General features: G+C 33.5%; 1 protein-coding gene across 2 annotated transcripts; it reads left to right on the plus strand.

Moving 5' to 3' along the window:
• Window positions 1–24,334: 24,334 nt before the first annotated feature.
• On the plus strand, window positions 24,335–48,289 carry fj (four-jointed box kinase). 2 transcript variants are annotated; one of them, XM_088236454.1, is made up of 2 exons: window positions 24,335–25,615; window positions 44,701–48,289. In XM_088236454.1, exon 2 carries the CDS (start codon window positions 44,776–44,778, stop codon window positions 46,894–46,896), a length of 2,121 nt encoding a protein of 706 aa, XP_088092580.1. In that variant the 5' UTR covers window positions 24,335–25,615; window positions 44,701–44,775; the 3' UTR covers window positions 46,897–48,289. The 2 variants fall into 2 exon arrangements, with proteins under 2 accessions (XP_088092580.1, XP_088092581.1); XM_088236455.1 differs by lacking the exon at window positions 24,335–25,615 and adding an exon at window positions 26,209–26,227.
• The last annotated feature ends 23,800 nt before the right edge of the window (window positions 48,290–72,089 follow it).

Raw genomic sequence — 72,089 nt, forward strand, 5'->3', positions numbered from 1 at the left:
CACACTCGCTCCAAATACTCCGGTGGTCAGGGGCGCCCTCTATAATGTTTCCCCTCAGCCACTCCCTCTATGATGTCGTGCTGGAGACCCTCATGGCGCATAATGTGGTCGATCCATCGGGCTCGCCTCTCTGAGACGGTTTTGATTAGGTGCCTACCTTCTTCGATTCTGTTGAGAACCTCGTCATAAGTGATGTGGTCTCTCCAGCAAATTCCTAATATTTTTCTGTAGCACCACATCTCGAAGGCTTCCAGTCTTATTTTATCTCGTTCGGTAAGGCACCATGTCTCACAACCGTGCATCAATATGCTTCATACATATGTCTTAGCAAGTTGGTGTTATATATATAATTTTAATTATAATAATAAAAATACGTAAACAGTTTTATTCCACTTTTATTTATAATTTTTACCAGTGACCGAGTTTCGTCGTGACTGACGTCGCGTCGTCAGACTGGTGGGAGACTAAACAAATTTCTTTGTTTTATACAAGTGTAAGCAGGGGTAGTGAATAATGATTTTATATAATTATGGAAATAAATGAGTTTAAATTAATTGTATAAATAAAAGACGAGTGATACTTTAATCCACAAATTTGGAATATCCAGTGACCGGTTTCATCGCTTTCGCGACATCTTCGAGACTGGTATCTTTATTAAGGAGTTCAATGTATTTATACAAAACAGGGGTAAGGATAGATAATTCAAAATTATATGAAAGTAAATTGAATAAAGTTATTTTTTTCTTAAGGATCATTAAGGAGTTTAATAGTCTTCCAACAAATTAGAAAATACAACTGAACTTCCTCATTGTTATTACCTTGTACTAAAATTATTTTAATTTAATCTCATTTATTTCTATTATTATATAAAATCATGATTTACAACCCCTGATTGCACTTGTATACAACAAAGAAATTTGTTTAGCCTCCCACCAGTCTGACGATGTCAGTTACGACGAAACCCGGTCACTGGTAAAAATTTATGAATAAAATTGGAATAAAACTATATAGTATTTTTATTAATATAATTAAAAGATGAAACATTTACTAGATGTGTAAAAGTAGACATATTTAGAATTTTACAAAAACATGTACTTTTTATGAAATTTATTAATAAAAAAAATTTAAATAAAAAAAAAATAAATAAAAAAAATAAAAAATGCAGTTCCACCAAAAAATGTCAGTAGAAAAACTCAATATATAATTTTGTTAAAGTTAAAGCGTAAGACTGATCGTTTTGCGTTCATGCAACAGATGATCGAAATACAATGCATTTGGTTTACCGATGCAGTGCCCTATGCATCACTGGGTGCGGAAAGCCGAATGATTATGATAAATCATCATTAGGCTTTCCGCACGTAAATGCCTGTAAATGCCTAGACTCCCATATTTCCTTATCAATAATGTTTTCCCTCTCTGTTGCAATAAATTTAGATTTGAATTACTCCCTAGGGAGGAAATCCAGCCAGTCTGCAAGTCTTTGGACATATTCAAACATTGTTGGATTTTAACAAATTGCAATCCTCAAATCTTGAAATTTTTATTTTGGATACTCGGAATTTTGACATACACCCAACAATTCGTATTAAATTTTATTATTTTACGAGGTAAAAAAAGGAGCATGATTCTAGAAATAAATAATCGTGTATGGTGCGGAAAAGGTAACGGTGATGATGATAATTTTGTAACTTAATATTTTTTCAAGATAACTAAAAAAATATTTCCTTAATTCACGTCAGTATAGGTTTTTCAAAAAATATCCGTTAAAAAACTGGAAAGGCTTGAGATTGGAAGCAAAAGTGAGTCTTTTAACTGTCAATTGTCTTTCGTATGCTGATGATGCCGTGCTTTTTGCTAACAACAAAGAGGAACTGCAATAATTCTTGGTAACAAAAGTCTACGATGTATGCGAGGGAAGGGATTTGCTGATGAATGTCGATAAATCGAATGTAAAGGTTTTTGAAAGAAATGAAAGTTAGATTCAATGTGAAATCACTGTGAAAGAGGTTATACTAAAACAAGGAGAGGAATTTGTGTATCTGGGAAGTATTTTACAAGGGATGGAATGACGGAGAAAGATATTGATAGGAGGGAGAGTGCCGGGAACAGAGTAAACGGTGCACTTAAATCAATCTTGGCAAATAAATGTTGGTCGCAAGACGCAAAATTAGCAGTTCACAGAGGAGTTCTGGTGCATGGGAGCGCCTACAGACTTGGATAAACAGGGATGAATGTAGGCTGAATGCTGCCGAAATGCGATCTCCCAGGCGAATGCATGGTAAAACAATGTACGATAGATGCAAAAATGTCGAGATCCGTACATTTGTACGGCTGAGATAGGCACTATCGACAAAATCAAGAAAGGAGCTCTGCGCTGGTTTGGACATGAAGAGCGAATGGACAGCGAAAGAACGGCTAAAAATATTTACAATGTGAATTTTGATGGATGCAGAAATAGAGGAAGACCGGTAAAGACATGGCATGACCAAATCTAACAAATACTTGAAGATGGACATGTCAAAAGTCGGAATAATCGGCGCGCGTGCACGGAAGATGTATGAATGTAGAGGAAGCGAGATCAGTATGCAAATATAGAGTGATGTGGCGTTCTATCCTCTCTGCCTACCCTAACGGGGAAACGGCGTGAAGGTTTATTGTTATTGTTGTTATTAATTTTTCATACGATTTTTATTTCTCGTACTAATTTCTTATCTGTATACTAGCGCCATCTGTCAGCAAAATTATAAGGATAAACGAGTCAAAATATTAATGTAGTAATTGTTAAATACAGCAAATATGATTTTCGAAACGTACGACAGATGTCGTTAATTGTAACAATAAATTATTAAATAAAAACGCGGTCTGTCTTTTATTTATACAAACACATTCCGTATTTTTTCCCTGAATCATTTATTAATTTATCAAATACATTTAAGTCGTACACTTTGTCAATTACAACAGTTTTATGTAGAACCATATGTACAAGAAACTGAACTAAAAGAACATAAAACTGTGTAGCAAAGACAAAGACACAATAGCAGTAATTTTTTCACTGCTTTTAAAACTGTTAAACAGTCTCTACTAAATAGTTTCGCATACCACAAACAGTTCAAAACCAATTGTGACCAGTGAAGTGAGGGGAGGGTGGTGAGGTGGCTGCTGTTCCGTCATAAAAATTACCGATTCTCCAAGAAGTTTAAAAATCGGTAAATCTGTAGTTTGTTCCCAAAATCGGAGAAAGGCAATTGACGCTGCGTACGGTATACAAATATGATAAATATGACTAAATTGTCTTAATTATTTGTATTTTACCATTTACCACTTTTGTCTACCGGTTTCGAGACGTACCCGTCTCTTCGTTAGGACACCAACTAAACTAACATGCTAATCCCATTGATCGCGCCACTTGCCCGTTGGCAGATGAACGCTCGTAATTGTGTGGTTCGCGGAATGTGTTATCTTTATGCTTTGCTAATAAACCTATTTAATGAATACAATTATTCCAATTCGTACTATAGTATATTCGAAAATCTTAATGTAAAATCTATAAAACAACTTTATGTAAAAGCTCTGTAACTATACGCACACAAACATTATTCTCTACCTTTCATAACTTCTTTCACAAATACAAGAGTTGTTAGATACTCCACCCTGATTCTGCAAAAAAATAAAAAAATAAATACAACCTTCGGTCAAAGAGGATTGACCTACTACTCGGTTTAAGTGTACAATCTACTTCCATTATCCATAAGGACAATTAGTAAGTTCTCACAATATAAAATCGCTATTAAGAAATGGATAATGAAGGTGCGTTGCGCACGGATCGATGAGTGGATCAAGCCAAATGGGTAAAATTTGTGTACTGTTTATGAAATTTGGTCTATTGGTACATATAAATTGGTTATGTTTTTAATGATTATTTTAATTTTTTATTGTTTATTATGTTTATGATAATTAGGTGAATTAGATTAATTACGTTTTTTTTATTATTATTGTGTTAACTTTGTTAAATAACTAATTTAAGGCATGGTTTACTTTTTGTAAAATGTTTCCCTCGGCACGGGACACCCCACCCCAGTGAGGGAACATTATTAACAAATAATGTAAAAGTATAAATAAATTAATTCCTACCTTGCATTGGGGTTCTGGTACCTTATTGTTTGTAACTTGTCTCGCGGCAGTCAGGATCAGATCAGATCCTGTGGTCATGAAGAAGGGGCACTTGACGTGGTGTCTTGATTATTCTTTTTACACTGCACAGTGGATTACATTAATTATTAATCGCAAAAGTCACTGGTTCGCAATCGCGGTGAGAAGTGAGAATTATCTAAGCACATGAACACTGACAGTTCGGTTATCAACAATAGGTATATGCATTTGAATAATTTTGAGAGTTGAACATGTTGGGCCGGAGACAAAATGTGGTACCTACCCACAGAAGGAAACGCAACATCTTAACCAGGGCCCAGTATGCAGCAAATAAATCCAACAAATTAAATGTGGCGTAACCACCCATTATACTCCTTCACCATAGTTACACAAAAATATAAACCAACAACTTAAAAAACTATCGTCTTCTTCTTTTCCACATCCGCTCCTAAGTGGAGCATGTGGACATCACCATTTGCCTGCAGGATGCTATCAAAATGGTTAAAATTTCTTATTAAAAGGTAAATGCTATTTGTGACCAAAATAACTTTCAAAAATTAATTATTTACTGCCTTGGAATGGGGAAACTATCCCTGGTAGTTCAGGTGAATCACCAGCAAAAACAAAAAATATGTATGTATCTCAGAGTAATAATGCGTAACCTAGAGAGGAGCCCAAACGTAGGAAAACCATTATACGACTATTGGGTATTAAGTTAGCTACAGTTCGCAGCAAAACAATAGGCCGTACTCGGGTCGAGAATTGACTAATTAATGTTAATTTACTTTTAAATATGTAACTGTGTATTTATCATTGCAGGGTTATTCCAATCTATTTTTCTATAATTCGCCTATATTTATTTTATAAAACTGAAAATATATGTTTGTGTTTATTTTTGTATTCATTTTATTCACAATATATTTATGTTATATTTATTGGGACATAAATCCCAAATCCATTTTGTTTGTTTGTTTGTCCGTCACATCTCCGAATGGCGAGTCGTAGCGGCCTGAAATTCGGACACGTCATTTTAGATGCGATCTCAAGGTTAATGTTGCTATTTTCAAGTAAAATTTTAATCGATAAACTCGATAAAAACTCAAACTTTATATGGATGCATAGTGCGGCCCTGACATATTGCCCATAATCAATTGTCATTATCAACAGTAAACATACTTTATTTCACAAATTTATCCCCTAAATTGAGAAAAAATAGTATCTGAAGTAAATATGTTGATATAAGGAAAGTTTTTAAGCAACATAATACACGTGTCGGAACAATAAATTCCAAAAATCAATGTAAATCATGGGAAAATATTCGGAATCAATCACCTGTGAAAACTGCCTCCTTTAACAGCTTTGACGCTCCTACTGCTGCACCCAAACATACTGCAATTAACCATAGTGGATAGTTATTTATTATAACGTAAATATCCAAGTTATTTACAAACAAAGCCAAGCACAGCTACAAAAGCATCCGATCGAACCGTTATGTTTATGTTGTCAAATAAAACAAAATGGCCACCAATTGGTTGCTAGCCAACAAACCAACATTGCTTGGGCTCTATGAAACATAGTGTTAGGGCTTCTCTCTAGGTTACGCATTATTACTCTGAGGTATATATACTTTTACTACTGAATTAACTTATATAAAAAAATTCCAATTTCTGTTCTAAATATGTAACAAACAAAAAAAATATAATTTAAAAAAACTCGACACGCATATTTAATAAGTTACCCTTACATGCACTTATTATGAAAATATTTTATGTTGTGGGAGAAATAGTTGAGAAAAGAGGGTGGATATGAAGAAAGGGGCGAGAGAATTATAGGTATAGGGTGACCATTACAAAAGATCATCGTAAAACGGGCTATATTGAAAAGTTGTTTGATTATTGATCAAAGGAACATTATTTTTTAAAGCTTTCCTAATGCAAAATATTTCCATATTACTTACTTCTAATCCTTTATTTTGTGCATGTAAGATTTTAACTCCGGTATATTCATTAAAGTTATGATTAAAATTTATTAGGTGATTTGCGAATTCGGAGACATTGTTATTGTGATGACACCTTATATGTTCTTTAACACGAATATTGCAACAACTATTGTGAAGGTTTATAGTAGGTTTTGCATGTCAGCTTTATTAGTGTCCTGACGAAGAAATGGGTACGTGTTGAAATTAATAGATATAAAAACGTCAATAGGTGGTTATAAATAAATATTTAATAACATTTAGTAGAGTGTTTGACCACAAGGTTAATTAGTGCTTTAAAAAAGTTATTTTCATTATATATATAACTCTTCTGTACGTGAGATGTCACTGAACTTTTCCTAAACGGCTTAACCGATTTACGTGCGGTTTTCAGCGAAATGTAGATCTTTGCACTGCGCGTGTTCGTAGATATTAAAATTTCCAATCGAATCTCTAAAAAAGGAAACCATAAAAAGTTAATGTTGTTTGTAAACATTTAAACAAACTTTTTTTAACACAAAAAAACAACATCCTTAAATTTTTTTTGTACATGCATTCTTGTCGAGTGTATCCCTGGTAGGTCGATGAAAAACAGATTTATGCTTCTAAGTTTTTTTTTTACAAATTCGATTGAAAATTTTAATATCTACAAACACGCGCAGCGGAAAGATCTACATTTCGCTTAAAACCGCACGTAAATCAGTTAAGCCGTTTTGGAGGAGTTCAGTGACATCCCACGTACAGAGAAATTATATGTATAAAGATTTAAATAATTGTATTTGTGTGTAAACTTATCTTAAATAAACCCCATGACTCAATGGGAAAAGGGAAAAAAGAGGAAATGCAAAAGGAGGAGAGATTAAGGAAGAGAAAGGAGATTTTTCTGCAGACGTGATTTAAACAGAGATAATGTAGTAACATCTTTGATGGTGGATGGGAGATGATTCCACAGTGGAGCCGCATGGACACTATATAAGTTAGAGAAAAAAGAGAAATTGTGGATGGGTGTTAAGAGAGTGCTTGAGAATTAGAACGAAGAGGTAAACTATGAACTGTTAAGCGTTGATATTTTTTAGAACAGAAGTAAGAGGGATATGATATGTATTTGATATTATGATTTAATTATTCAATTCAATTCATTTATTTTAAATATATTCATTCATTTATTTTAAATATAACATATACATTTCAAACATATATTCAATACGTATATATTATAAAAAAGAAAAAAAAATACACGAAAGAGACTCATGTCAAAGTAGTAGGAGAATCCTGCTCCGGAAAACCCCTTCGGATACATGGAACAGATCAATATCCAGAGCGATGGTGTTCAGCATAACGGTAGCCCTTCCAACAGGCATAACCATAGGCAGGTTGGTCCTGAATATCGGAATATGAAACAATCTATGCTAACGCTGTCTTAGGTAATTATCAGGAAAATACAAACCAATGCTCATTATAATCTCAGAATTATCGATCATACCGCGCAACAATCGATAAAAATATGTAGTCCAATACACATTCCTTCTAGTCTCTAAACTGTTGTAGCCAAGCATACCCTGGAGAAACTCGGTCGGGTAGAGCCGAGGATAATACCCTCACTCTCTCATGTAGAGATATCTCAGAAACTTCTTTTTGAGTTTCTCTATCATAAGAGAGTACTTCAGTTCATGTAGCCCCCAAATCATCGAGCCACTCTCGAGTCTACTTCGCACCAAGGAGTTGTAAAGAGTTCTCAGTACGCGGGTATTTTCGAAAACCCTGGCAGTACGCAGAACAAATCCTAACATCTTTAATGCATTACCACTGATTGTCTCTATGTGTTCATGATATGACAGGGTGCTTACAAATCTATCGCTCTGATCTTTAACATTCGATGTTCGTATCACATTCTGGTCTGTTTAATAAGGCATGTTTTAACAATATATAAAATGTCTCTCTAGACACGAGACACCCCCAGCGATGGAACATTATACAAACAAACAAACAAAGCATCACGCCGTTTCCCCGTAGGAGTAGGCAGAGAGTAAAGAACGCCATATTACTATCTTTGCATACAGACCTCGCTTCCTCTACATTCATACATCTTCTCATGCACGCACACTGATTATTCCTACTTTTGACATGTCCATCTTCAAGTATTTAAAGGACTCGATCGTGCCATGTCTTTCTCGGCCTTCCTCGTTTTCTGCGTCCATCAACATTCTCACCGTAGATCCTTTTAGTCGTTCTTTCGTTGTCCATTCGCTCTACACGTCCAAACTAACGCAGCACCCCTTTCTTGATTCTGTCGATAATGCATATCTCAGCCTTACACAGTTCACGGATCTCGATATTTGTGCACCTATCAAACATCGTTCTGCCAAACATTCACCTGAGGGATCGCATTTCGACAACCTACTTTCATCATCATTTCTCCTATTCCATACTTCGCTCCCATACATTAGAGTTGGCAGTAGAACTCCGCTGTGAACTGCTAGTTTAGCCTCCTGCGATAAACATTTATTTGCCAAAGAAGATTTCAGTGCACCGTTCACCCTGTTCCCGGCACTCACCCTCCTTTCAATATCTTTCTCAGTCTTGCCACCCCTAGTAAACATACTTCCCAGATACGCAAATTCTTCTACCTGATTCAGAATATCTCCATGGTACATTATTATTTATGTAAAAAAAAATACGTAAATTGTCAAAAACCAATGAATAAAAAAATAAATCTTGGGAGTGTAAACCAGTCTGTGTCTAAAGAAATTGGACAAAATCAAAATATTAGTAATCAAATATTCTTTACTAGAAATTAATTCATAGAAGTCTGCCTTCAAGTCATAAGCCATTTAAAAAATGTTTTTGATTTATATAATTTTTTTAAATGTAAGAATGAGATGACACAATATGATAACGTACCTCTGTCACATTTAAAACATATTGTGACAATCGCTTTATCTCTCTCGCACTTGTGTGCAGGATGCAAACCGTTCTTCGCTAAGGAATTTCATAGGAATGCAAGAACAATCCTGTTTCGGCTTAACACTAATACAAACGTATTGGAATTTTTTCACCCCAGTGAACTGAAGATAGTCTTAAAAAACTTTTTTCAAATCAGCTTTTATTTTTTATGTTATATGAATGTTAAATAATCATGATATCGTAATAACAATAAAAAAGTTGAATTCGTCATGTAGTGGTCAAGGCTTTTGCCTAATATAATAAAACAGGGATAAAAATATGCTGAATGCTGTCGAAATGCGATCTCTCAGGCGAATGTGTGGTAAAACTATGTACGATAGATGCACAAATGTTGAGATCTGTACATTATGTGAGGCTGAGACAAGCATTATCGACAAAATCAAGAAAGGAGCTCTGCGCTGGTTTTGACATGTAGAACGAATGGACAGCGAAAGAACGGCTAAGAATATTTACAAGGCGAATGTTGATGAATGCAGAAATAGAGGTAGACCGAAAAAGACATGGCATGACCAAATCCAACTAATACTTGAAGATGGACAGGTCAAAAGTCGGAATAATCGGCGCGCGTGCATGAGAAGATGTATGAATGTACAGGAAAGGAGATCGGTATTAAAGATAGAGTGTTGTGGCGTTCTATCCTCTCTGCCTACCCTTACGGAGAAACGGCGAGAGGGTTTGTTGTTGTTGTTTATTATTATTATTGTTGGAATATTTTTTTATAGCCCTATTTGTGTGGAAATCACCTCAAGGGCGCTGTACAATAAATAAATATCCCGGCATGTCTTGCAGCTACAGAGCGCATAGACTATTGAGATTATATTTCCTCCTTTCTAATTAAGATATATTTCAATCAAAACAGAAAGGAGCTAGATTACAGCGCGTCTTGCAGCCACAGAGTGCATGAACGTTAAGTAATCTAGCCCCCATTTACATTATATTTTAATTTGACCGTGAAGTTTAATATTTGAATAAAATAAAAATAAATATTTCTAAAAATAGCAGTTAGATTATAACAAGTCTTGCAGTTACTGAGCGCATGGACTGTTGAAATTCTAGACCCCATTTACGAAGTATTTTATGGTTGATAAAATTGAAATATTGAAGCAACATTATCAACTATCTTGCAGCTACAAAGCGCACGGACGAATGTAGTTCTAGCAACTTAAAATTTAACCAATAAATTTACAAAAAATAAATATTGAGCAGAGTAGATAATTTGTCAAGCGTTCATGGTAAAAAGAAAACGAAAAAAATAATTAATAAAGCACTGTTTTAACATTATAGTTAACGAAATAAATAAAGGTATCCGAAGGGTATCTTTTGTAAATTGTAGGTAACATGTGGCTAATAATCTGCTTGCTGAAACCTGGAAGTACCGATACAGAGGGGTGGTGCGTATTGTTCCAATGACTTGGTGTCCGTTTTGGTCTAAATTGTATCGGTTTACGATAGGTACGCAACATTCCAGCTCAATTTATTTCATTTCCTTCACATTAAACTAATGCGTGTACGAGAGTGGTGCCTACCGCGCAAGAGATCTCGGATTCGATTCTCTGAAAAACTCAATAAAAACTTATCATATTATCCTCATGTAACAAAAAACATTAAAATACGCAGCTATTAATGTACCAATGCAGTGCCCTATGCACCATAAGGTGCAGAAAGGATTGTTGATAATGATGAGAATAATCTTAAAAATCAATATTTCACGTCTACTCTGCCAGGAATCGAATCCAAATACTACACAAGGAAGTGCTATTATCTCCACTCGATATCCTCTTTCAAGATTTTTACTTGAGAGCAGCCATCTAGTCGAAAACACCCGTCTAGGATCCTGGTTTTATTTCACTTTTAAAACTGTATTCTTCATCCGCCTGGACACAAAAAGTTAAATAAATACTAAAAAAAATTTTTTTTTCAACAGAGGAAAAAAAAGTTTGAGAAGGGAATATGGAAGTCTACGCATTTACAGGGCTTATGATCTGTCATTGGCTGGTTTAAGTAGCCGGTTTAAGTTTGTCAATCTTAATGACTCCCGAGGGGGTGAAATCTAGTCTTTTGTCTACAAACATTTGGACAAACTCAAATATTGTAATGAAACCAACTGGTCCAAGAAGTTTAAAAATTGGAAAATTGTTTTCAGGCGTTGCCTAGTATGTGAAATAATTCAGTCAGATGAATCTCTTCACAACAATAAAGGTTTCAGCTCTATACCTTTTATAAAATCAACAAATGGAAGAATTTAAGAAATATGTATGTTCAAGCATAGGCAAAATGGTGAATGTTACACAGTGTGTAAAGTGGCCCCTTAAACCAGCCAATGACAGGTCATAAGCCCTGTAAATGCCTAGACTTCCATATTCCCTTCTCAAAAATGTTTTCCCTTTCTGTTGAAATAAATTTAAAAATGAACGACTCCCTAAGGAGAAAATCCAGAGAGTCTGCAAGCATTTGGACATATTTAAACATTGTTGAATAAAAATATAAAATTAATAGGGTATTTTCACAACGTAGGGAAAACGTTAAATCTATTTTATACAATTAGAGCGGATTTTAACGATTCTAATGATCTAACTATCACGAGTTTTCATGAATAATTTCGGGGTTAAAAATGATTACATAATAAATGGCTCTCAGTTGGCGTCACGTCATTATGACGTAACGCGTAACGACCGCCGACTCAGCTTCTAATAAACATTGCGTATAAGTTTGGCGTTAAAACGTCATGCGTGCCGTTTGTCCCGCAAGACGCAGAAAGTTTCGTTTTCGAATAATTAAAAATATGCATATTTTAAACCTTTCTAGAAAATTTATACGTCGTCACATGAAAAAAATATTAGTACCATTATCATCGTTATTAAAAAAAATGTGGTAAAAGAAGAAAAAAGTGTGGTAAAAACAACTTATTTTATTTTTGGATTCCTTGGAAAAGCCAGGTCATTTTAGTGTTAACCGCATCGTAAGAATGCACCCTCTTCTGTCCTTTTTTGATACTTTACAAGAACCGATGTTAGAGAGAGAAGAGCCACATAAAGGTGGACATTTTTGGCAAACAGAGCGGTACATATTTTTTGTATCTACGTAATATGGGGCCCGTTTTTTAAATGTTGCTTACAAAATACCAAGGAGTTACCACGCTAATTTGTATTTTATTCTCTTTAGCGCCGTTTTTTTTTCCATTCCGTGCTCATATTTTTATATTCTAACGTCAAATTTTCTTACATTATGCATGGCTGAGATAAGCATTATTGACAAAATCATGAAATGTGTTCTGTGTTGGTTCGGACATGTGTCAGAAAACAATTTTAAATTTGGCAACCTCTCTATTCTACCCATTATAACAAAATTAAATAAACCACCGTAAATTTCCCCGGTTCCAAAATTTTAAAATAAAAAACTTTGTAATTTTTTATTACATACGAATTTGATATAATAACACTACTAGATTTGGGTATTCTAAATATTTTTCCACAAAGTAAATGCTGAAACCATAGAATTAATAATAGTCCAGAAACCGCATACGCGCATCAAACAGAAGGCGACTAAACTACTCCTTAAAGAGTAGTTTTACGTTTTGACCCATTAGTTTCATTGTAGACGTCGCTCAGTACGCAACTCCCGAATCGAATTCAACTATGCCGCGTTATGTCGTTTTAAAGTGTAGAAATTCTGCTGGGATCTTAAAGAAACAGGATGGGATCACAATTCATGGGTAAGTAGCAAATGCATGTGTAAGTAGCAAATCATTATCATCATTCCCTTTTCGCACCTAATTGTGCATAGGGCACTACATTGGTATACCAATCGCCGCGTATCTCGCTCAATTTGTTACATGAAGGTCAGATGATCAGTCTTACGCTTCAGGTACCAATCCAGGGACTATTAAATATTTAAGTGTAAAAACACCCTTTTAAATAAATATTGCATATGAACCATGTAGTGCTGAACTTATGTATGGAAGTGAAACATGGAACTGGCAGGGGAAGGATGAAAGCCGAGTGAACGCGGTTAAAATGCGATCTCTTAGACGAATGTGTGGGATATCAATGTACGACAGGGTTACGAATGATGAAATCAGGTGAGAGTGAAAATCTGAGTCAAGTATAATTGATAAGATTAAGAAAGGGTCTCTGAGATGGTTTGGTTACGAAGAACGAATGGACGACGAAAGAATGGTAGTACAAGTATACATGGCGAAAATGAACGGTAACTGAGACGAGGACGACCAAAGAAGACGTGGCATGATCAGATCAACCAAAATTTTAAGTCTGGTCATGTCAAAAGCAGACAGAACCTAAGGGCATCTATGACAAGATGTATGAATGTGGAAGAAGCTATGAATATATGCCAGGATAGACGTGTGTGGCGGTCCATTCTCTCTGCCTACCTCTACGGGGAAATGGCGTGATGGTAGTAGTAGTAGTAGTAGTAGGAGTTTAAATGATCCTTCTCCATGCATTCGATTACAGTATTTGCAATATCCTCAAAAATTCAAAAGGCAATAGTCCCAGAAGTTTTTCTATGGAACCTGTAGATTAAATAAATTGAAAAAAAAGCATAACTTGCGCTGAGCCGCACTCGAAGAGCTGAAGAGCCGCATGTGGCTGGCGAGCCGCTGTTTGCCGACCACTGTTTTAGCGTATAATTGCTTTGGTGTCATCAAGTTATGATTTGTGGAATATTTCTTTAGTAGATGTCCGTATCTGGACTTGAAGTATTATTTTGATTTTGGAATTTTGTGGAACTAATGCATTATTTAAAACTGTGTCACTCGCACCACCCCATCCGATTACACCATACTCCAAAATTGATTGGCAAAATGCAAATAATTCCTTAAGAGTTCTTTTGCATTCATTTTATTACGAATTGTTTTGACGTTGGTATTTTACTGTGGAAGAAGTACTTTCACTGTTGATTTTTTAAGTCGAAGAGCTGAAACCTTTACTGATGCGTGTGAGATTCATATTGCCGAATCAATTCATCTACACACTAAACGCCTGAAAATAATTATTTTAAATCGTTGATTTTGCTCAAACATTATTTTCATTTCAATTCATTTAGAGATGTCTCTTTGAGCAAAAAGTTTTTGCCCGTGTTCACTTCGACAATGTGACAAAATACATCAATCAGGATCGCCAATCTGACTTTTATGTCAGTCGACAATAAGGAACAATTTCGACAGCGGCTGAATATTAATTTGACGACTTTTCGCTCATAAAAATAACTCGCGTTCATTGGCGTGCCTAATTGATTACATTAATCAATAAAATTAGTTAAAACATGAATTTAAATATTAATATTGAAAAATTAATATTGTCAACTCATTATCATCATTATTTTTCTGCGCCCAATGGAGCATAGGACACAACATTAGTACACCACACCAACAAAGGGCCCAGGACTGACACCTGAAGCGTTAAACTGATCATCTTGCCTTCATGTAACAAAAACGATCAGGATACGCTCCGTGTTATTTTTTTATTTTTTTTTGTTTATTTTTCCATATTGTTACATATTATGCATGTATTAAATTACATATTTTATACATTATATTTATTAAACATTAGAAGAGAAAAAGAGAAAAAATACATATTCTAAAAATAAACATAGCCTTAAATTTGGAAAAAATGCTCACAAAGACTTAAACTTCTGAGCGTGGGCCATTCCTTTTTTATTGTTTTTGGTGAATTTTTTGGTATACAAACACAAATCTGACAATGCCATTAAAAATCATACAGAAATAACAAGAAAATGACATAAACAATGTAATTAAGACATCAAAGTTTAGAATATGCTGTTGTACGACTCTTTCACAATAGGTGTATATCTGTATTTTCCATGCTGATCCAAGTCCTCAAAGCCGCTTTAAACTTTGGAAGGGATTCTATATTTTGTATTTTCTTGGGTAGGAGATTAAAAGATCTTGGACCAACATGGAAAGAGTGTCTCTGTGCGAACTTAGTTCTGCATCCTGGAACCGACAGTACACTTTCTGATCTGCTACTATTAAGTCTAATGAAGAACTGATTTTAGTTTTCTTGTATTGCTGACATGCGTAATAATTAAACCAGGTTTTGTGTATTGGTAGCTGTGATGTCTACATTCTAACACTGCGATTGATGTACCAATTGAGTGTCCTATGCACCATTTTGTGGGGAAAGGGAATGATGATGATAAAAAAAACTTCATTCTTGATTTCCCAACTAACTTGAATAGGGAAATATCACGTAGTACGAGTACCGATAAAATATATGTAATGGATTGAGAAAATTAATGAATGACTTCAGCCCAACGGAAAATTGGATACAAAAATGTTTTTATGCGCGCGGTAAGCATTTTTTATTTTTTGTTCTAAATTTATTTATAAACCCTTACGGATTATCACATTAACTTTACAAAAATAATATATAATTTTTTTTATTTATACTCTGTTGATAATTATATTTTTATGCCTTTTTAAAAGTTTGTCTGGGTCTTTTTTTTAGTCTTACCTGGTCGTTTATTTGGTTTATTCGGTTTGCTTACCGTAAACAAACCAATCGGGAGAACTGATAGAGAAGAGCTTCTGACGTCACACGCGGAGTTATTTCAGCTATACAAAATTTTTAAAAAGCATAGCGCTGATAATACGATATACGTTAAGACCAAATATCTTAACTACGTTAAGACCAAATATCATCGGACTCTTTGTGCAAAATGTAAAATTTTAGTATTGCAATATGGACCGTGTTTTAAAATTGAATTACTACGTAAACGAATTACTACGACAGGCGCCGTGGCGCAGTTGGTTAGACGGCTATCTGTGAAAATGGCGTCGCGTTTTCGATTCCCGCCAGTTGCAAGAAAAAAATTCAAGAAAGATTTTTTTCTCAATTGGTCTGGGTATTGTGGTGTATTTTTCATTACCTCCTTTCATATCCCCCCTATCCCACCTGCTGACAAGCCTCAAAATTGAGGCTTAACGAGTTATTCCTTTAAAAAAAAAAGTGTATGTCTAACCGGATGGATCTTTTTTGTTTAAATATAATGCAGTCATCAATAGACTTCACTCTCTAGGCAATGAGTACCAGGACGTTGGTGACTCATTTCACATGAAATTGAGTACATATAGAACGGCTCTTTTTCTTTATTTCATTGGTAATATTTCTAGGTAACTATTTGTTACTATTGTTAAAAATTTGTTTTAAACTTCTTTATTAGTGTTTTTTTTTTCTTTTTTCGTTTCTTTTCTTGAATATATTTATAAGTAAAAAACATTTTTATTCATCATTTTTTTTACATCATTATATATTTTTATACATAAACATATACTATTTACCTAAGTATTAGTTTTAAAAAATAAAACATATATTATTATATATATATATTTTTAATGTTATTCAAAATTGTTTTCATAGTTTTTTTTATTTTTTAACTGGTTCAAAGTTCTAATACCAAATTATTATTTTTTTATCGATACTTCTATAACTGGTAATATTTTATTATTGTATATAGTTTATATTAGACTTTCTTAATTTGTTAATTAATAATATTGTTTTAAATGCTCTGTATTACTTATACTTACATGTATGTATATTTAATTGTATTTGTAACTAATATGTAAAAGGCACTAAGTGCCGTTTATTTCAATAAAATAAAAAATAAAAAAATAATTAAGATATTCTCTATCGGTTTTTATAATAAATTCAAAAAAGATCCAAAGTGAGATGGATCTTTTTTGCATATATACGTCCAATTTTTTTAGTTCTTTCATCCTTAGTATATTTCTTAAAGGAATAAAAAAATGAATCAAACGTTTTATTTAATTGTAAATGTCTTCTTTTTGATGGCGAAGTTTGGACGCGCCGCCTTTGGCTTCCCGAACAGCGCTGGTCGTGTCAAAAAACAGACGCTCGTCCAGTTTTTCGTCCGATTTGCACTTTATCGGGTGTCTGTTCGGAAGGATGGCGATATAAGACGAAGCGATACTCCGGTGACATGAAGGGAACATACGCTCGGAACAAATTGACATCATTTTCAAATCGATTGACGATTGACTCCATAAACTTGGAAAGCGGATAACATTGACAACTTGACATTGGTACAAATAGGGGAATCATTAAAATATGTCTGTTGATATAGGGTCAAAGCACCAACGGGTGACCGTTTGAGGTTCAGTTTGTAGTGAAATTCACATTAAGGTATTAATTTTATTATTTAAGCGTACACAATAAAATAAAACAATAAAAAACACGTTAATTTTTTAGTAATTTTACTTTTTTATTGAAATACGCGTAATAATTATAATTAATATTACTAACTAACTAACTAACCATCACGCCATTTCCCCAGAGGGGTAGGCAGAGAGGATAGAACGCCACACCACTCTGTCCTGGCACACTTCCTTTGCTTCCTTCACATTCATACATCTTCTCATGCACGCACGTCGATTATTCCGACTTTTCACATGACCACTTTCAAGAATTTGTTGTACTTGATCATGCCATGTCTTTCTCGGCCTTCCTCGACTTCTACAACCAGACACATTCGCATCATAAATCTTTTTAGCCGTTCTTTCATCATTCATTCGCTCCACATGACCGAACCATCGCAAAAGACCTTTCTTAATTTTGTCGATAATGCTTAACTCAGCCTTGCATTCTGCTCTAATTTCGACATTAGGGCACCTATCAAACATTGTTTTTCCGCACATTCGCCTGAGGGATCGCATTTCAACAGCATTCAGTCTACTTTCGTCTCTTTTTTTCCAACTCCATGCTTCGCTTCCATACATTAGGGTTGGTACCAGAACTCCATTATGAACTGCTAATTTAGCCTCTTGCGATAGACACTTATTTGCTACGACAGACTTTAAGGCACCATTAACTCTGTTACCGGCACTAACCCTCCTTTCAATATCCTTGTCCATATTTCCATCTCTAGTAAACATACTACCCAGATATACAAAATCTTCGACCTGTTTCAAACTATCTCCATTTACTACAATCTTACATTCAGTCATAGTTACATTTCTTTCAAAGACCATGACGTTCGACTTAATTAATATTACTCTAAAAAAATAGCAGAATCACCAGTTAATGACCACTACTACCCTAGTAAAAAAAAATACTCAGATTTAGTTACATCAAAACCAAAATCTTTTCTGTGCATTTGTCGATTTGCAAAAAGCGTTTGATAGAATTGACAGAGAAAAATTATGGAAGGTGTTATCGGAGTATGGAGTGAGCGGAAATATGACACGAGCTATTGCTTCTCTGTATAAAGACAGCACAGCATGTGTTAGGGTAAACGGATCATACACATCGTGGTTTGACATTCATAAAGGAGTGAAACAGGGATGTGTGATGTCACCATGGCTGTTCAACGTGTATATCGATAACTGCATGAAATAACTGAAAGGCTTAAGAATGGGAGCAAAAATGGGTGATTTTAATGTCAATGGCCTTTTGTATGCTGACGATGCCGTGCTTCTTGCTAACAACAAAGAGGAACTACAATTTTCGGTAATAAGGTCTACGATGTATGTAAGGGAAGCGATTTGCTGATGAATGACGATAAATCGAATGTGATGGTTTTTGAAATAAATGAAATTATGACTAAATGTGAAATCACTGTGAATGGAGTTATACTAAAACAAGTAGAGGAATTTGTGTATCTGGGAAGTATGTTTACTAGGGATGGAATGACTGTGAAAACGTGACAAACGCCACATTCAAAAGTATGAAGGCGGTGGAGAGATCTGATATTTACTGAGTGAAAACCAAATGCTGCCTATATAATGGCTATTTTTCTCTACGGATGCAAATCGTGGCACCTCACTGAGGTCCAAAACATCAATATTCTAAGTTTTGAGAAGACATGTCTTTGTAAGGAATGAAGTAATAAGAGAACGGACGAAGCAAACTCCGTTGACAACTGTCATCAAGCGGAGGCGATACGGTTCGCTACTTTACTAGGCATCGGGTTTTCGGCGTCCGGGACGTCCCCTGCTGACAGTTCGTGTCAGAAATACGGGACGTGAACCTGACTTGGGAGGAGGCACAGGAGCTGGCAGCTGACAGAGATACTTGGAGAATCTTCGTCGTCACCATATGGTCCAACTAGGAAGCGGACGTGGAATGATGATGATGTATTGCTAGTCGAAATGCGAATGTGTATTTGACTACACATTTTTATCGATTTTTGCGCGGTATGATCGATAATTCCGAGATTATGATGGACATTGGTTTGTATGTTTCATAGTCCCTGGCCTGGCACCTGAAGCGAAAGACTTATCATCTAACCTTCATGTAACAAAAATGATCAAGACACGCTGCCATTTTTATATATATTTTTTTCAATTGTAAACAAAGATGAACAATAAAATAATGTGATCTCACTGGGGTTATTCGTGCCGAGTAGACTTAACAATATACTGTTTTATATATTTTTTCATGTGAGAATATACAAGAGACTTAACTATTACAGCCCGCTGGGTTGGAAAAATACGTGCGTGGCGATGGTAGGTCAAATTATACCTACTTTTTAAAAGTCGCCTTTTAGGATTTTTTTATGTTTTTTTAAAAATATTATTTAATCATCAAAACGCTCTTCGCTTTAAAAAGAAGACGTGTGGTAGAATTGTTTTCTAATGTTCGTGGTTTTGTTTAATTATATTCCAAAATATCCGATCGCACTGAAATTACTTTCTTTTTTTTAACTTCCAGAAGACCCAGATCTAACCCGACCCACCTCCGGAAGGTACAAATTAATATACAGAGAAAAATAACAAAAACGTCACACTTTTTTAAACACTACGTTTTTGTGTTTATATTTTATTTATGTGCACCTATACTTGTTATATTATAAAACGTACAATAAAATAACAAAAACATACCATAAACTACACGTTTGTGGAGTATTTTATTTACTTCTACCTATTTTACTTCTACCCAGCTCCACTATCCATTTTTTTATAGCCTTTTTGAACGTTTTCTCATTTCTAATTGTTTTAATAGACAGTGGTAGTAGGAATTAGATTTTAATAGCATAACACTCAAAATCCCTTTGTCATTGGTTTACCAATGCAGTGCCTAATGCACCATTAGGTGTAGAAAGAGAATAATCACGATGAAAAAATGACAACAAACCCATTTATTTATTTTTTATATAAACGGCACAAATTGCCTTTAACATATATTGAACATAAATATTTAAAAAAATACATATTTAAATACAAAACAAAAAATTAAAAAATTGCATAACTACAACAATAGTAGCAAGTAGGTAAATACACATAAGCTACCAAAAATATTAACGAAATAAATACGTAAATATGAAAAAACAAAAAAAGGAAAAACATTTTTTTTTTAGTAAAAATAAAAATTTGCGTGCTTATGATTTACCCAAATATTTAATTTTGAGGGCCATTTTCAACGAGTTGTAAATAACTCACTATTAGAAAATGAAATCGAGTTGGGGTAGAATGGGATTCGAACCACGGACCTTCGGTCCGTGAGTCCGAGACACTAGCCACAGGACCACAACCCGATTTTAAATATAAAGAAAGGTTTGAGAATAATATTGCGAGAGAAAAAAATAAATCAGGCTCGTTTTATAACTATCAAGTCCAGAACGAAATATATCAGCCTTGTCCTCATACTGATAGCCATATCTGTGGAGCCTAGGGACAGGCGAGTGCATGTGATAGTTGGTCCTAGAACTTGCAGAACAAAAAGGAGATCTGAATTAATTATTGACTTAGAAGTTTGCAACGCCGATGTACGTAGTATGATCTGTGATTAGAGCCAAATCCTGCAGGATATTGCTCCAAGCGTGATCAGAAAATCATGGTAGATCCCGGTACGACAAGATCTCGGTATACCGGATTGGAAGCCTTAGTCATATGAACGTGGAATAGAGATATTTTTAACAAAATAAATAAATGCATAAAATATCTGAAAATTAAAGTTCTAAAAATAATGAATATCCTTGAATATATTATTTATCGTGCAATAGTTGTTATAGATTTTTTATTTTATTTATTAATAACAAATTAAAATACAATATTACAACTAAATATTTTTTTTACATAAATCAAATACATATATTTACATTGACGTTTCCCATTATGTAAAAGAAATAAACAATTCTTGTGTACATAATGGGGAGTGACGGCTTACAATAGATTATTTTATTTTAATCAATAATATTTTTAGAATAACATAAATAAATGACAAAAAAGATATAAACGATGTTTTCAATCAGTGTTACATAAAGAAGAATTATATATGTAATTTTTTTAGTTCTTTCTTAAATGTATTGTATTCCTGACTGTACTTTTATTATCTTTGTTCATTTCATTAAAAAAAATATTCCTCTGTAAGTATAATGATGTTGTGCAGTAGTTGTTTTTAATTTAGGAATTAAAATATTATTACATGTTCTAGGTCGCATATGTATGGCTGCGAGACATGGTGCCTATCCGAAAGAGATAAACGGAGACTAGAGGCTTTTGAGATGTGGTCCTATAGAAGACTACTAGGAATTTCCTGGAGAGACCACATTACAAATGAGGAGGTTCTCAAAAGAATCGAAGGTGGAAGGCGCCTGCTCAGGACCTTGTCCGAAAGGCGAGCGAGATGGATCGGCCATGTAATACGTCAAGAAGGCCTCCTGCATGTCATATTAGAGGGGATGACCGAGGGGACAAATTCTAGGGGACGCCCACGCCGAGAGTACCTGGAGGACCTATTAGAGGACGTGCGCTGCTCATCATGTGCTGACTTTAAAAGAGCCGCACAAGACAGGGAGGAATGGAGGAGAAGAATGAAAGGAATTGCTGCCAGCCAATCCCAGGATTGAGACCAGAGAAGAAGAAGGTCGCGTACTTACGTTTTGAGACCTAGAAATACTACTATTTATTTTATCTTTATGTATTTGAAGCAAACAATTATTTTTATGTAGCAATTTTATATCTAAAACCTTAAATTTTTAAATAATTGAACAGTGGGAAAAGTAGACCGTTTTTTCAAAATAACTTTAATAACTAATTTTTGTATTTTTTCAACTGGTAAAATATTTGTTTTAAAAGCACCACCCCATACAATTATTCCGTGCTGTAATATGGATTGAGTGAATGCAAGGTAAATGGATTTTTTCGATGATTGGTTAGATAGGTTGTTATTTTATCTAGTTTTCCTGGCGATACCCAGGCAAGGGTTTTCTAATACCCATAACTTCGTTTAGTGTATTTTGTCATTGGTTATAATATGTGAGGTAGATTACTAAGTGGTCTAGTGATTAAAACATAATTAAAACTAAAATAAAAACATTATTTCCTCTATCGTTGTTGTTCAAATTTTAATATTGAAATATCACGTATTAATTTTTTACATTTCCCTGATGTATGGAAGCGAAGTGTGTTCTTGGAAAAACAGGGATGAAAGTAGCCTGAATGCTGTCGAAATGCGATTTCTCAGGCGAACGTGTGGTAAAACTATGTACAATAGATGCACGAATGTAGAGATCCGTACATTACGTAAGGCTGAGACGAGCATTATCGACAACATCAAGAAAGCAGCTCTGCGCTGGTTTGGACATGTAGAGCGAATGGACGGCGAAAGAACGGCCAAGAATATTTACAATGCGAATTTTGATGGATGCAGAAATAGAGGAAGACCGAGAAAGACACGGCGTGACCAAATCCAACAAACACTTAAAGATGGACATGTCAAAGGTCGGAATAATTGGCAATTTAATGTTGAGGAAGTGAGATCTGTAGGCAAAGATAGAGTATTGTGGCGTTCTATCCTCTCTGCCTACCCTTACGGGGAAACGGCGTGATGGTTTGTTGTTAAAGGTCTATGAAATACTGTCCAGTGAAAAAAATTTTTTTTGCTTACTATTAGTAGCATAAAAAATACTTTTCAATTTGTAATTTTGAATTCCCGCAAAAACTGTGATTCCATTGGCCACGCCCCTAATACGTCTCGATTCATGTTTATTTGTTAATGGCCATAGAAATTATTGCAGAACAATATCACAAATCCTGACGTCACAACAACCAAGGCCAAACGCGTCACGTTTTTCTACGAACGTATTTTTATTGAATTTATTTTCACATTTATTTATGAAAATATTTTTCCACAATATCCTATTGATTTTGAAAATACAATTAAATATTCTTCGGGGTCGAGCCATCTTCGGGGTAAACTGTGTGTTTTGTAGAAAAACTTTATTTAGTTATTTTGTGTAAGGATCGGTGGGATGTTTCGACCTGTTTCAGAAGCTTCTCCGCATTTGCTCCAGTGACGAGGAAACCACAGAAAACTCGTCAGAAGAAGGCGGACCGTTGTAATTAATTCGTCAATAGATTTTCCGATCTACTTGAAGAGTGTTCGGCATTTGGTGTCCTGCTATCATTGATACCTTTTATTGCCTTCACTATATCTGTCATGTATAACGTTACCTCTCTTGACAAGACCTTATTACTAATTACTCCATAACCATCTTGTAAATCCTATACTTAGACTTCTGCATCGCGCCTCCAGTTGCATTCTCTGCAGACTAAAAAGGGGGCAATGCATCAATAGATGGGAGACATCTTGGAGAGTAACATCATCGCATGGGCAAGTGTTGATCTCAGATATTTTTAATCTGTGTAAATAGCTCATAAATGTCCCCATGTCCTGTCAGGATTTGTGTGAGTTCGTATCCTGCACGCTGCAGTTTCCTGAATTCAAAAGCATGGTAAATAGATGGAAAAAACATTTTTGTTGCCTTTTCTGTAGGTTCTGCTAAATAGCAATCATTCCAGAGCTGTAAAGTTCAGCTTCTTTTTTTCTCTTAGCAAAACTTATTAGAAAGTGTAAAAATGACAGTAGCTATCGAGTCCTGGTTCTATTTCAACACTGTCTTCTCTATCCGCCTGGACACAGAAAAAGAAGATTAAAGTTAGATTGTTAGTTGTTTTATTTTATTATTTTAAATCTTGAAAAATGGAGTAGTGATGTGATCCGAAACACCATGTCATACATCGGTCCTTTAGTATGATGTGATCCCCATATAGTCTACCTCTCCACATTCCTAAGGAGCTCCTTATGTTTGACACACAAAAAGGACGCATCATTTCAAGTCTGTTTAATGTTTCTGTTCGGATTTCGGAGGCTTTTTGTCTCGGGGGAAGGCGCTATCTTGAGCGTTTTCGTTTTCAGGTCTCATCCAGTCAATATTGGCCATTGTGTATTGTCATTCAAACTGAAATTTCATTCCGAGGCGGATGGTCGAAGAGAGCGGATGTGTGACGCTTGGAGTAACTAACCAGTTTTGTTTTTTCGACTTCGATATCTTAACGACACTTCTAAAATATCGCGTCGCGTGTTCGCATTCGCATATACATTCGTAATCCGAAAATAGTGATAAAAATAGTGTTATTTAAACAATGTCAATAAAATACACTATTAACAATTAATTAAAAGGTGTTTCGCAAAATCCAGTGACTGAATTTTTAAAATATGTGATTCGGCGTTTATATATAAATTAGTCGTTGTTGTATTAACGGTGAACATTTGATATTAACTTTAAAATTAGAGTACGCAAAATTTTTAAGTATTTGCTAAAACATTAATTTAATCTAAAAAAACATTTTTTTTAAAAAGGTGCTTCGCTAATCTAAGTGCATTTAAAAATTGACTGTAATGTAAAGCCGTTTTTTTTTTTAAGTACCGCATTTCTTTGTCGATTTTCAAAGTGCGATTTTGATATTTGAGGCGATTTGAGGCCGGGTATGCAAAAGTTAAAATAAACTAAAAGAATTTGGTGAAATTACGGGATATGGGATATACCGGTTGGCTGGTCAGCCCTGCCCCTGGGGGGATGAATGTACAGGCATAAAACTCGATGAACGAAGGAAACATCATAGATTACATCGCTTATGGGGTGTAATGCCTGCTGAATACAGACTCCTCGACGATAAAAAGCAAAAAATACAAACTCTGATCGCCGATATCAAAAAACTCCAAAAAGCGGACTTAAAACGCGAACTAAAGGGGTATAAACTTCGCTAAAAAGAGGACATGTAAACCACACCGCAGTAATCATATATGTTAAAAAATGCAGACGATAATTTATGGGAATTTAACCGATTGATCAATCTTTTTGACTGCACATATAACGTCTGAAACTGCATGAACCGATTGACATTTTTACGCAGTTTTTTTACATTATCAAATTTACACACTCGTGAAATACATTTGTCTGAACAATTTTGAAGTGATTTAATTAATCAATGATGACGTGTAATACACAGCTAAACTAAAATATTATTTGGCTTATCTAGTCTCCCTAATTCATCATCGTATTTCTGTGAATGACAGCTGTGTTGTCAAATCACTGAGTGGTTCATTTATGACTATTTCCAGCGCTATCTATCGTTGAGACACTAAATTTTTCAAAGGTTGTAAACCCTGTTAATCATAGTTTGTGAGTGACTCCTGTGTTCCTAATGTTGGATTTATCTACCGCATGCTTCGTGCTACTCACTTAAAGGTTTGTTGACATTCATTTTTCTATTACTCATGATTTTAGGGGTCCTACGATAGTGAATAGAAAAATACCGGCTGTTTATTCTCCATTGGAAAGATTATCACTAAAAAACCAAAAATGTGAAAATCATTTTTTTTTTAAATGGGAATTTCATTATTTTTTATCTTGCTTTTAACATACACGGTTTAAATTTATTTTAAAGGGATAGTTATTTATTTATTTACTTCAAAAAACTATGTTCTATTAACCAATTACAACAGGGATGGAGAATACCTTAAAAAGGTAATATGGAAGTCTAGCCCTTTACGGAGCCTATTTATTTATTTATTTATTATATATACGGCCTAAGCCAATTACAACAGTTACATGAAGAAACATAAATGCAAGAAACTGAACAAAAATAATACAAAACTATTTAGCAAAGACAAACAAGGGCGAAACAATAATTGTAATATACTTATGACCTGTCATTGGCTGGTTTAAGTGGCCACTTTACACACTGTGTAACATTCACCATTTCGCCTATGATTGAACATCCATATTTCTTCAACTCTTCCATTTGTTGATTTAAGTGAATTTTTAAGAATTTAGCTGCTTCGTGCTACTCACTTAAAGGTTTGTTGATATTCATATTTCTATTACTCATGATTTAGGGGTTCTACGATAGTGAATAGAAAAATACCAGCTGATTATTCTTCATTGGTAAAATTATCACTAAAAAACCAAAAATGTAACAATCATATTTATTTTTTAATATGGTAGTTTCATTATTTTTTACCTTGCTAATAACGTAAAAGGTTTATATTTACTTCGAAAGGATATTTATTTAACAATATTTTGAGTTTGTCCAAATTATTACAAAAAAAATTGTCACTAGAAAATCGCGTCATGTTTGGCATTGATAGTTGTGACGTCAAGATTCGTGACGATGTTCTAAAAAAATATGAACGGTCAGAAACAATGTTCAAAATAAACATGAATCGTGACGTATAAGGGGCGTTACCAATGCAATGCCGTTTTTCCGTGAATTCGAAATTACAAATTTTAAATATCTTTTATGATCCTAATAAGTAGAAAAAAATATATATTTCCGTATTATATGATGAGATTTCTGAAAGTATGAAGAATGAAAGAAAACTTATTGATTTAAAAAAAATGTTATGATTATTGTAGTAATGCAGATTTAAAAATGAGTCGATATAAAAATTGAGCATAACTAACTAAAGAATATAATAATAAATAATAAAAAAACAGAATAAAAAAGTACAGTATAAGTTTCTGAAGAGGAAAAAATCCATATTTTACAAGATTTTCCTTTGATTTAGGCGTACCATTTTAGTAACATTTTTGTGCAGCGTATAATCATTATTCCTTCTCGGGAAAAAAGCAGTTTAATAAATTACTTTCCGAAATAAAAAGTATTGAGAATATGTAAGTATTAAAATCTAAACTAAAGAATCATGTCAAATCCACTCCATCCAAACCTGACTCAAGGACTATGAAAAACCGTGAAAATTACTTTTAAAAAAAATATTTTGTATCAACCATGTTGGATATCAAACCCATGACCTCTCGCAGTGGCGGCAAATGCGCTAATCACTATGTCACGAGTTAAACTTGGTAAAATACAACAATACTTACGGCTTGATTCAAATTTCAGGGAAGTTAGGGTTTCGTGCTTGTACTACCGTCGATGTCATTATAGAGATAAAATAATTGTAATTTTTTTCATATTTTTTATTTGAAAATTTATTTATAACCCTTACGGATTATCCCATTCAGTTTACAAAAATAATATATGTATATTTTATTCGTACTCTGTTGTTGATAATAATATTTTTAACGTCTTTTTAAAGGTTGTCTGAGTCTTTTGTTTAGTTTTGTGTGTAGCTAAATCACAAATATCTATCAACGTGCTAATTAGCGACGTGATAACAATATCTCACAGTGGTTGTTTATCGTATGCGCAATCACAATGCAACATCCATGAAGACCTAATATTAAATGTCAAAACATTTACGTTTCACGAAGTATAATCCTGCTGCGCAATCACATATTTGAATTCCAACCGTGTAAATATGTAAAATATTCCAAAACTGCTAATCTTATTTATTTATTTATTATTTATCACGCTATTTATTTCATTTAGCCGGCGGTTGGCAAGCCAAATGTCAAGAAAAGCAGTCGCCATAGTAATTGTTTTTTTGTTTTTTTTGTATTGGATACTTCTTATTATTTTACAAATGCAATAGATTGTATTATTTTTTATAGTAAACACCGATTTTTCGCCAGTGAACTGTATTTATTTACGAGGAAAACAAAAAACAAACCGATACGAGCGTTGACTTAGAGATTACACACGCGTTGACTTATGACTGCGATAACTTAAGCATGTTCGTTATTGTTCATTGTGATCGCTCAAATGCTTAGCATGTTTTAAAGCACGTTGCTAGTTATTTGTGATTGAGCTACTTGTAGTTTATTGTATAATTTCAGTACCTGATTTATTTGTCTTAAGTGTCCGTGTCTTGTTAAATATGTTTTATTTATGTACGCTACACCTTAACTGTTACGAGTTCACTTTATTTTCGGATTCGTCTCAGTTCATTGAAATTAATCTAAAAAAATAATTTTGAGTCGAAATTAACCGAAAAATAAATTGAATTGATTAATTTGGATTTTTTTTATTGGTCTATATAAATTGGTTATGTTTTTTAAATAAAATTTGTAGATTTTTATTGTTAATTATGTTAATGATAATTAGGTTAATTTTATTTATTTATTCAATTTTTTTGCTAACAAACTATAATTAATAATAAAAGTAATGTGACCTCACTGGGGTTTCCCGTGCCGAGGACACTTAACAATATACTTTTTAAATATACATTTGAGAATAAACAAAGAAGACTAACTTTAAAAAACGAAGATAATTAACAAATATTCAGACAGTTTTTAAAACAAGGTATTTATGTACATCTAGATTATTTATATTACAAAACACACAATGAAAATAACAAAAACCTAACATAAGCTTTACACTTGTGGAGCAGTTGATTCAATATTGGTATGGGCGAATGAGACAATCGATTTTACTTCTACCTAGCTCCACTATCCATTTTTAAAGCCTTTTTAAACATTTTCTCGTTTCTAATTGTTTTAATAGATAGTGGAAGTAGGTTATAGATTTTAATTAAATAATACTCAAAATCCCTTAGTCCGAAAGTGGTTTTAGTTTGTATTTGTTTAAGTTGTCTATGTGTTGAGGATCTAGTGATTATATTATTTGTTTGTGATGTATTGTGGGGGTAATGTCTTTCATTTGAGTAAGAGTAGTTTTTGAATCTATAAGTGAGTATCGTTTTAGCGTATAATTGTTTTGGTGTCATAAGTTGTGATTTATGGAATATTCCTTCAGTAGTTGTCTGTATCGGGACTCTGAGTATTATTTTTATTGATTACGTTTATTTTATTGTTATAATTATGTTAACTTTATTAAATAGCTAATCTAAGGCATATTTCACATTTTGTAAAATGTTTCCCTCGGCACGAGACACCCCAGTGAGGGAACATTATTCTGTATAAAAAAAAGAATACAAACAATGTAAAAGTATAAATAAATAAAATAAATGTCTTGTTGCCGTTTCATGCAATAGCCTCATTCTTTAAACACTATCCAATTTAAATTTAAATGCTGTGGATAAGCAGTTGGATGAATCGGTATTTCAGCATAGTTTTATTGTCACTCTCGCTGTTATGTTCTAGGTACCTAAGTCTTTACGAACAGTTTCGAGAAAGGGGTGGGTACGTTCACTGTACCTGCACGTTGGACTGATTATGCCTTACTAAAATTGACGTCTTGTATTCCCGTCTTCCGCACCCCAAAACTGAACCGATCTTCTTTAAGAATTAGTATTAGATTGAAATTTTCCGTGTCGGTATTTTTGCGTTTTTGAAAAATATTTTCGATTTGATGTTTGTTATTTTTTCTTCCATACGTGCGAAGACGGCATATAAAACTGGTCACTTTTAAAGGTTTTTGGATGGATCTAGTTTCCATAGAAATTAAAAATAAAAAAACCAAACGATAAGTATACGTCAATGGTAAATATCTAAGTATAGTGTGTAAAAAAATCACTGTTTTCGTGCCATAATCTGGAGAGAAAATACTGGAATACATTTGAATGAAGAAAAGTGAGATCGCGTTTTTTCTCAATATAATAAAAACTTTAATAATAAATCTTTGTTAATCATGATAGTCGCCCTCATGGTGTTAATGGTCAGAGCGTTTGTCTACCATGCAAAAGGTCTCGGGTTCGATTCCCGACATGGTTAGTATGAAATATTTATTTAAAAAGTGTTTTACACTCAAATATTTCACAGTCCCTGGACTGGTACCTGAAGCGTTAGACTGATCATCTTACCTTCATGTAACAAAAAAAAGATCAAGATACGCTGCGATTGCTGTACCAATACAGTTCCCTTTGCACCATTAGGTACAGAAAGGGTGTGATGATGATAAACCATAATATACAATGTAATAAATACAAAAATAAAACAATGGAATACATGGTTAAATGGATGATAAAATCGTCCGCTAGAGTCGATTTCGCTAGATCTTTTGGCGCTAGTATTGAATATTATGATGTTTGCGAGTATAATATTGCAACGAATCGCTGTTTCTTTCTACCTACGTATAACATAATTTTACAATCAATAAAATTACTAATTTATTTACACAAAATTTTACGTGGCAGTGCACTGCACTTATGCACATACTAAGGTACCGCCTCTGGTAGCGTTCTATTCTCTCTGCCTACCCTTACGTACGGGGAAACGGCGTGATATTTTGTTGTTGTTTCTTAAGTTTATCATATTATAATATAATATTAGATTCATCCATATGACGTTATTTAAATTCTTTAATAACTTTTGTTCGATAAATTCCTTGGGTATTATATCAGAACTTGTTTTGCATATTATAACAATAAGATAAGTTGTATAAATAAGCGGAAACAAAACACGGCATAAAAAGCAACAAAAAATACCAGTGAACTAACAAATTCTTCTCATAATATATGTTTGTCGCCCTTGACTAATGTCTTCCGCTAAAGTTTAATGTTTACGTATAACTTTAAATGCAAGGTGCCGTGGCGCAGTGGGTTAGATGGCCGGGTTAGTTGCAAGAAAAAAATTCAAGAAAGTATTCACTCCACGAGAAAGTTCATTGGTTTTATTGTATTTTGTAATAGACTCTTTAACTAAGACAATTTTTTAAAATATATACTTGTTTAACCATTATTTTTCCGTCTATTTGTTCTACATAACCAAACCATCTCAGAGACCATATGAATAATTGATCGCATAAATAACTAATTCGTAATCGCGGTGAGAATATCAAAAGCACATGCACACACGATGACAGCTCAGCTGTTATTCTTGGGCCGAAGACAACATTGGTCCCTGCGGTAGGAATTGCAATATCTTAACCAGGGTCCAGTAGGTAGCAAATAAATTTGAACGCTTCAACCTAGTAAATGTGCTGTACACTATACACAAATAGTAAATGTGGCGTAACCACTTACACTGTCCGGCTTTAGCCTGAGGAATGGCAACGCTTATTGTGCATATAAATATTAAATAACCATGGTAATATTAAATATCCCCGTTTCACGTCAAAAGTCTAAAATCATTACGAATGATGCCGTTTCAATTTATTTATTTATTTAGTATTTCACAGTTTTAAAATGTACAGAGTTTATTTGTTTCAGGTCCCGACTAGCTAGGAAATTCCTGTGTTTAGGAAGGACCTTATTTTATTCATGTGTTTTTTTTATTTTTAATTTCATTAAATAATGCTTAATAAATTCAAAGAATAATAATAACATTATAAAAAATCAATATAAATTTAAATTAGAAAACATGCAAGTAATAATAATAAAAATTGAATCATAAAAATAGATTAGAAAATATGCCATTAATAGTAAATAAATGAGACACAATTATTATAAATTATAAAACATACCGATAATAATAAAAATTGAACCACAAATACACATTACAATATATAAAATGAGTAATTAAGAAATTAAACAAAAATATAAATTGGAAAACATACCGATAATAATAAAAATTGAAGAACAAAAATAAATTACAGAATATACCATTTATATATTTTTTTTAAAAATAAGATACGGTTAAAATACTAGTTTTAAAAAGAAAAAAAAAATTGAAACCGAGAGATAAAATAAGACGCTGTCGAACAAAAACATCGGAACTTATTAAAGTCCACAATAAATAAATTGTTAGATCTACAGAAAAACTTTATCTAGAAGTAAGATTGTTATAGTCCTTAAAATATAGCTTGATTAGAATGACAGTTGTCAGAAAAAGTGACGACATAACTTTGTAGTAACGTCTAAGGAGTTATTTTTATTGACACAGGAAAAATTATTCGTATCTGGCCTGTTAATTTATTTTTTCATACAATGCTTGACACATAAATCAACATAAATATACAAAATCAGCTTTGAAACTTAAAAAAAACTCAAACAAACCTAATTATTAATGACGTTCTTACAAGGTTACATCATTTTGCGAAAACGATCGAGATGGGACAAATTGATCGAATAAAAAAATATCTCATTTGATGTCGTGAATGAAAAAAATATAAATGTCTTAGTTTTTGGTGTATAATTGTGTTAAACACACAATAATAGGCTTGTTTTTGCGTTGACATATCAATTTTAGGAATTAGAGTTTCAGGATTGCCTGAAAAAACTGATAAAATCGATTTGATCAGTGATCAGTAATTTCCCATCACTAATGATATTAGTTTGACAGCTGTAATTCTAATCAAGCTTTATTTTTAGAACTATAGTTGTTGTTCTATTATGATTTTTATTCCAAGTTCGATGTTTACACCAAATATCCGAGAGGTTCACACATTTTAAAATTGATAAAACACCGAATTAAATTAAGTTTTAGAAATATTTTCATTTCATTTTTCATTTCATTTTTCATTTCATTTCCTTTTTTTTTTTTGCACCACAACAGGCCAGGAGGCCCAATTACAGTGGTGAATTACATTACAGAACAACCAGGCCTGAGAAAAATCACATTTTTAAATTTTTGTGTTCTCACCGGGAATCGAACCCGGAACCTTCCGTGCGTGAGTCAAGCGTCTTGACCACTACACCACGGAGGCCGCCGAAAACATATTGATCTGAATAAGAATGAATTGTGGTTGACCATTGTCGGACTTACGGCGTAATGTTCAGCGCGTTTGCCTACCATGCGAGAGGTCTCGGGAGAGATTTTTTATTTTTATTTAAGTTTTTTGTTTTTTTTACAATAAACACAAATAATAAAACAGAGTATTAAAAAAATAAAGCATAATTACATAACAATGAACTGTTAAGTTTTTACTTTTTAACACGAACACTTTACTATTATGCTCAATGTTTGTTTTTGTAAATTTATTGATAATTTTAAGTGGCCAGAATTTCACTCGTCCATGTACTTTGTAGCTGCAAGACGATTAGTAATCTAGCTTCAATAGGTAAATGTTATCAACTATCAAATATCCAAATTTAGTAAACGAGGTCTAGAATTCCAACCGTTCATGCGCTCAATAGCTGCAAGACTTGTTGTTATCTAACTTCTATTTTTATAAATTGTTTTTTTTTTTTTTTTAAACTTTTTTAATAAAAAATGTAAATAGGGGCTAGATTTCTTACTGTCTATGCGCTCTGTAGCTGCAAGTCGTGCTGTAATCTAGCTCCTGTATATCATAATTGGAGACGAGGAACAAGAATCCCAACCATCCATGCGCTCTGTAGCTGCAAGACGTGGTGGGATATTTATTTATTGTACAGCGCCCTCGAGGTGATTTTCACAAAAACGGCGCTGTATAAACTATTCAAATATAAATAAATATAAATAAAATACATATTAATAGTAAAAATAGTAAACAAAAAAATCCCACAAAGGCATGGCCTGTTCGTGGGTATACAAGAAAATATTAATGAATTTTTGCTCCTATAATAAATAATGGACAGTTATAATATTTTTGTGTAGCATAAGAAAGAAAAAATAAGATATTCTGTAAAAGATAATATTGTATTTTTTTTATAGTAATTAAAGAAGGTAATAAAAAATATTTTAAAAAACACAAAAATATTCCTTATTACAAATAAATCATAGAAAAAAAGAGTTCGTATCTTTAGTTTGAATCCAGGATAATGCATGTTTTTTAAAACGAATTTGAAAGTTTGTAATCAATGAAATATTATCAGTAAAAAAAGAATTAAAAATTTTTGGGCCTATAAAATATGCATGTCTCTGTGCGAGCCTCGTTTTACAATGTGGTATTTCTAACACACGATTCCTTCTTTGACTTGATCTATTTGAATTACTTTTAAATAAATTGTGGTTCTTAAATATATATGTAAAACATTGAAAACAATATATTTGTCTTGTCTTATCACTGATGACATTAGTTTGACAGCTGTCATTCTAATCGAGCTATATTTTACGGACTGTAGTTATTTAAAATTTATCAGTACTTTTTGTGTATTCACTGTCGGATATGCATCAAATAAAATAAGCAATGTTTTGTCGCGCTAACAGCTATGTCGCACGCGTCCGCACCGGTCGGGACCAAAAGTCGTGACCGCCATCCGACGGCGTCCGTCCGAGGCGTCGGACGCGAACCGCGGGCCGTTTATCGCGCTAAATCGATTATCGTCTGTTATGACATTCGACCAGAACCGCGGCTTGAGCACAAGGAACCGCGCTCACGATCAGAACAGCTCAGCTCAATACAGCAGGGGCGAATCGTGCATGGAAGCGATTATGCGCAGCTTACCATTATATTTGACCATCCATAATAATGTTTTCTTCTTCTCTGGTCTCAATCCTGGGATTGGCTGGCAGCAATTACTTTCATTCTTCTCGTCCATTCCTACCTGTCTTGCGCGGCTCTTTTAAAGTCAACATATGATGAGCAGCGCACGTCCTCTAATAGGTCCTCCAGTCTTTGTCCCCTCGATCATCCCCTCCATTATGACACGCAGGAGACCTTCTTGACGTTTTACATGGCCGACCCATCTCGCTCGCCTTGCGGACAAGGTCCTGAGCAGGTGCCTAATGCATAATGTTTTACGGTGATTTTATTTACAGAAAAACAAGCAAATAATTACCGACTCTTATCAATCATTGCCACCATTTGTATGTTTCTCCAAATATAAATAAAAATATTAATAAAACGCGCCCAGCGCCAGCAATGAGCCAAAGAAACTATCCGATTACTTCAACTTATTTCTTTACAGAAATAAATTGAACCCAGTGGTGGGATTTTCCTCCTAGAGTTGACTTGCAGATTACACAAATTCTTTGAGGATTCTCGATTTGGAAAACAGTATTTCAAACATTATTCCTTAATGACTATATTTCTTTGACAAATGACTCGCAACACACGTGGCGCTCGACGCTGCCGTTTTTGGCATTATTCATTTCTAGAACAAATCAGCCAGTTGACATTTCAATCGTTATGAGAATACCTAATACTGACTGAATGATAAACTTTTATGTGAGTTATGTATTAAATTAATGGATAATATTGCTACACAATATAATATATATCACGAAGTTACGTCGCTTGAGTTGATTTCATAAATGAGAGTTGTTGTATCACACAGAACCACAGAAAAAATAGCAATTTATAGTATATATCATTTACATTATATTCTGTACCTACTATGCACTGGCTCAGTATCAGGCATAGAAGAAACCAAAGGTGGTTCCTTGGTATGTGCATAAGTGCAGTGCACTGCCAAGTAAAAATATGTGGAAATAAATTAGTAAGTTTATTGATAGTAAAACTATATTATTAGTAGGTAGAAAGAAACAGGGATTCGGTGCAATATTATACACGTAAACATCGTAATATTCAATACTAGCGCCAAAAGATCTAGCGAAATCGACTCTAGCGGACGATTTTCTCATCTTGTCTACGCATGCGCAATCGTCCCTGTGCATGTTCTGTTTTGCACAATTCTTTACCCTGAATTTGTATGAAATATCTCATTTCTCCTTAGATCGTCGTTTGAGCGAGATAGACAATGCTTTATACCGGTGAATCGTGCATTAGAGGGAGAAGGTCATATACATACTCCGGGCAATGCCAACGCATGCGCAGATTTGAAGTTTGAAGTTCGTTTGCAATGTCACTTTGAACATGCGTAATGACATGATATTATTAAGAATTTAGTTGATTTAGTATCCTACAACGTGCGTATAATGTTAGGCGAATTTAGCGTTCCTTGTTCCGATGCGCGGGTTGTCATCTGACATACTATTGCCCGTTTATCACGTCAGACCTGTCATATTGTTATAATATTATTGAATTTAATATATAAGTTTACAAAATGTAAAGAAATGCACTGCCCATATTTTCGGTCAGGAGCCGCCAGTGGAAGAAACATTCACATTCTATCACTTCTTCGCAATATTTTAAATAATCCCACTTCGCCTGTTTATCTGAGAGAGCTCATCCAACCCCTTTCACAACACGGACTATCTCTTCGTTCTAGTAACGAGAGACCCCTTTTAATACTCTGTCATAGCTCTGATTTTCTCGCCTTCTCTTTTACTGTAGTAGCTGCTCGACTGTGGAATAATCTACCCACTAATGTTAGAGACGCCCCTTCTTTATTTACATTTAAGTCAAGATTGAAATGTCACTATCTAAATATTTAAATTGTTCCTTTATCCTTCTTCTTTCCTTCCCATCCCCTCTCCTCTCTTCATAGTGTTAATTTTTTTGTATATTTCTATTTTTTTAATCATTGTTTTCAATTTTTGTATAAAATTATAAGATTCAATATGTCTATCTATGTAATTATAATTTTCTCAAACTGAACGGTTTGGGTAGGTAGGAAGAAATTGTCTTAAGGCAATATGCCCGCCTTTATACGTATATATATTGTATATGTATATAAAATGTCAAATAAATAAATATGGAGGTACAAATAAATTATATTTTTTTATAGCTTACCTGTAAATAAAATCACCGTTCGCCACTGCAATGCAGTTCACATAAAAAATCAGATAAACACGCATGAATACAGGTCAAGTACGTAATTAATTTTTAACATTATTATTATTTATTTATTTTAATAATAACATTTCTTGCATTCTTATGATTTACCCAAATGTTTCATTTTGAGAGCTAAATGTCTGCACCATGCGAATAAACTGATGAAAGGGTACTCGCAAAATTTTGCTTTTGACCTGATAAAGCTCAGCCTAATCAAGTGCGGGTTTTCACTAGAGCCCGCCCAGGGCACCGCAAATTAAACAAACACCGTACTAGAATGAACCTTTCCCAAACTTCTAGATGTAGGTTCTGCATCGCAGATGAAGAAACACCTATGCACATTATATCTGAGTGTGATGCTTTGCATCACAAAAGGAGCCTCATCCTCAGTGGACCACTGGTCAAACCTGAGGATGTTAAACAGCTGGCTCCCTGCCAATAGCCCGATACTTTACGGATCTGGGCTCGGATGGGGACATTTAGCAAAATGTAAATTCTCGCCTTGCACTCAGTGGCCAGGCTCTTTATAGACCTGCAGCACAATCACAAATGACTATCGACGTGCTAATTAGCGGCGTGATAACAATTTTTCACCGTGGTTGTTTATCGTATGCGCGGTCACAATGAAACATCCGTGAAAGTTATCGATCGGGATTATTATATTTTTTAAATATTGTCATACTTCAACTTGATGCTTGGCAACACCTAATATTAAATGTCAAAATTTAAATATTTACGTTTCGCAACGCATGATCAATCACATATTTGAATTTTACCGGTGTAAATATGGAGAATATTCCCAAACTGTAAGTAAAATAATTTAGTTTTATTTTTTTGTTCACAATTTATCATTTTATTTATTTGTTTTGAATCAAATTGAGAAAGCTATTAAACTAAACAATTGTTGACGGCGTTTGGCGTTTTGCAACACGACCGCGATAACTTCAGCGTGTTCATAATTGTTCGTTGTGATCGCTCAAATACTTAGCACGTTTTTTAGCACGTCGATAGTCATTTGTGATTGAGCCCCTGGGCTTGGAGGGCGAGAACTGTTCACCGCAGTGACGTCAGAAGATTGCATAGCACTAACCCCCCCCTCTAAGAATAAGACTAATAAGCTGTACCTGAACATATTTTATACACGTGTTCATTAAACCCTGTCACATCTGAAACCACGATGATCAGTATGAGTAAAAATACATATTGGCGCATTAAAATATTTTTTTAGAATAAATAAAATATCAAAAAAGCAAATGGTTGCTTACTTCTGCATGGGTGAAACGAGGAGGGGGATGGGGGAGTCTGATACTCCGCGCTCTCCTCACTTCTCTCCTGCAGAAGTAAGCAACTATTTGTTAACATATTACAACAGAGATGAAGAACATTTAAGGGAAGGTAATATAGAAGTCCAGGCATCGACAGGACTTATGACCTGTCAATGGCTGGTTTAGGTGGCCACTTTACACACTGTGTAACATTCACCATTCTGCCTATATTTGAACATCTATATTCCCTTAATTCTTCCATCTGTTGATGTTTGTGAAGTTAAAGAGCTGAAACCTTTATTTATGCGGGTGAGATTCATCAAATTGAATTATTTCACCTACATACTAGGCAACGCCTGAAAATATTATTTTTTCGATTTCTATACTTCTTCGTGGACCAGGTAATTTATCAACAATATTTTGAGTTTGTTCAAATTTTTGTAGACAAGGACTGGATTCAACTCCCTGGGGAGCTGTTTATATTAACATATTACAACAGAGATGAAGAACATTTAAGAGAAGGTAATATAGAAGTCCAGACATCTACAGGGCTTATGACCTGTCAATGGCCGGTTTAGGTGGCCACTTTACACACTGTGTAACATTCACCATTCTGCCTATATTTGAACATCTATATTCCTTCAATTCTTTCATCTGTTTATGTGTAAAGTGGCCACATAAACCAGCCATTGACAGGTCAGGGCTTATGAGCCCTGTAGATGCCTGGACTTCTATATTACCTTCTCTTAAATGTTCTTCATCTCTGTTGTAATATGTTAATATAAACAGCTCCCCAGATAGTTGAATTCAGTCCTTGTCTACAAACATTTGGACAAACTCAAAATATTGTCAACTATTTGTTTTTTTTAAATATTTTATTTAAATAAAAATAAAAACTCTTTGTTATATAATATTTATATAATATGTCTTCTTGTCCATACTGATCATCGTGGTTTCGGTTGTGACTGGGTTTAAAGAACACCCTGTATAGAAAAGTTAATTTTACTTTGTAGATAAAATTGAAGGTAAATTTTAACTTCTCATTCTTATCGACGATTATAGACGATTTTTATTTAAAAAATGGCTAATGCATATGTCGGATGTTCGTGGCTATGTCGCTTTGTCGGATCGTCTGTGGGGTACTTAAGTAGAAACACGATCTATTGAATTGTAAACTTTTTACGCAGACCGTTTGTAGAGAACTTTATTCCATCTAAGTACATTAATACAGGAAAATCATTCAAACTGACACGATTCAAATTATACTATAAATTACATTCAGAATACAGCGATCGCTCTTCCGAAATAAATACCCGAGACAATGACAAAATCAGATAATTTAAAAATGCAATGTCACAAAATGTCACAAAATAGATGCTTACATAAATAATGAACGACTAACTGAAATTGAACATGTTAAATACTTAGGACTAACAATAGACAGACATTTGACATGGGCAATTCATATCAACAATTTAATTAACAAAGTGGCGACTTTATCGAGTCTATTTTTTAAAATCAAAAACTTTGTTCCAATAAAGGAAAAAAAAAATATGTATAAAGCCTATGTAACCACTAAAATATGTTATATGCAACTACTATGGGGAACAGGAAATCAAAATGACATAAACAGACTACAAAGACAGCAAAATAAAATATTAAAGTTAGTATATGACCTTCCCTATCTAACAGCAACTAAAGAACTTTTTGAACAAACTAAACAATTAAATGTAACTAAACACTTTAAACTAGAATCTTTAAAATTTATTCATAAATTAGCCACTGATGTTATTGTAGACGAAGAATTAAAACTTGAAAAAAACTGTAGTTAACATGAACACAATACGAGAATATCAGAAAAATATCATATGCAATCTTTTAAAACGAGAAAAGGACAATCGAGACTTATAAACCATGGACTTAAATTATACTATAAACTACCAGACAAAACTAAACAAAAGACTCAGACAACCTTTACAAAAGATGTTAAAAATATTATTATTAACAGTAGAATGTGAATTTTAAAAGTGAAAATATTTTGTTAAATGTATGTAACCCGTAAGGGTTTATCAATGAAATTTAAATATTTTTTTAATTTTTAAATGCTGTTCTTCCTTCATCAATTTGGCTGTTTGCTGATGACACTTCATTCTCAAACAGATTGACAGCCCTTCCGATTGTTCACTGTTACAATACTTGTAAAACTTTTTGTTATATCCTTTCTAACTAATTTAACATATTTTGTCTGCATATCCTGTGTTTATTATTTAGTGTGTTAGCATGTATTTTTTTTTTTATAAATGCCTTTTGGGCGTTAATGAACAAAATAAATAAATAAATAAATAAATCGTAACTGTTAATGATTATTTTTTTAATATTTTGTTTTATCAATATAGGTACATTTAGCTAAGGTCTCGTGAGTGTTGCGCCCCTACGGCTGTCACGATTACTTTCGCCCCTCAAATTTGACGCTAAACCTTCCTGCCTACCCTCGGGGATAATGATCCTAATTACCAGAGGTCATATCAAATGCAACGAATCGCGAATAACCTTAAGGTAACAGGGTATTTTTACAAGTCGGGAATAACGTCAAAAATACCATATAAATTTTAAGCGGATATTTACGATTCTAATGATATACTCGTAACTATCAATGTATTTAAAACATGCATTCATTTATAATTTTCGCGTTTAAAAATGAGCACATACAAAACGGCTCGCAGTTGGTATATCGCATAGTGTCATTTTGATGTCACGCGTTATGACCGTCGACTATTTTTCTTCATTTTTATTTAATTATTTTATTTATTATTTACATACAATATTACATTTTTAGTATTTTTTTAGAATTTTTTTTTTTACAGGACTCATCAAGCCAATTAATATGGCTTTTCGGTAAAAATCTTTTACATGAAAACACACGATAACATTACATTGTTGTATAATAATAATTACTACTAACTTAAATATAAGGAGCGAAAAAAAAGTCAATAAAATTTATGTTTTTAAATAATATTTAGAAAAATGCAAAAAAAAACAAAAAGTAAGTACACGATATCGCAATTATAAAAAAATAAATAAATACGAAACCGGAATACCAAAATTTAAAACAGAAGTGTGTTCATAATTAATAGGCTCAAAGCCTTTTTTAAAAAGATTTTTTCTTTACATATCTATATTTATATATATATATTCATATCTATGTATATATTTATATCTTTATCCATACCCGTACATGCACACATACATATCCATACACACATATATACACATACATATAAATATCGAATTCTAATAAAAATTGCGTACAAGTTTAGCGCTAAAACGTCATTCGTGCCGTTTTTCCCACAGGGCGTAAAACGTCTCGTTTCTGGGTAATTTAGAATATGCACATTTTTATGCGTACGTATCGAGACGTTAAAAGAACCGGCTTTGTAATCGCTCGGTAGATAACGACAGACGATCGTTAAGCATACCCTCGGTAAATGTCAAAAGTTATATAAAAATCAAGCGAGAATTTTTCGCTTGAATTGGGACTCATTGGAGTTTTTAATCGCTTTGAAGTGAGCACATTTTATCACAGAAGCCTATTTAAAATATAAATGAGAAATATTTTAAATGTTAATGACGTAAGGAAAGCGGAATAAATTGTTGCGGTCATTCATTGGCTTGTTTCGATCATATGACGTGGATATGACAAGTAGGTAGAACATGCCGAGGTAGATACAGATAGTACAGAAGTTACGTTTACTATCTCGATATATACAGATGAAGATAGCGTTCATACATAATTGAGACCAAGGTGCCAGTCCAGGAAACTATGAGATTTTTAGTGTAAAAACACCTTTTTAAATAAATATTTCTTGTCAACTATGTCGGGAATCGAACCCTAGACCTCTTTCATGGTAGGCAAACGCGCTGACCGTTTCAATGAGGAAGTTTAGTACTACGGGAAATTGGATATAAAAAATGTATTCTTAAGCGTGGTAAAAATTAGAACATTAAATCGTACGCCGAAGTTTATTAAAAATTGGATGAAAAAATATATCAAAATTATTTTGTTGTTTTTGGTTTGATTGGAAGAAAAAGGTTTAAAATTCAACATGACAGGCGCCGTGGCACAGTTGGTTAGACGCCCAACTGTGAAACTGGCGTCGCGGGTTCGATTCCCGCCAGTTTGCAAGAAAAAAAAATCCAAGAATTTTTTTTCTGAATTGGTCTGGGTGTTGTAATGTATTTTTCATTACCTCCTTCCATATCCACTATATCCCACCTGCTGACAAGCCTCAAAATAGAGGCTTAGCGGGTTGTTCCTTTATAAAATATAAAAAATAAAAATATGTAAAACTATACAAAATAAAAAATATATTAATTCACTCATTCGAATTGTATGGAAAACATATTTTATATAACCAATCAAAATAATTGTTATATTAAATGAGTTCTTACATATTGCACATACAAACGCAGTTTAAATTTATTTCTTAATTGCGAGTAAATCGACGGAAGTATTTTTTAATTTGGGCTTATTATTTTAATTGCCCGAACGGCAACCGGTGGGAACGCACTACACCCCTTTGCGGTTGGGGGGAGTGTACAGGGGGCGGAGCTTACCTTCATTATACAAACTGCTTCTCTCGCGATGAGTGATCCTCTGTGATGTCATTAGTTTGTTAGTAGTGTTATTAGTGACACGGGTGTAGCCGGGTGCACGTTTTTTGCGCCATAAAAAAGGTTTTTTTTATCGCGTGTTAAACTTTTTATTTAACGTAATCAATATGTGATTTTTATTGTGAAGTTAAACACGCATGATTAGTGAGTGATTTATTTGATAACTGTATACATTTAAAATGCATACTTTATTTTAATTTTGTTTTTTTTTTAATTGTTTATTTAATTCAAAACCTATGGATAGGGACGAGGTTGTGGAATTTTTCAAAGTTCACGATTAATGATTAATGACAATATTCGGGCGCCCTCCAACATACCAGTCAGAACGGTTTTTCCAATACATGAAGGTGCTGGATATGAGACAGCTGTACCTAAAAGAAGCACTTACAAACTTCTGGTCGAACAATAAAGAGAGGTCTCAGCAAAATATCCGGACGAGGTTTTCCCAGAGCACGAATCACGTCATACCCAAAACCCGTACAACTTTTGCTCAGAGACATCTCTCATTTATCGCACCGAGAGTGTTCAATATTTCGGAAGAGCGTATTAAGCTCTTAATGACAAACTATTTTCAAAAGAGGAGTTAAGGACTGGATTTTCCTTAGTAGGAGGGATTTGGGTGGAAAACTCCTTGGTATATTCCGAATGTTTGAGTGTACTGTTTATTTTTTATTTGTATGTACGCCCAATGGGTATTTTTAAGGGCATATTTATGCATGAAAAATTATTATTAAGGAAATTAGAAAGACAATAGTATATAGTAGACTTGGTGGGAGTGGAAGCGGGAGAGAGGTGTGTATAAATGTTTATTATGTGAAAGTCCCATATATATGTTTTTTTTTAATTATTTCTTTAATTTCTGTTCTCTACAAATAGAGATATAATCATGTGTCATCAAATTGTTTGTCCCATCTTAACACTTAACTTTTAGTCCTATGGAGTTGGGACTTAAATAATGTGTAATAAACTACACGTATGTAAATAAATAAATAATAAAAATTTTATTTTTTTTAATTAAAAGTAATATGCGCTCATAAATTTATAAAATAAAATAACTTATTTCATCCTTCACTACTTTTCTTAATTTTCATTATTTCCTCTATATGTACTTGGATGATTTTTCACAACCATCATCATTCCCTTTCCGCACCTAATGGTGCACAGGGCACTGCATTGGTATACCAATCGCAGCGTATCTTGTTAGTTTTTGTAACATTAGGGTAAGATGATCGGTCTTACGCTTCAGGTACTAACCAGTCTAGGGACTATTACATATTCTAGTGTAAAAATTATTAAAAAATATAGGGTAATTTTTAAAGTACGTTATCATTATCAAACCCCTATCCACACCCTGTGGTGCATAGCATACTGAATTGATATTTAAAATGTAGCGTATTTCAATAATGTTACAGGAAACTGAGGTGATTAGTCACACACTTGATGATGATGACGTATTTGTATATTTTTAGTAACTTATTTTGGAAGATCTAAATTTGATGCAACAAAGAAGGAAAACCTTTTTGAGAAGGGTATGTGGAAGCCTAGATGTTTACAAGGCTTATGACTTGTCATAAGCTGGTTAAAATAGCCACTTTACACACTGTGTAACATTCAACATTCTTGAAAAATTAAAACATCGTTTTCAGGCGTTGCCTAGTAGGTGTAATGGTACAACCGGATGAATCTCACCCACGTGATAAATGGTTCATCTCTTTTACTTCACAAAAGTCAACAGATTTAAGAGTTACGGAAATGTGGAGACTTGAAATATAGGGAGAATGGTGATTGTTACACAGTATGTAATGTGGCCACTTTTACCAGCCAATGACAGGTCAAAAGCCTTGTAAATGCCTAGAATTCCATATTTCCTTCTCTTAAATGTTTTTCTTCTTTTGATCAATATTACTCCCCAGGGAGAAAATCCAGATATTATAATAGTATTCCTACATTTTTTAAATTTATGCATTTTGGTTTTTTCAATATTTTTGTGCTATTATTTAAATTTTTTATAACGTTTTTTTCTATTCACTAATTTTTATTGTTGATTGTTTCAGATTTGGCGATCTTTGGAAGCGGTTTCAACAAAGCAGCTGAATACATCATGCACACATAGATTTGGATAACCCACCATGGATACTCACATGTTCCAGAATAGAAACCTTCATACTTCTCTCTCCAAGACGACGGACGAAGAAAAAATATCGAAGATGCTGGGCTTTGACGATAAACGAGAACTTTTCCAAGAAAGTGATAGTATAAATAAAAATAGTGAAAGTGGTTGGTCAACACAAATTTACGATAATTTAGAAGAACCGTCGTATAATACAGAGTTCTTCACGTCGAGGTGTTGTGACGAAGAGTCTAGAATAAATGGAAGCCAATATAGCCAAAGGAAATTAGAAAAAAATTGCTCCATTAGTGAATCCTGCCAAAAAATTTGCCAAAAATCTGATTGTAAAATATCTCAATTTTCAGGATTCAAAAGATCCTCTTCAACGTACAGGCATTGGTGCATGCTAAGCGTTTCTCTTGCGTTCGGGTTAGGCCTATTCCTGGGTGTTTTAATTCCTGTAGTGTACCTAACCAAAACAGCAATAGGTGAAGATAGAAGTATTTACAGTGATCTCATGAATAAAAGCTCGTCAGGTGCACAATATTTAACGGGGTTCACGATTGACGACGTAAAGGAAGACACTGTCAAGAGAAATTCTACTTCTCAGCGGGTCTTCCTTCCATTGGTGAAATCAAAATATGCCAGAAACAAGATCCAATTTCCTACGATCCACGATTTTCCAAAAGGCAGAAATCAATTGCAAAAACCGAAAAATTTACTAAATAAAATAAGCAAACCAAAGATTTTTTCTAGTGTTTCGTTTGTGGATGAGATTATCGGGAACTTTGAGGAATCCAAGTTTGAAACCAGCGGTGATATTGATACTAAAAACACACTATTAAAATATCTCGACATGGGCACAACTAACGAAACCGGTAACTTTTTTGTCGAGTTTGGCAAGAAGATACTGGAAAGCAATATGGACCTCAATAGCAAAAACACGAAGGATACCAGAACTGATGACGAAAATACTTTGCTTCATGACAATATATACTGGGGAGCTAAAGTAGAAAAGTCTTTGCCTCTTGGTTATGGACCAAGCAGTAATGAAAAATGGGTTAATTATATCAAAACAACATCGGCAATCAAAATGGAAACGGGATGCGGAAGAATGCAGAATCGATTGGTTACTTTCGAAGACGGACGTCAAGCTTGTGTGAGATACAGGCAGAACACTGATCAGATCCAAGGAGAATTGTTCAGTTTTTATCTGGCGCAAATACTACAGTTACCCAACTTGGCTCCATCGCTGGTCAGTATTGTCAACCTGACAGATCCGCTGTGGAAGAACATCGCAAATGATATCGGATCTGCGCAATGGAACTCGAATCGACCAGTCGTCATGACGAAATACATACCAAATCTAGAATCAGCGCACATCCCCTCAGTTTTCAAGCCAACTGAGCGACATTTAAACAAGTTTGACGTTTTGAACATTGTCAAACGGGGTACGGATCAAAACGATATCCCCAGCAAGAAAAATGGAGATATTCTGTTGAGAAAACTAACCGAACGGTTCTTCGTTGATGACAAAACAAAAGATAAAGTTGGAAATAACGTTGATGAAGCGAAAGAACTTCTTGATATTATTGTTGAAGAGCTACCGGATAAGCAAAAGAGTACCGTTGTTGAGCAAGTAAAAGCCAAAATTGGCGATGATCTTCTTAACAAGTTTGTCGAGCTCGCGCAATGGTCTGATTTGATAATTTTTGACTATCTGACAGCAAATTTAGACAGGATTGTAAACAACCTATACAATTTCCAATGGAACGTCAATATCATGGATGCTCCAGCTCACAATTTAGCCAGAAAAGTAGACTCAAATCTTCTTCTGTTCCTTGACAATGAATCGGGGTTACTGCACGGATACAGGTTGCTGACTAAGTACGAGGTCTATCATACATTACTTCTTGACAACTTGTGCGTGTTTAGAAAATCAACTGCGGACATAATCGAGAGACTCAACAGATCGGGACAAGTTGGAAGGATTTTAAACAGCATGTTCAAGGAAAATAATAACTCCGGAGTGCTGGACGTCCTCCCGCTTCTACCTGAGAAGAGCATCAAAATCCTCAATGAAAGAATTGAAAGGGTGGCTTCGCAAATCAAAAAATGCGAGGAACAATTCAGCAGATAACAACTGTACGACTTTGCTAACTAATTTATTAATTTTGAGTGATGTTAATAATATATTCAGTGTAATATTGTTAATGCTATGCCATGCGTTTTAAGCATATCTTGCCAAAGTTCGACTGTATCATAGGTAGAATTATTTGACAATTTTATCAAAAACATTATATGACACAATTTTTATAGTGTACAGTGATTGACTATTAAGTTATTATCAAATTACAGTCAATTTTATTTTTGTTAATTATTTATGAAGTAAGTTAAGAAATGACGAAAAGTAAACACCTCAGCAATATTCATTTCAGGATATTTGAAGCAAACTTAGAAATCTCTATTGAAGAAGTTACTGAGATATTTGCGAAAAGCTTGGAGAAAAGATTTGTGAAATTTCTAATCAAGCTTCACCAACTCAATGGAGAATGCTAAGTTTGCGGTGTCAACTAGTATTTTTGAAATCTGCTTTTGCAAGATTTAGAGATGGTTTTGAATTACGCTGTTATTTAGGTAGGTAGGTTTTTATGCATGGTTTATTTTGGCAACAATAACTAATTTTCTGGTTTTGGTAAGTTTACTCCTAATGATACATTTGATTTTATCATGGGCTTACTTCTAAAATTTAAATCAGGGTTTCTGTGTAAGCAGTTTTGTGATTTGAAGTTCCAATCCTGAGGATTGGTTTGCAGCAAAGTCCCGCATCTCGTTCACTACTGCGCTCTTTTATCTGCAGACCTCTTCAGCTCAACATATGGGGCGCAGTGCCAAACCCTTGCACACTTGTTCCAAACACTCCCCATTTCCTTTATTAAGTCATGCTGGAGAACCTCATGGCCGATCCTCGCCTCTCTGAGCTGGTTTTGATTAGGCGCCTTCCTTCTTTGGTTCTACTGAGAACCTCGGCATTATGATGTGGTCTCTCCATGATATTCCTAATATTCTTCTGTAGCACCACATCTGAAAGTCTCTTTCTATTCCATTTGGTAAGGCACCATGTCTTACAGCCGTACATCGTGTATTTATTTTTGTCAAATCTAAACCAGTTGAAAAATTTTGCAGATTAACTATATTTTGAGTGTGTCCAAATTTTCAGGCTTCAGTCCATTTTCTTTCTTTCACTTTCAGCCATAAATTCAGATTTCATACGGAGATGGAGAACATTTTAATGAAGGAAATATGCAAGTTTACGCATTTACAGGGATTTAATTGTATGTTCAACTATGATAAATAATTTAAATAATGTGTTTATATTGCTGAGGCGTTAACCTTTTACTTATTTTTTTAATTACATGTTTCATCAATATTTACTTATTCTTAAAAAACCGTTTATTATATTCATCAACATTTATGTACATATTTAAAAAAATTAGTTTTTTTGTAAATTATGTGATCATTATCAATATTAATTTTAAGAAATTTTCTGTGATTTTAATGCTTGTAAATATGTAGTTAAAATATTATTTTTATATTTCAATACCTTTCTTTAGAATTATTTAAAAATAGAATAAACTATCGATTTAAAAAATACTTATTTGAAATTAATTGCTCAATTTTTCACAAATATCCAAATATGATAAATACTGCTTGTAAGTCTGTAAATATTAAAGATTTTTTTAACAAAGCAGTATAATAAAACGTTTTTTTTTTATATTATTAAATTCTTGACTTAAACTCAACTTTAAAATCTATTTGCCTACATTTATCAAAAAATTCATGGATGATTTGGACTTATTTTTGAGTTAGTTAAATAAGATAATGTTATCATGAGAAATCCGTTATTTCTATAAAAAAAATATTTTATTTTGCTTTAAACATCACGGAATTAAAACACTACAATTCAAAGCACTTCCTTCGTAATTTTCCATATCAAACTATTTGACTTTGTGTATATTTGTGTTTATTTAATTAAATTTTGATTGTAAATAAATAATAGCATAAATATTGAAATTTTTTCATTCATTATCTGTAAAAACATAATGAAAACTAGAAATGCCTTTATTAAAGCAGACATAGAAAACATCATTGAGAAGGAAATACAGAAGTATAGGCGTGTACAAGGCTTACGATTTGTCATTATTTTTTATCATTCTAGATAGCTACTATAGCGCCATTTTTATCAAAATCGCATTAAGGGAGTTCTACAATAAATATTCTGACACGTAACAGCACAAATCCAAAATTTTAGTTAAAATTAGTTTTTTTTGTCTTTTAAGATTTTGGTCGTAAATATTTCATTTATAAAGTATGTTTTTAGTAGTATTTTAATATTTATATCGGCCATTTTGACGGCATTTTAATTTTGCTAAAAACTGTGAAAATGAAATGTTTGCAATGAAAATATTCTTAAAAGACAAAAAACGTAATTAAGGAATGGACTAAACTATTGAAAAAAAAATTACGACTGTTGAAGGTATAATAATTTCACCTAGAATTAAGAAAACACCACAAAATTGTTGTGATTTAAATAGCTCGTATTTTTTTTTGAAAACCAAACTATTGTTTTTCTTTAATTTTCCTGTTCTAGATAATCTAGATGTCCAAAACTGGAAATAAAAATGTTTTCTTGTACGCGGTAAAAAAATAGAGCGTTTCATCTTACGGCGAATGTTTTAGAAAACGTACGAAAAATTAATAAAAACGATTTTAACAAAAATGTACTACTTTGAACTAAGTCACAAGTTCTCAAGAATCAACCAATAATAGTGTCGTTATAGATTTTCGGTTCACGGGAAGCCAATCCTCCAACTGAGCAACTCATCGTATGGAACTTATTACATCAGAGTCGGAGTAATTTCAAAATGACAAAACTTATATATATTTTTTAATTGTTTGGCTCAGTCTTTTAGTAAAAAAATTAAGAAAATCACTGAACTTCTTAATTGTATTTAAATTTATTTCAACAGAGAGGGAAAAAGTTTTCGAGAAGGGAATATGGAAGTCTAGGCATTTACAGGGCTTATGACCTGTCATTGGCTGGTTTAAGTGGCCACTTTACACACTGTGTAACATTCACCATTCTGCCCATGTTTGAACATCCACATTTCCTCAACTCTTCCATCTGTTGACTTTTGTGAAGTGAAAGAGCTGAAACCTTTATCACGTGGGTGAGATTCATCCGGCTGAACCAAATCACCTACTAGGCAACGCCTGGAAACAATTTTCCAATTTTTATACTTCTTCTTTTACCAGGTAGTAATTCAACAATGTTTGATTATGTCCAAATGCTTGCAGACTAGCTGGATTTCCTCCCTAGGGAGTTGTTCGTATTTAAATTTATTTCAACAGAGAGGGAAAAAGTTTTTGAGAAGGGAATATGGAAGTCTAGGCATTTACAGAGCTTATGACCTGTCATTGGCTGGTTTAAGTGGCCACTTTACACACTGTGTAACATTCACCATTCTGCCCATGTTTGAACATCCACATTTCCTCAACTCTTCCATCTGTTGACTTTTGTGAAGTGAAAGAGCTGAAACCTTTATCACGTGGGTGAGATTCATCCGGCTGAACCAAATCACCTACTAGGCAACGCCTGGAAACAATTTTCCAATTTTTATACTTCTTCTTTTACCAGGTAGTAATTCAACAATGTTTGATTATGTCCAAATGCTTGCAGACTGGCTGGATTTCCTCCCTAGGGAGTTGTTCGTATTTAAATTTATTTCAACAGAGAGGGAAAAAGTTTTCGAGAAGGGAATATGGAAGTCTAGGCATTTACAGGGCTTATGACCTATCATTGGCTGGTTTAAGTGGCCACTTTACACACTGTGTAACATTCACCATTCTGCCCATGTTTAAACATCCACATTTCCTCAACTCTTCCATCTGTTGACTTTTGTGAAGTAAAAGAGCTGAAACCTTTATCACGTGGGTGAGATTCATCCGGCTGAACTTAATTGTATTTTAATAACAAAACTTGAAACATATTTTATATCAAAAATGCCTAAAAATATGATTGTTTTTTATGTAATTTTCATTATCTTCGTTTGTTTAATGTCACGATTTTAAATAAATGGCGTTTTTTAGGACAAAGCCGTCTGATTTTCTTACTTTTTATCAGACAGAATTAACGTGGCGCACATTTCTGAACACATAATACTTTGAACTTATTTTTTTTGTAAAATAAAACTGTACATATGTTTGACCTTTTTGTATTGTAGGTCGTTATTATACAATAATCCAAATTACGGACTTTGCCTTATGTATTCATTTCACAAAAAATATATTTAATGTCGATTTTTTGTGGGGACAGATTATGGTATTAACATTTTTTCTTAAATATGGACGTAACGGCTCATAGAACTTTGAAATAAAAACACATATACAGACTTACTGTAGTCGTTAAAACATCAGCAGGCTTTTTTTTCTCTCCAGATTGCATACATCTCATACATTCCTTAATTTACCAAAGTCATTGTTGCAATCGTTACTTACGAAAGAGTTGACAATATTTAACGAACGGGTCGCAAGTAATCAAAAAATATTTCAAAGTTTATATTTGAAGCACTAATTTTGTGGTTATTCACTACAATAAAATAAATAAAACAACTTTGTTTTTAACCACTAATTTGATTTTTTTCCATTGACCGGTTTCAAAGCAAACAAGCTTCTTCGTCAAGGTTAACGTAACTAATGAATTGATTCCTATTTTATTTTTATCACGTTCACTAAATACTACACGTGGACCCAATAAATCAAGTCGTTTTTTCCTTACACGGGTGGTAATTTGATTTCAATATTTTCGAAGCTAGACAGGAGAGGACTAAAAGAAATATTGTTTATTTGGTTATTAATTATTATTTTCTTATTTTGAATCGCTTTTTAATTTCTAAGATTTCTAAGTTGTCAATTTTTAATATTTTATTTTCAAAATGAAGTACTTTTAATCCAGTGTCTTTATTGAATTTATGATTATTTTCTATCAGATGATTTGCGAATTCAGATAAAATATTATTATTTCAGCATCTTAGGTATTTTAATACAATAAGAGAGATATATCAAGTCTTGTATCCTATGCAGACTAGATCACAGCCCAGGCTAGATAAAAATCACGTTTAATTTGTGAGTCCTCACCGGAAACCCGGAACCTTCTGGATGTGAGTCAAGCGTCTTTACCGCTCCACCACGGAGGTTGCCTGATATACTGCGATGACGCTTCTCATACAGTTTATTGATTTCTATGATTCAATATTCAGACGGGTCGGATCATTTTCCATGTAAATATTTATCCGCCCCGTCATAACGGCGAGATTCCTCGGATTAAAATGACGTTTTTTTGCTCAAACTGTCTCGATATATGGCAGGTGTATGGACGGTAATAAAAATAAGCAATTTGCATAAAAGTCCAGTAAAGATGTGCCGGTATGTGCGTTCACCGCCAGGGGTCCCCGTTCGACTCCGGCAGAAGGCAGAGATCCTTAAATCGTTAAGTATGCGCCTCAGAAAATATTCGCGTATCACACCAATTTTCAGTTTTACGTATTAAGCCCAAGCAACTCTGCGCTACATTGTATTACACACAGATGTGACTATACTTCAATATTTTGAGTTTGTCCAAATGTTCGCAGACAAAATTCTCGCTCAGACAAAGACTCGCCTACAATCTGTATTGAATGCCGCAGCGAGACTTATTTTCGGAATCTCTAAGTTCAGTCATATCACTCCACTACTTCGGGAACTACACTGGCTACGTTTTCCACAGAGGGTCGAATACAAACTCTGTTGGCTTATGTTTAAGTCACTGCACAATTCGGCTCCGGAATATCTAAGGGAACTATGCATTCCAGATGAACTAGCTGACAGGCGTCTCACGCTTAGATCAGCTACGTCTACGGCGAGAGGAAAAGTTATTATACCTCTACGCAAACAGCGCACTAAATTTGGTGAACGCGCATTTGCGGTCGCAGGCCCTATGGCATGGAATGCTCTCCCAGCAGAGGTGCGAGGCTGTGAAAGTGAAGTGATGTTTCGGAAAAAACTTAAAACCCACTTGTTCTCTAAATCATTTGAATAAATCCGTAGCACGTAACAACAAAATAAATTATTTTAATTAAATTACAAATTTAAAAGCTTCAATTAAATTAACTTAACAATAGAATCACCATGTAAAGCGCCCTTGAGGTATTTTATTACGAAAATGGCGCTGTATAAGTTATCCATAATAAATAAATAAATAAATAAAAATACTGGATTTTACCCCCAAAGTTAAGTCAAGATTAACAAATTACAATATGGATGGAGAACATCTTCTTTTTTTTTTTCTACTCTTCCATCTCTTGAAAACATGCTTTCCATCTGAAAGAAGAGTGAATGCGGGCAACAAAATGAACGGAGCACTAAGCACAGTAATTTCTAATCAAAATATGTCGATCGAAGCTAAACTGGCAGTGCACAACAAAGTTTTAGTCCCAACACTTATGTATGGAAGTGAAACATGGAACTGGCAGAGGAAGGATGAAAGCCGAGTGAACGCGGTTGAAATCCGATCTCTTAGACGAATGTGTGGGAAAGCAATGTATGACAGGGTTACGAATGATGAAATCAGGCGAGAGTGTAAATCTGAGTCAAGTATATTTGATAAGATTAAGAAAGGGTCTCTGAGATGGTTTGGTCACGTAGAAAGAATGGACGACGAGAGAATGATAAAACAAGTAAATATGGCGAAAATGAACGGCAACGTAAGACGAGGACGACCAAGGAAGACGTGGCATGATCAGATAAACTAAAACCTTAAGTCTGGTCATGTCAAAAGCAGACAGAACCGAAGGGCATGTATGAGAAGATGGATGAATGTAGAAGAAGCTAGGATTGTATGCCAGGATAGATGTGTGTGGCGGTTCATTGTCTCTGCCAACCCCTACGGTGAAATGGCGCGATAGTAGTAGTAGCATTAGTAGATGGAGAACATGACTCCCTAGGGGTAAAATCTAGTCTTATGTCTACAAACATTTAGACAAATTCAAAATCAATATTTGAGTGATAAAGGGTTCAACTCTTTTACTTCACAAAAGTCAACAGATGGAAGAGTTGAGGAAATGTGGATGTTCAAACATGGGCCGAATGGTGAATGTTACACAGTGTGTAAAGTGGCCACTTAAACCAGCCAATGACATGTGAAAAGCCCTGTTAATGCCTAGACTTCCATATTTCCTTCTCAAAAATGTTTTCCCTTTATATTTAAATAAATTTTAACTGTCTGAAATATTTCAATTTCAAAGTTGTAAATAACTCAACATCAGAAAATGAGAATCAAGTTGGAGTAGAGTGGGGTTCGAACCTCAGACCTCTGATCCGTCAGTCCGCAATACTACCCACGGGACCACAACCCCTTAATTTTTATTGAATATATAAAATGTGAATTCAAAGACAAAAAAGTATAAAATTATGTAGATATAATATTGTCGTCCTCGTGGTGTAATGTTCACCGCGTTTGCCTACAAAGCAAGAGGTCTCAGGTTTGATTCCCGACATGGTTGAAATGAAATAATTTTTAAAGGCTGTTTTCACACCAGAATATTTCATAGTCCCTGGACTGGCACCGCGTAAGACTGATCATCTTATCTTCATGTAACAAAAATTATTAAGATACGCGGCGATTGGTGTTCCAATGCAGTGCCCTATGAACCATTAGGTGCGGAAAGGAAATGATAATGATGAGCTATTAAATTACGTTAATGTATTTTTGTATATTAAATGAACAATTTTGTACTTTTTAAAACAGAATCTTGTAAAATATTAACCTTTGATCTTTTATCTTAATAAAAACTAGAGTTAAAGACTTGTTTTATGTTTAAAATGTGTAATAATATGTAAATAATGTCTCGATAATTATGTAAATATAATGTTTGCATCAATGCATAATAAATAAAATTTAAAAATTAAATATTTTTTTATTTATTTAATTTTATGTTTTTTTTTTACAATACTTATGTACATTAGCAGGCTGAGTAAGCAATATCTTCTAACCAACCAAAAACAGACTTGGGCGGCGATTACAACCCCTTTCTTTTTCGGGATGTATGCAGAGCCTCGATTATTATGGGAAGATAAGAACGTCATACCTTCACCATGACGGTATAATTGAAGATAAATTGTTTCGAGCGATTACGAAGATACACTGCCGACCCCCTCCCTTCAAGTTTTGGGTAGGTACAACGGTATGAAACAAGGGGAAGCGTACGTCATTCGAATTCAATTCGACTTTAAAATTTAATTACATATTTTTCTCTCATATTTTTAATAGGCTTCAAGAAAAAAAAGTGCCAACCTCAGAAAGAAAAAAAAAAAATCGCAATTAAAAGAAAAATATGCCCATTAGAATAATTTATGCGTTTTAAGGGGTACAAGACCCGTCAGTCAAAGCTGGCGCGTTCGCAATTCTTACATAAACGTATTGTGTAGTATCTGTGAATAAGCTCATGGTATGAAATCGCACGGCATACGCATTATGAAAATAATATCTGTATCTCTCGCGCTCAGGCGCGCTTATGTGTGTGACACAGACAACTATTGCCCTGTTAGTTGCTAATGATATGATTATACAATATACACAGGATGCTTCTGCGTTCGTCTAAATTTCGCTGCGATTCTTAATAGTCACAATATTGAGCCATGGACTAAAAACATTGGTTTGAAAAAATATTTTTTCATCAAATCAGTCAAATCATTTATAGGTTGATTATCTAGCGCTGGCGCTTTCGCAAAACTTACACAAAATCATTTAAAAGTACGAAATTTTGATTTATAAATCTTGATATTATAACAACTGTTTTTAAAAATCTCTTTTGGATTGGAGTGAAAAAATAAACAGTCATTTAAAAAAATTACATATTTATTTATTTTTAAACAAGCATGTTTTTTTCATATATTTTTTTTTGTTCATTATTATCATAATAAATACAATGTAATTAAAACGCACCATACAAATTGTATTGGAAAAAATATGTATACACACTAATTGATAAACAATCTTCCTGCAAAAAGCACCACTTGCTTACTTTAGAAGATCGCCGTCTACTGTTGGACATGGGGGTGCTTCATGACATACTTAGTGGACGCCTCGATAGTCCGGCTCTTATGTCGGAGTTATCATTAAATGTCCCCGGCTACCGCACCCGTCACACGTCGAGCTCTCTCTTTCATGTGTCAGCAGTTCGTACGAACTATGCCCAGAACTCTCCATTTATACGTTTTGCCAGTGAATATAATTCGAACTTTCCCCTTATTGATCCATTTGATTGTAAAAAAATAACATTTAAAATGCGCGTCTGAAAACATACTTTTTTGTCTTATACTAAGTTTCAATAATAAAGTCTTATCTTATCTTATTTTATTTTATTTTATTTTATTTCTAATTCTTAATATTTTATCTACATTTATATTTTCGACACTTGACACTTGTGCAATATTTACACATATGTTCACCCTCATTCCAATATAACACCCACTCACCCACCCTCTCACTCACTTACACTCACACAAACACACTAGTATGTATTGTACGTGTATTTAATGTATTTCTGTGGATATTTGTCATTGGTTTTATTCTCTGTAAATTTTATTTGTTATATTTTTGTTACATGTATTGCTGTTGATGTCTCCAATAAATAAAAAATAAAAAATGATAGCAAATTTGGTTAAAATTTTATAAAACCTTTTTAAATCAACATCCTGTAGATTTTAAATGCGTTTGTGTGAGTTTTGCTAACACGCCAGCTTCAGTTAAACAAGCAGTACAAACCGATCTAATCGATCGGAAGAATTTTATCTTCAACAATGATGTCACACTGAAGCTATGTCACTTTAGTGCGTAGATATGTGAACCGTGACGTACGCTGCCCCTTGTTTCATATAGATGTACCTACCTAAAACATGAAGGTGGGAGGTCGGTGGTCTATCTTCGTAATCGCTCTAGAGAAATTATCTTCAACTATACCGTCATGGCGAAGGTATGACGTCCTTAGCTTATCATCATAATCGCGACCCTGCGCTGACGACGGTCTTCGGCTTCATTCGGCGAATCTAAGGGACGCGTGATTGACGTGGGTGAAGGCGAGAGTGCTGACTAACGGTCTCCAGTAGCTCAATCACAAATAACTATCGACGTGCTAATAAGCAACGTGTTAACAATTTTTCACCATGGTCGTATTCGCGATCACAATGGAGCATCCGTGAACACCTAATATTAAATGTCAAAATATTTACGTTTCGCTACGTATAATCCTGCTGGACAATCACATTATTTAATTTCACCGGTGCAAATATAGAAAATATTTCAAAACTGCTGTTTTTATTTATTTATTACTTATCACGCTATTCATTGCATTTAGCCGGCGGTTGGCGAGCCAAATGTCAAGAAAAGCAGTCGCCATAGTAATTGTAATTTAATTTTCACTTTTTTTGTAATAGATACTTCTTACTTTTTTTTTCAAAGGCAATATATTTTATTATTTTTATAATAAACGCTGATTTTTCGCCAGTGAACTGTATTTATTTACGAGGAAAACAAAAAACAAACCAACACGAGCGTTAACCTAGAGATTACACATGCGTTGACTTATGACCGCGATAACTTAAGCATATTCATTATTGTTCATTGCGATCGCTCAAATGCTTATCATGTTTTTGAGCACGTCGATAGTTATTAATTTGTGATTGAGCTACTGGAGGCATCTGATAATGTCCAAGCGCTCCACTTAGGAGCGGAAGTGGAAAAAAAGATGTCAAAAAATCGCTTTAAATTAAAAAAAAATAGAAAAATATTTTATCTATTCAATATTCCGAACTTTGCTGGTGTTGAGAATGACTTTACATAGAATTTCATAGTTCCATAGAATCGTCAATTACTTCTAAGAACCACTCTATACTGACAGGTCAATATTGACTTAATTAAATTCTATTCAAAAATGCTACAAGAATCTTCGTAGGCCTACTTCAGATCTAGAGATGCCTGGTATCAAAGCACATATTATAATATCATACTATTGTGTATTAGACGCTTGATAATTTATTATATTGATTTCAAGCGATCATTTCAATGACTTTTATTTTAATGCTAGCTTACCCGACAAACGTTTTCCTGCCCGAACGTTGGCTTGCCTTGGAAAAAATATTTTTATTGATAAGTAGGTACCTAGGTACTTGTTTGTGATTAAATTCCAAAACTTTGTTAATATTCAAATATAAAATTTAAGTAGGTACTTGTTTATGGTTGAATTCCAAAACATAAAATATTTTTTTTTCGATTATGTCAAACTCCAGTTTTCTCACCGAGAAGAACAGAGGAGTGAACTTATGTGGGAATACGATTTTTAAAAGCGTATTGAATTTGATATTATTTTAGTATTACCAAAATCCAGTTAAAAAAATAAATGGAAAGAAATTATAAGGAATTTAAGAAAAGAATTTGATTGAGATCCACAAAAAACAAATGCTGTTTGTAAACATTCAAAATCAATCTTTTTTTACATACAAAAAATCAAAATCTTTCCATTATTTTGTCAATGCATTCTCCTCTGGTAGATCGATAAATAAAACATTTAAAAAAAAAAATGAAAAATCGTTTTCAAGCGTTGCCTAGTATGTGAAATAATTCAGTCAGATGAATCTCTTCACAACAATAAAGGTTTCAGCTCTTTAACTTCACTAAAATCAACAAATGGAAGAATTGAAGAAATATGGATGTTCAAACATAGGCAAAATGGTGAATGTTACACAGTGTGTAAAGTGGCCACTTAAACCAGCCAATGACAGGTCGTAAGCCCTGTAAATGCCTAGAATTCCATGTTCCCTTATTTAAGGTATTCTCCATCCCTGTTGAAATTTGTTAAAACATTTATGCTTTTTACTTCTTTTTTATACATTTGATTGAAGATTTTAATATCTACGAACACGCACAGCGCAAAGATCTATATTTCTTTGAAAACCGCACGAAAATCGGTTAAGCCGTTTAGAAGGAGTTCAGTGACATCACACTTACAGAGGAATTATATATATATATATAAAGATTATATTATTTAACTAATGTTTTTTTAAAAATATATATATTATAAGGTAATTCAACAAGTTGGTAGTCAACGGCAGGCTGTGTAGCAGAGGATAAGGTGTATCTATGAAATACTGCACAAATACTCCATCCTGCAAATCCTACTGTCGGCCTCCTCGTGGCGGCCACCGGGCAATGCAGCATTGACTGTAGCAAACGACAGGGGGTGAAGGCGAGTCTTCGGCGCCTCAAAACCGATCTCCACTTGGCTAAGGGAAGGAAAACCCCGACACAAAAACCGGGTCGAGCCGACCCTAAAGGCCCTTGCAGAACAATCATCCAGCCTTTTTAAACACCACGATTACGAAAACATCACCCCCTCAGCCTCGGACACAAAATGGCTACGGTAACCGACCTGGCACATCCCCATTGGAAACGTATAGACAAATCCTCTCCAACAAATCTATCCTTCACATAGGAACCTACAATGTACGCGCCTTGCGAACCCCTGGTAAAGACCTCCACGCCACACGTGTCCTAAATGATTACAATTTGGACATTTTAGGTTTGAGTGGGGCGGGTAAAAAGTTGTTGGATGGGTGCACGTGTCTATACTCTGGTCGGGACCAATACCATCGCCAAGGAGTGGCTATATTTATGTCTGAGAAGGTATCTCGCTGCCTTGTGAAGTGGGAACCAATCTCGGAACGACTGATATGCGATACTTTCAAGACGACCGATAGCTCCATCACTGTCTTTCAGTGCTATGCTCCTACAGAGGGTGGAGACGCCTGCCAAAGATTATTTTTTATGATTTGCTTCACTCTGAATTATCTAGGTTACCCAGACGAGACCGTGTAGTTGTCATCGGTGACCTTAATGATAGGGTAGGGGATACCTCCTTAGTAGGATCCGCAATCATGGGGAATCATGATCTCAGTGGTACAAATGAAAATGGTGAGAAACTCATAGAATTGGCTACTTTAAATGAGCTCACCATTGGCGGTACTATATTTCGTCATAATAACATTCACATTCACATTATACATGGACCTTGCCAGATGGACGCACAAAATCGCAAATTGGCCACCTTCTCTCCAGTTCACAGCTACACGGGCGGGGATTGCTTGACGTTAGGGTTTACCGCGGGGCCGATTTATACAGCGACCACGAGATGCTCGTTGGGAAAATTTGCCTTAAACTCCACCGCATGGCTAAACCAAATATGCGAAAGCCCATCGATATCTAAAAGCTGAAAATTCCCGCCACCGTACAACGTTTCAACAGTAGTGTTTGAGCAAATCTAGAAAACACAAATGGAGGTCACTAATCTTTACCTCCATCGGACTGCATTGAGAGTCAGTGGCAAACTTTCAAGACCTCGATAATGTTGTCCGCAAAGTCTGTTCTAGGAGAGAAATGATGAAAAAGAGTAAAAAAGACCACCTAATATATTTAAAAATAATAACGAAAGAGACATTTTTGAAAACCTAGTTTGTTGCTTAATAATGAAAAGAAATACACCATGGACTTCCTTATTTGTTGTTAAATAATGAAAAAGATGACGTTACTGACAACCTTAATAATGCAAATTAATGAAAAAGAACCTTTTATTAACCACCTAATTTGTTGCATAATTGATCACCTAATTTGAAGCAAAATAATAATACAAAATACATTATTGACAAACTGATTTGTTGCAAAATAATGCATTATTGACAACTAAATATGTTTCGAAATATGGAAAAAGAAGACCTTTTTGACAACCTAATTTGTTGCAAATTGATGAAAAAGAACGCATCATTTACCGCCTTTTTTCTTGCATAATTGACTTCTAGATTGTAGAAAAATTATATAAAAGAATACATACTCGTAATTCACCACCTAATTTGTTGCAAAATAATAAAAAAGAAGACGTTTTTGACAACCACATTTGTTGCAAATTCGTGAAAATAAACACAGTATTGACCACATCATTTGTTGCATAATTGACCACCTAGTTAATAGCAAAATAACGAGAAAGAATACATAATTGACCACCTAATTTGTTGCAAAATAATAAAAAAGGAGACGTTATTGAAAACCTTTTTTGTTGCTTAATAATATGGACTTCCTTATTTGTTGTAAAATAATGAAAAAGAAGAAGATATTGACTTCTTAATTTGTTGGAAAATAATTAAATAGAATGCAATATTGACAACCTAATTTGTTGCAAAATAATGAAAATTTTGCATTATTGTTAACTAAATTTGTTGCAAAATAGGGGAAAAGAAGATGTTTTTGACAACCTTATTCGTTGCAAATTTATGAAAAAGAACACAATATTGACCAACTTATTTGTCACATAAATATCTACCTTGTTTGTGGCAAAATGATGAAAAAAAGAAAAAAATATTCCACCTAATTAGTTGCAAAATAATGAAGAAGGAGACATTATTGAAAACCTAATATGTTGCTTAATAATGAAAAGGAATACATTATGGACTTTTTTTTGTTGTAAAATTATGAAAAGGAAGACGTTACTGACTACCTAATTTGTTGTAAAATAATCAAAAAGATAACATTATTGACTACCTAATTTTTTGCAAAATAATAAAGAAGAATACATTATTGACTACCTAATTTGTTGATAAATAATGAAAAGGAATACAATATTGGATTCCTTATTTGTTGCAAAATGATGAAAATTAATTCATTATCGACTTCCTTAATTGTTGTAAAATAATATAAATTTATACATTATTGACTACCTAATTTGTTGTAAAATAATAAAAAAGAATACATTATTGACTACCTAATTTTTTGCAAAATAATAAAGAAGAATACATTATTGACTACCTAATTTGTTGATAAATAATGAAAAGGAATACAATATTGGATTCCTTATTTGTTGCAAAATGATGAAAATTAATTCATTATAGACTTCCTTAATTGTTGTAAAATAATATAAATTTATACATTATTGACTACCTAATTTGTTGTAAAATAATCAAAAAGAATACATTATTGACTACCTAATTTTTTGCAAAATAATAAAGAAGAATACATTATTGACTACCTAATTTGTTGATAAATAATGAAAAGGAATACAATATTGGATTCCTTATTTGTTGCAAAATGATGAAAATTAATTCATTATCGACTTCCTTAATTGTTGTAAAATAATATAAATTTATACATTATTGACTACCTAATTTGTTGTAAAATAATAAAAAAGAATACATTATTGACTACCTAATTTTTTGCAAAATAATAAAGAAGAATACATTATTGACTACCTAATTTGTTGATAAATAATGAAAAGGAATACAATATTGGATTCCTTATTTGTTGCAAAATGATGAAAATTAATTCACTATCGACTTCCTTAATTGTTGTAAAATAATATAAATTTATACATTATTGACTACCTAATTTGTTGTAAAATAATAAAAAAGAATACATTATTGACTACCTAATTTTTTGCAAAATAATAAAGAAGAATACATTATTGACTACCTAATTTGTTGATAAATAATGAAAAGGAAAACAATATTGGATTCCTTATTTGTTGCAAAATGATGAAAATTAATTCATTATCGACTTCCTTAATTGTTGTAAAATAATATAAATTTATACATTATTGACTACCTAATTTGTTGTAAAATAATAAAAAAGAATACATTATTGACTACCTAATTTTTTGCAAAATAATAAAGAAGAATACATTATTGACTACCTAATTTGTTGATAAATAATGAAAAGGAATACAATATTGGATTCCTTATTTGTTGCAAAATGATGAAAATTAATTCATTATCGACTTCCTTAATTGTTGTAAAATAATATAAATTTATACATTATTGACTACCTAATTTGTTGTAAAATAATAAAAAAGAATACATTATTGACTACCTAATTTTTTGCAAAATAATAAAGAAGAATACATTATTGACTACCTAATTTGTTGATAAATAATGAAAAGGAATACAATATTAGATTCCTTATTTGTTGCAAAATGATGAAAATTAATTCATTATCGACTTCTTTAATTGTTGTAAAATAATATAAATTTATACATTATTGACTACCTAATTTGTTGTAAAATAATCAAAAAGATAACATTATTGACTACCTAATTTTTTGTAAAATAATGAAAAACAATACATTATTGACTACCTTATTTGTTACAATATTTGAGTTTGTCCAAATGTTCGAAGACAAAAGACTGGATTTCACCCCCCCGGGAGTCATTAAGATTAACAAATTACAACAGGGATGGAGAACACCTTAAATAATAAGCCCTGTAAGTGCCTAGACTTCCATATTCCCTCATTTAAGGTGTTCTCCATCCCTGTTGTAATTTGTTAACCTTATTTGTTGTTTAATAATTCATAAGAATACATTATTGACTACCTTATTTGTTTGTTTTTTTTTTTGTGATTCTTGTTCTTTTTATTTGGAAAAAAAAGGACGCAACTTGGGTTTTTTTAATTTTTTGGAATCCAATAAAAACAAATTCATTTAAACAATTATTTGTTTTCTTTATTTTAATAAGTCTAATATTTCATGTAAAAATCATACTGTATAAAACCTCTGTCAGCGTAAATAAATTGATTTGCAACAAAGCGCCAAGTCGGAAACAAAAAAATAACATTCACATCGCTTTACCGAAATTCCCGTCCGCTCATTAAATTATGAAAAATATTATTGAAGCTGGGTTTAAACTTTTTTATTATTTCGTTACTTTGTTTTGGGACCCGTGTTTGTATTTTCCCGAACAGTATTTTGGGACCAAACATTGATTGTCACATATATGGGCTCGAACCACGGGACCCCGTATGACAAATGAAAGCCTCTCGGATTCCAAAAGGCTTTGTCGTCATCTACCGAACTGCTTAGCTTTAGATCAGAGTATCCTAAATCGTGAGCCGCGACACTTTTGCATTGTTTCATTTTATTTAATAAATTCGTTTTATAGACAGAAACCATTTTACATTTAAATCAAGATCACTTTTACAACAGAGATGAGAACATTTTACAGAAGGTAATACAGAAGTCTAGGCATCCCCAGGGCTTATGACTTGTCTCAAGCTGGTTCAAGTGGCCACTTTTCACAATGTGTTACATTCACTATTCAAGAACTACTTTAGAGTCAAATAATATTTTTCGGACAAGACAGCTTGGCATTTGATTCGTGTTTATTGAATTCAGTTTGACTATTTTAATTGTGTTGCTGATTTGAATTTATTCGTTGTTGAGTTTATTTGACTTTTTGTAGTTAAATTTATTTCAACAGAGAGGGAAAACATTTTTGAGAAAGTAATATGGAAGTCTAGTCATTTACAGGGCTTATGACCTGTCATTGGCTGGTTTAAGTGGCCACTTTACACACTGTGTAACATTCACCATTCTGCCCATGTTTGAACATCCACATTTCCTCAACTCTTCCATCTGTTGACTTTTGTGAAGTAAAGGAGCTGAAACCTTTATCACGTGGGTGAGATTCATCCAGCTGAACCAAATCACCTACTAGGTAACGCCTGAAAACAATTTTCCAATTTTTATACATTTTCTTTTACCAGGTAGTAATTCAACAATGTTTGAGTATGTCCAAATGCTTGCAGACTGGCTGGATTTCCTCCCTAGGGAGTTATTCATATTTTAATTTATTTCTACATAGAGGGAAAACATTTTTGAGAAGTGGATATGGAAGTCTAGGCATTTATAGGGCTTATGACCTTATGATCATGTTACACAGTATATAGAGAGGCCATTTAAAGCTGGTCATAAGCCCTATATATGCCTAGACTTCCATTATCCCTTCTCAATTTTTTTCCCTCTCTCTTCAATTCTTCCATCTGTTGATTTCACTGAAGGTTAAGAGCTGTAACCTTTATTGTTGCGAAAAAAATCATCTGATCGAATTATTAAACATACTAGGCAACTCTTGAAAATGATTTTCCAATTTTTAACTTCATCTCAGACCAGTTGGTTTTATTACAATATTTTGAGTTGTTTTAGAATGTTTGTAGACAAGATCAACAGACGGATGAATTGAAGCAATATGGATATTCATACATAGGCAAAATGGTGAATGTTACTCAGTGATAGGTCATAGGCACTGTTAATGCCTAGACATCCATATACCCTCCTCTAAAATGTTGTCCATCCCTGTTGTAATTTGTTAATTTTAAATACTCCCTAGGGGTTGAAATTCAGTCAAAAATTTGGACAAACTTAAAATATTGTAATAAATTGCTATAATCTGTTGCGGAAAAGCGATTTTCCTGAAAAATCAAGACTCAATAAAACAAAAGTATTTTTTATTTCATGATTTAACCATTTTTGAAATTTATTTATTTATTCATTCAAAATTACACTAGTTTAATCACTCGCAAACGAGTTAAGGCGTATAAAAATAAATATATTTATTTAAATGGGCTTATTGGCTTTTTAGGCTGTGCCCGTGTCAAGTCATAATAGTTAACAATTAAAATTCATTGTAAAATTAATTAAATTTAATTTATTTATCATAAAAGATGCAATCCTATAACAATCCTTAAAACAAGGTATAAATAATAAAATTCCAAAAAAGACGATTTAAAAAAAAAGTAATCTGATATTTATTTATTATATACATACGGCCTAAGCCAATTACAACAGTTACATGAAGAAACATAAATGAAAGAAACTGAACAAAAAGAACATAAAACTATTTAGCAAAGACAAACAAGGGCAAAACAATAATTGTATACAATATATTCATAAAAACGAGCTAAACCATGCCAATCCAACTTCATCCCACACTGTTTAGTGGCGAAGAGATCTTCAAAAAGCCGGAAGATCTATCCCAAAAAATTCCAAGTCGTCTGATGAATTGACTAATCTACACATTCTGGACATTGGGGCATAAAAACCAAAGTTGCTCTTAGAAGATTTTATAAATAGCAGATTTTGACTTCTGGTGACACGGTTGGGAACATGAAAAGAAATCGATTGCAACAGAGATGGGACATCACTTAAAGCATTAAGTATTTTGAAAATGCATATAAGGTCCATCTCAGTTCTACGTCTCTCCAATGAAGACAGATTAAGAGATTGCTCTATTTCAAAATAAGAATAATTACCCCTTTGTAATCCGAACAACCATGACACTTTTCTTAAAAAACGGTGTTGGACAGACTCGATATGGTCAATATGAGTTCTGTAGAATGAAGACCAAATAGAAGAACCGTATTCTAGATGGGGTCGAACTAGTGAGCAATAAAGAGTTTTGATGGTATTAATATTTTTGAAGTCCGCCGTCACTCTATTGATAAAACCGAGAAGTTTGAGAGATTTTTTTACAATATTATCAATGTGTTCACAATAGGAGAGTTTATAAATATTGAAATATAAGTTACACTAATTTAGATTTATACATAATCAAATATACAAAATAATAGTATCATTGAAATCAATAGAGAAAATAAACAAAAACTTAATTGAAATGATAATTGAGATATGGTTTCTATAAACTCACTCTATACTCAATACTGTAGTCAGAAATAAGAATAATAAATAATATGCTAAATGTTATTAATTAATGAAATAACTCAAAAAATAAATTATGAAAAAACATAAAAATCTCATGATGTATAAAAAGTCAATAAAAGTTAAAGTATGGAAGGAAAGATTAGTCAATTTTGGCTAATCTCGTACACTAAAAAGATTGTCAACATTGTCCTAATCGATTATTAAAATATTTAACTGACATATTTGCTAAAGGTCCCTTTCTGGCCATGTGCCCTTAAATTTAGAGCCTCTGCCAAGATTTAACCCTAAAAAATGCATTAGATTTTAGATCCTCGATTTCGAAATAACTCATTTTCATAGTTTACTTAAGACAATTAATCAAAGATAGACTTGCATCCTTGTCTCCTTGGTAGAAAAAAATGGGTAAATCTTAACTCGGTTCAAAGCGGTTTAAAGGAGCCGATGGTAATAAAAATTTGACATAGGACATTTTTAGTAAATATCGGTGTATAAAAAAGAGAGATGTAAAATGATAATCATAATACGATTATTTTTAGTTCAATAATAATAATAAATTCTTTATTTCTGTATCTTATTTGTAGATTATTTTACAAAATACTGATAGAAAATTTGAAATAAAACATGCAACAAAATATTGAGAAAAGTGGAATAAAAGTCTATGTATGAACTGACCAAAGCTCAAAACACCAAACTTCTGAGTTTTGAGAGTAATTGCTCGAGGAGAATATTAAGCATAACGATTTAAAAAGGAACGAGAACGAACGCACCAACCTCCTATAATGAGCGTCTTGATGATGCGGCGATGGACCTTGGACACGTGCTGCGCGTGTTTTATTGTTTGATTAGAGTTTAATTCTATAATTTGATTTCCCATCAAAGATATCCATAAAAAGCTAATTGAATCCGTGCTACGCTAATTTTTTAGAACAATTGTTCTATCCTATACCTATCAAAACTTTTTTGTTTTTTTTACATAAACGCATAAATTACCTTTAAAAAAAAATACGAATGCACATGTATATGCCAGGCGAGTTCCGTCCATAGATACTGTGGATGCGGCGCATCCCTTGAAAATTTAAAAATAAAATGAATTTTACAAAAAAAAAATGTAAATACGAAATGAAACCTTCAAATATGTATTCCTAAAATTCTCACTGAGAACGATCGGGTGCACGCGATTCAAACAATATCTTCAGTACACATATCTAGCTACATATGCGTATTTCCTATACCAACGTACGTAATGAATATCTAGGTATCTTGTTCTTGATAGTATTTATTGTATACGCGGGATGCTGCTTGTCGAGTTGCGTCTAGTTCCCATAGCAATTGTCCAAATTTTCGAGCACGCGCTTTAGGTTTTAAAGGTTTTAGATTTCTCTTTCGATATTAGATATTAGGTCAGTTAGGATTCTTTTGTCGGAAAGTTTTTAAAAATTTGCTAAAGATAACAATTGATTATAATTAAATAAATCTTTAAATTAAATTTATTTATTGATATATTATTTTTAATAGTTCTAAGTTCACTGGGAAGATTATTATTGATTAATTCGTTTTTTTTTACATATGTATATCCTTTGATATATATTTATGGTTTTTTAGTAAAAAAATTTGACCAATCTCTTATTTTGACCAGTCAGTTTTTTGGTTGGCTGGAAGATATTGCTTTTAGCAATAAGCCCGCCAAAGTACTTATTCTTTGTACTTAAAGATTTAAATAAATAAGGTTAACGGAATTTCAAAAGCTTTTCCGTTGAATTGTTCTAAAATGATGCATGACTTCGATATTCCTCATTTATTCATATTAATTTCGAGGTATTGGTACATTTGCCACGCTATGAAGTCACTCCTAAGTATACAATAAAATACAACACAAAATCCTTATAGACCAAACAACTTTTAAATCCCATGTTACATTAGTAAAAATGTCACATCTTTCAAGGACCTCGTAAAAATAAACTTATATGGTCCATCATAAAACCCGAGCATCGTTTTATTTTGTTAAATGATTGAAATAGCATACTTTTATCCTGACATTTCGTGCCGCGGTTAAGCTGATTGACTGGCCCCTCCAAAGGTCAAGGTGTTGAATTTTCAATGACGAATTTGTACAACTTGGATATGCAGATATGGTTCTAGAGTTATGACGAGTTTGAATCATTATTATTTATTTATTTATTGGACGGACTTATGCAGTCCATTCTAACAATGGTAAATACAATTTCTTATAATAAATACATGCACAAATAAAGTAAAATACAATTAAATTAATTTAAAGCTAGGACAAAAAAATTAAAAATTACTACCTCAAGACAAGATCCGGTCTATCTTAGTGAATTTTTAAAACTATAAAGACTTACAAAAAAGTCCAGATCTTGTCTCGAGTTGACAATACGACACAATCGGGACATTGGTGCATGCGAGCCATAGTTTGTGCTGTGTTGATCGAGGAACAACGCATTATTATTTCGCAACCGGCGGATCGGAACATTGAATGCCACTTGTTCCAGTAACGATGGTACATCAATTAAGCCATTCAGCAAATTAAACATAAATATGGAGTCAATGTTATTTCTACGTTTTTGTAGACTTGAGATTTTTAACAATGACTCCATTTCTCCGTTTCTCCGAGGCCAATCATCCATGCTATTTTTCTAAGCAAACGATGTTGCAACGATTCGATATGATTTATCCGGCCTACATATAAGGCAGACAAGATCACGGAGACATATTCTAAAAGAGGACGAACAAGTGAGCAATATAGTGTTTTAACCGTGAACATATTAGTAAAGTCACTAGACGTCCTGCTAACAAAACCCAAGAGTTTCAGTGACTTGTTAATCATAGTATCAATATGTTCATTAAAGGTAAGTTTACAGTCCATGATAACTCCGAGGTCCTTAATAGACTTGACTACATCTAAATTAATATTTTCTATTTTGTAATCAAAGGAGATAGGTTTTTTTATTCTACAAAAAGACATTATTTTACATTTTTAAATATTCAATTGTAGATAGCTGGCCTTGCACCACATATTAAAAGAATCAATATCTGACTGAAGCATTATTATTTTCATTTACCCACTTACACGGCATGGTTAGATAAATTACAGGTAAAACGATTGTCTTACGCGTCAAATCCAGTTGAAGTACTATGAACTCATTTATTTATTTGTCTTGTTAAATTTCTTCTTCTTTTCTTCTTTGTCTCCTTGTAGATCTAGCGATCTGTTCAACTTAGACTACTCAGTCTCTCGTGATGAGACCCAACTGTCCTTCCATCGCTTAGGGGGTCTTCCAGTGCCTCGATTATGAACGCTATCTTCATCTGTATATATCGAGACGGTATACTTAACTTCTGTACTATCTGTATCTTACCTCGGTATGTTCTACCTACTTGTCATATCGACATCATATGATCGAAACAAGCCAATGAAATGGCCGCAAACAATAAGTCCGCGTTCCTTATGTCATTAACATTTAAAATAGTTCTCATTTTTAATTTAAATGGGCTTCCGTAATAAAAAGTGCTCACTTCAAAGCGATTATAAACTCCAATAAATCCCAATTCAAGCAAAAAATGCTCGCTTGAACATGAATTTTGCGTGACTTTTGGAAATCACCTAGACGGTACACTTAACGATCGTCTATATGTACGAGTATCTACCGATCTGTACCGATCGACTACAAAGCCGGCTCCTATAACGTCTCGATACATTCACTCGGAAAGATAGTAAAACAGATGGAAAAAATATTAAAACTAAATTATTTTTTTAGAGTGGTAACTTTCTGACGCATATAATCTGTGTCTGACGCCTAAATACTCGTATTTGTTAATAGGACAGAACCTAGCGACATTATTTTCACATCTAGGCGTTCGTTTTATTAAAGTGACAGTTATATCGCAATTTAATTCGTCTTCAAAACTTACTTATTTCTCTCTCATATTTTTAATAGGCTTTTAAGAAAAAAAGTGCCAACCTCAAAACAATTAAAAATTTTAATAAATCATAATTAAAGGAAAAATTGCTCGGTGGAACAAAAAATTTTGAAACTTTTAATGCGTAGATAAACGTTTCGAGGGGTTCTAGACTCGTCGGTATAAAATAATGTACTTACATCAAAACTTGATGGTGGGTATCGATAAAAGTCTCCCGACCGACTACCTCTGTAGTCGGTCGGGAGACTTTTATCTTTAAGTATGACGTCATACTGAAGCTATGTCATTTTAAGAGAGTAGATATGTGTACCGTGACGTACGCTACTCCTTGATTCATATCGATGTACCTACCCAAAACTTAAAGGGTGAGGGTTGGTAGTATATCTTCAAAATCGCTAGAGGGAATTTATCTTCAACTATACCGTCAAGGTGAAGGCAATTCTTTGGCTGCTATGGACACCAGTAGTGATGCAATGGAAGTTTCGTAACGGAAAAAGATGTATAAAGTAAATTTTAGCCGAAACAGAAACGGATGTAAAAGCAGAATTGTAAATACTATGTTAAAAAAGTACATTTTTTACAAATGCAATTTGTAATGAAATTATTATTTATTTATTATATATACGGCCTAAGCCAATTACAACAGTTACATGAAGAAACATAAATGCAAGAAACTGAACAAAAAGAACATAAAACTATTTAGCAAAGACAAACAAGGGCAAAACAATAATTATATATTATTATACAACATATTCATAAAAACGAATGACCTAAGATTTCGAGCTAAACCATTCCAATCCAACTTCATCCCACACTGTTTAGTGGTGAAGAGATCTACGAAAAGCCGGATGATCTATCCCAAAGAATTCCAAGTCGTCTGATGAATCGACTAATCTACACATTCTGGACATTGGGGCATAAAAACCAAAGTTGCTCTTGGAAGATTTTATAAATAGCAGATTTTGACTTCTGGTGACACGGTTGGGAACATGAAAAGAGATTGATTGCAACAGAGATGGGACATCACTTAAAGCATTAAGTATTTTGAAAATGCATATAAGGTCCATCTCAGTTCTACGTCTCTCCAATGAAGACAGATTAAGAGATTGCTCTATTTCAAAATAAGAATAATTACGCCTTTGTAATCCGAGCAACCATGCCACTTTTCTTAGAAAACGGTGTTGGACAGACTCGATATGGTCAATATGAGTCCCGTAGAATGGAGACCAAATAGGAGAAGCGTATTCTAGATGGGGTCTTCTAGAGTGGGGGATTCTAGAAGCGTATTTAATATTAAGTAGTGGTAAGTTATCTTTATATATTTAATTTCTCTGTACGTGTGATGTCACTGAACCTCTCCTAAATGGCTTAACCGATATACATGCGGTTTTTAGCGAAATGTATATGTTTGCGCTGCGCGATATTAATTACTAAAGCAAACAAGACCATAAAATCTTACGAGCTTACTTGGCAAATTTAGATATCTCATATCACTCCACTACTTAGAAAACTACACTGGCCACGTGCACCACACGAGGTGCAATACAAACTCTGTTGGCTTGTGTATAAGTCACTGCACAACTCGGCTCCGGAATATCTAAGGGAACTCTGCATTCCCGATGAACTAGCTGACAGGCGTCTTACGCTTAGATCAGCTACATCTACGGTCAGAGGAAAAGTTATTATACCTCTACGCAAACAGCGCACTAAATCCGGTAAACGCGCATTTGCAATCGCAGGCCCTATGGCATGGAATACTCTCCCAGCAG

This window comes from Micrasema longulum, unplaced genomic scaffold (genome assembly GCF_059751315.1).
Source record: "Micrasema longulum isolate JH-2025_06_02 unplaced genomic scaffold, ASM5975131v1 h1tg001558l, whole genome shotgun sequence".
Lineage (NCBI taxonomy): Eukaryota > Metazoa > Arthropoda > Insecta > Trichoptera > Brachycentridae > Micrasema > Micrasema longulum.

Coding starts and splice junctions, on each gene's coding strand:
- fj (XM_088236454.1), top strand. CDS start 44,776: ATGGATACTCACATGTTCCAGAATAGAAACCTTCATACTTCTCTCTCC.